General features: G+C 43.6%; 2 protein-coding genes across 2 annotated transcripts; one reads left to right on the top strand and one right to left on the bottom strand.

The window, feature by feature from the left end:
* The first annotated feature begins 49,121 nt into the window (after positions 1 to 49,121).
* On the top strand, positions 49,122 to 52,708 carry LOC123444272 (mitochondrial outer membrane protein porin 2-like). The gene is made up of 6 exons (XM_045120949.1): positions 49,122 to 49,373; positions 49,539 to 49,606; positions 51,337 to 51,447; positions 51,581 to 51,670; positions 51,754 to 51,962; positions 52,113 to 52,708. The coding sequence occupies exons 1-6, from the start codon at positions 49,187 to 49,189 to the stop codon at positions 52,414 to 52,416; spliced, it is 969 nt and encodes a 322-aa protein (XP_044976884.1). The 5' UTR covers positions 49,122 to 49,186; the 3' UTR covers positions 52,417 to 52,708.
* Positions 52,709 to 52,780: 72 nt separating this feature from the next.
* On the bottom strand, positions 52,781 to 66,230 carry LOC123444271 (alpha-amylase 3, chloroplastic). The gene is made up of 13 exons (XM_045120948.1): positions 65,810 to 66,230; positions 65,566 to 65,699; positions 64,874 to 64,928; positions 64,580 to 64,699; positions 64,102 to 64,201; positions 62,956 to 63,278; positions 61,989 to 62,605; positions 57,850 to 58,039; positions 57,128 to 57,234; positions 54,842 to 55,091; positions 54,319 to 54,441; positions 53,393 to 53,560; positions 52,781 to 53,292 (listed from the first exon to the last, which is right to left on the bottom strand). The coding sequence occupies exons 1-13, from the start codon at positions 66,074 to 66,076 to the stop codon at positions 53,134 to 53,136; spliced, it is 2,613 nt and encodes an 870-aa protein (XP_044976883.1). The 5' UTR covers positions 66,077 to 66,230; the 3' UTR covers positions 52,781 to 53,133.
* Between the last annotated feature and the right edge of the window lie 5,859 nt (positions 66,231 to 72,089).

Here is a 72,089-nt window from a genome sequence, read left to right as displayed (position 1 = left end):
TGATTATACTGTGAGGTACACCGAATCTGAAGATGATGTCCCTGACAAACTTGACGGCTGTTGAGGCGTCGAGCTTCTTGATGGGCTTCGCTTCGATCCATTTCGTGAACTTGTCGACTGGCACCAACAGATGTGTGTATCCACCTTGTCCTGTCTTGAATGGGCCGACTGTATCTAATCCCCACACTGCAAACGGCCACACCAGAGGGATCGTCTTCAACGCAGACGTTGGCTTGTGGGACTTGTTGGAGTAGAACTAGCAGCCCTCACATCGATCAACCATATCCTTAGCCATTTCATTAGCCTGCAGCCAAAAGAAGCCAGTCCTGAATGCCTTGGCGACGATTGCTCTCGAAGAAGCGTGATGACCGCAGGTCCCCGAGTGAATATCCTCCAGAATCAGCTGCCCCTCCTCTGGGGAGATGCATCGTTGAAGAACGCCTGAGATACTTTCCTTGTACAATTGGCCATCAATGAGAGTGAATGACTTCGACCTACAGACTATCTGCCTGGCTTGGACTTCGTCTTCTGGAAGTTCTTGCCTCAAGATATATGCCATGATCGGCACAGTCCAATCGGGAATGACAGCTAGAATCTCCATGACCAGATCAACCACAGCAGGTACATCGACTTCAGTCGGATCTGTTGTGCTCTTGGGTTGTACTGGTTCCTCTGTGAAAGGATCTTCTTTGACTGAGGTGAGGTGGAGGTGCTCGAGGCAGACGTCACTCGGGACTGGTCTCCGAGTAGATCCGAGTTTTGCTAACTCGTCAGCTGCTTGGTTCTTCAGTCTTGGAACATGGTGAAGTTCTAGACCTTCAAACTTCTTCTCAAGCTTCCTCACTGCATTGCAGTATGTAGTCATGGTGGGGTTTCTGACGTCCCACTCTTTCATCACTTGATTGACCACCAGATCTGAATCGCCGTAGACCATCAGGTGACGGACGCCGAGTGAGATGGCCATACGCAACCCGTAGAGGAGAGCTTCGTACTCCGCCTCGTTGTTGGAGGAATCGAAGTGTATCTGTAGCACGTACTTGAGCTTGTCTCCCTTTGGTGATATGATCACAACGCCAGCGCCGGAACCATTCAACATCTTGGACCCATCGAAGAACATTGTCCAATGGGCCGAGCAGATGTGGGCCAGTTGCTGTTGTTCTACCCATTCTGCTATGAAGTCAGCCAGAGCTTGAGACTTAATAGCTTTCTTGGCCTCGAACTTGATGTCACAGTACAGCATCTCCATCGCCCACTTCGCCACTCGGCCTGACGCATCTCGATTGTGGAGAATTTCCGACAATGGAGCATCAGAAACGACAGACACCGAGTGGTCTTGGAAATAATGGGCCACCTTCTTCGCAGTCATGTAAATCCCGTAGATAAGTTTTTGATAATGGGGATACCTTTGCTTGGAAGGGGTCAAGACTTCGGAGACATAGTACACTGGCCGCTGAGCTTTGTATGCTTTGCCTTCTTCTTCTCGTTCAACTGTAAGAACAGTACTGACGACTTCATTTGTAGCTGCGATATACAGAAGAAGGGGCTCTTTACTGAGCGGAGCAGTAAGAACCGGCTGGGTGGAAAGCAGGACTTTGAGGTCGTCGAATGCGACTTGGGCTTCATCTGTCCACTCGAAAGTATCTGATTTCTTCATGAGTCGGTACAGCGGAAGTGCTTTTTCGCCGAGTCGACTGATGAACCTGCTCAAAGCCGCTAGGCAACCTGTGAGCCGTTGAACATCGTGTATTCTGACCGGCCTCTCCATTCGGACGATGATCCTGATCTTTTCGGGGTTGACGTCGATCCCTCGTTCGGAAACGAAGAAACCGAGTAACTTTCCGCTGGGAACACCGAATGAACATTTGGCTGGGTTGAGCTTGATATCGTACCTACGAAGGTTGGCGAATGTTTCTGCCAGGTTAGTCAGCAGGTCGGAACCTTTGCGTGACTTGACTACGATATCATCCATATATGCCTCCACATTCTGACGATCTGATCGAGGAGACATTTTTGGATCATGCGCATAAAGGTAGCTCCTGCATTCTTCAGACCGAATGGCATAGTGATGTAGCAGAAGCACCCGAATGGGGTGATGAAAGCTATTTTTAACTCATCGGGGCCATACAGACAGATCTGATGATAACCCGAGTAGGCATCGAGAAATGACAGACGCTCGCAGCCCGCAGTCGAATCGACAATTTGATCTATGCGGGGGAGCGGAAAATGGTCTTTCGGGCAGACCTTATTGAGATGCTTGAAGTCGATGCACATTCGGAGCGACTTGTCCTTCTTGGGCACCATGACAACATTGGCGAGCCACTCGGAGTGGTGAACCTCGCGAATGAAGTTGGCTGCCAGCAGCTTGGCCACCTCTTCCCCGATTGCCTTCCTCTTGTGCGCGGCAGACCGGCGCAGGCGCTCTCGGACAGGCCGAGCCGTGGAATCCACGTGCAGTCGGTGCTCAGCCAACTCCCTGGGTACACCTGGCATGTCAGAGGGTTTCCATGCGAAGATGTCCCAGTTCTCACGGAGGAATTGGGTGAGCTCGGCTTCCTATTTAGGATCGAGGGTGGTGGAGATGTTCGTCGGGGAAGCAGTGGCGTCCGTCGGGTGGATGCTGACCTTCTTCGTCTCTCCCGCCGACTGAAATGCAGACTCTGAAGCCGGCTTCTTCGAGCGCATCAGGTCGGCGAGGTCGACTGTTTTCTTGTACTCGTCCAGCTCGAGGACGGCCATCTGCTGGTCGGCGATTCTTGATCCCTGCTGCAGACACTCCTCAGCCCGCTGCCGATTGCCTGTGATGGTGATCACACCTTTCGGGCCTGGCATCTTCAGCTTCAGGTACACGTAACATGGACGGGCCATGAAGTGCGCATACGCTGGGCGACCCAGAATTGCGTGATAAGCGCTCTGGAAGTCAACCACTTCGAACGTCAGCTTTTCCTTACGGAAGTTCTTGTCGAAGCCGAAAACGACGTCCAACGCGATCTGGCCGAGTGACTTGGCCTTCCGTCCAGGGACGACTCCCTGGAACTGCATGCTGCTCTCGCTGAGTTTGGACATCGGGATGCCCATCCCCTTGAGGGTGTCGGCGTACATGATGTTTAAGCCGCTGCCGCCATCCATGAGGACTTTGCGCAGTCGGACTCCTTCTACCACCGGGTCGATGATCAGGGCCTGTCTCCCCGGGGTGGGTACATGTGCCGGATGATCCGACTGGTCGAAGGTGATCGCAGTCTGAGACCATTTGAGGAACTTGGGGTTGGAAGGGGTGGCCATGTTCACCTCTCTGTTCACCAGCTTCAGTCGGCTCTTGCTCTCGACGTCAGCAAAGATCACCAGGGTTGCATGGACTTGGGGGAACGGATCCTCCTTATCCTCCTCATCCTGTTCATGGTCCTTCTCACTCGGTTGCCCTTCGTTGAACCCCTGGATCAGGAGGCGACACTGTCGAGTGGTATGCTTCGCATATATGGGGTTGCCTTCTTCGTCCATCTTCGTATGAACCGTACATGGCTGGTCCAGGATGGGGTTATTGAACTGCTTCTTCTTGGGGGTGAACTAAGCCTTCCCTTTACCCTTGAACTTGGCATTGGTTACGGCTGCAGCCTCCGCTTGCGGAGCGGTCGGAACTTTCTGCTTCTGCTTCCGAGTGTTGCCCCCATCGCCATCAGCGACTGTTTTGTGCTTGCCGCTCCGGATGCGGTCCTCTTCTTCGCCATTTGCGTAGCGTGTTGCTATCTCCATCATCTTGCTCATGGAGATGTCGCCTATTCGACCGAACTTCAGGTATAGATCCCTGTACCGCACGCCTGCCTTGAAAGCGCAGACTGCTTGATGCTCGGTGACGTTCTCCACCGTGTGATAGAGAGTTGTCCAGCGCTGGATGAAGTCACGCATGGGCTCATTCTGCTTCTGGACGCAGTGCTGGAGCTCCACAAGGCCAGCAGGGCGCTTGCACGTCCCTTCGAAGGTCCTGATGAACACTCGGGCCAGATCTGCCCAACTATAGATGCTTGCGGGGGCCAAGTGGTTTAGCCACGCTCGCTCGAGCCGTCGAGCATCAGAGGGAGGTGCTTCATGGCGACATGGTCGTCCCCTCCTCCGATCTGGACCGCCACTCGGTAGTCATCCAGCCACGTTTCTGGCTTGGACTCTCCTGTGAACTTGCTAATTCTCGTCGCCAATCGGAAGTTGGGAGGGATGTCAGCCGAACGGATGGCTCGACTGAAACACTCGGGACCAGACACGGTGGCCCTGCTTCCACTCGGACAATCGGTATCGCTACCATCGCGGTGGGCTCGACCTCTGTCGACTCTTCACTGGGCGATATGTCCTCTTGCGTCGGGTCTTGGGTCGTAAGTGTCGCCGGCTGAACGCCGATCATCATGATGTCGGGACCCATATGGCCCACCCCGCGGAGGGGTGCGTGAGCGGCGGCGATCTTCATGAATCATGGAACGGCTGCCTCCCCTATGGCGCTGATGGGAACCAGGGTTGTGAACCGACCGATGCGTATTTGCGTGGAGGGAACTATTATAGATCCGGTTGTGCGACTGGGAGACCGCCGAATTCTGCTGCTGCACCGTGTGCAACAGGGCTCGGATCTGCTCGATCCCTCTACCAGCCTCTGAATCAGTCGGCTGGAGGGAATCGGTTATCTTGGCAGCTGCAGCCAAGTTGAGGAGTGGTGTGCTGAACAGCTCCACGTTGCTCCGCCGAGTGTGCCAACTAACAGAACGACGAGGTGGACGACGTGCGCCGGACGCTTTGCCGATCTCGTGCTCGTTCCGGCCAGCCTGACGGGGATCTTCATGGGAGTTGGCCATGTGTACTTCTGCTGCGGGCCCGTGACCCGCATACTCGGAAGGAAACTCAGTCGGAACCGAGTCCGAGTGCTGGGACGACGGGGCAACCACAACGGACTCAAGAACCGCCACTTGCGAAGATGCGTTCTGGCACGCCTGGGCGTGTTGCACCCAACGCTGGAGCCACGGACGGCGGGACCGCTTGACGCGGCGCGTGACGGCGGTGTAGGTCAACACCGGAGCCGACCGCTGGAGAAGAAGAATGTCGCGGGCGCCGGCACGGAAGTGGGTAGCCCCGCGACGGGGAAACGCCTCGATGTCGAGGGGCGCATCCCGAAGCCACGCCGAATCGTCGACGATGAAGGAGAGAGCGCCGAAAACGATCTGGTGACCCATGCTCGAATCTCCACCGGACGACTTGACGAAAGGAAGTAGTCGCAAACTCGCGGGAAGTCGCTTAGACGCCTGCCCCAAGGTGGGCGCCAACTATCGTGGGGATAAGCCTGACAGTAGATGTGTAGGGTATGAATGAGATGGGCAGAGTCCTAGCTACGGCGAGGTTGTATGAGTTCAGGCCCCTCTGCGGTGGAGGTAACAGCCCTACGTCTCAGTGCTCTCGGAGCTTGCTGTCGAGTGGAATATGGAATACAATGATTTGCTAACCCTTCTACCAATGGGGGAAGGCGGCTTATATAGAGTGCGCTGCCCTCCACAGCGGTTCCGGTACAGGGGTGGAGTAGTGGGGATTGAAGGCGTACGTTACAGGTAACGTATGCTCTAAATGCTAATAAATGCACCCGGAAACGTACGGCAGTTTCCCTCCAAAGAGGTTACGATGTACCGAGTGTAGCCAGTCGGTTAGCTTGGTATCCTCCGAATGCTAGTCTCCGACTGGATGGTTGAGGACCTGTTACCGACTGGATGATGGGGACCCCTTAATTCAGTCGGGACTGACTAGGGCCTTGTCCTTTGTGAGGGGTAGTCCTTGGGTAGGACCTATATGACAGGCCTATGACCCTACCCTAGGACTATGACCCCATCAGCAACAAAATAAAAGTGTAGGGCTGAAAATATGATGTGAAGTATTCCCGGGGGCCATAGTGTTCACTAGAGGGTTCTCTCGAATTAGCAAATACTACGGTGGGTGAACGAATTACTGTCGAGCAATTGATAGAACCGCGCAAAGTCATGACGATATCTAAGGCAATGATCATACATATAAGCATCACGTCTGAGACAAGTAGACCGATACTCTCTGCATCTACTACTATTACTCCACACATCGACCGCTATCCAGCATGCATCTAGTGTACTGAGTTCATGACAAACAGAGTAACACTTTAAGCTAGATGACATGATGTAGAGGGATAAATTCATGCAATAGATATAAACCCCATCTTTTTAACCTTGATGGCAACAACACGATGCGTGCCTCGCTACCCATTCTCTCACTGGGTGAGGTCACCGCACGGTATGAACCCAAAACCAAGCACTTCTCCCATTGCAAGAATCATAGATCTAGTTGGCCAAACATAACCCACAACTCGAAGAGAATTACAAGGATATGAAATCATGCATATAAGAGATCAGAAGAAACTCAAATAAGATTCATAGATAATATAATCATAAATCCACAATTCATCGGATCTCGACAAACACATCGCAAAATAAGATTACGTCGGATAGATCTCCATGAAGATCATGGAGAACTTTGTATTGAAGATCCAAGAGAGAGAATAAGTCATCTAGCTACTAGATATGGACCCAAAAGTCTATGGTGAACTACTCACGCATCATCGGAGAGGCAATGGTGTTGATGAAGAAGCCCTCTTTATCCGAATCCCCCCTCCGACAGGGCACCAGAACGTGCCCCAGATGGGATCTTGCGGAGACAGAAGCTTGCGGCGGCGGAAAAGTATTTTCGTGGATCTCTCCCGTGGTTTTGGATTTTTCAGGGATTTATAGGCGGAAGAAGTAGGGCAGACGAGCCACAGTGGGCCCACAAGCTTGCTAGGCGCGGGCTCCCCTGGTCGCGCCTAGGGGGCTTGTGGCCTCCCCTGGTGGCCTCTTCCTTGGTTCTCACGCTCCCTGCGTATCTTCTGTTCCGGAAAAAATCTTTTCGGAGGTTTTATTCCGTTTGGACTCCGTTTAATATTCTCCTGTGAAAAGGGTCAAAACACGGAAAAAACAGGAACTGGCACTTGGCACTGAGTTAATAAGTTAGTCCCAAAAAATATATAAAAGGCATACAAAACATCCAAAGTTTGACAAGATAATAGCATGGAACCATCAAAAATTATAGATACGTTGGAGATGTATGAGGGATCGGGGAGGGAGGCCTCCCGCACCTGAGCAGGAGTCTGCTCCGCACGGTAGTCTGTGGGGTGAGGGGACTTTACCATGTTGGATGCCTACGGCAACTACCGCGGTGGGGTGGCATCTCGGCCACTTAGGGGGAGAAATGGGGCATGGGGAAGCTGCAGGGCCTCCGGGGCACCCCTACGCAGCCGGAGGAGGAGAGGAGAGAGGTTGGCAAGCACGGCTGCAGCGAGGCTGATGCGGCTCTATGGCGGCCATGGGAGGGACGAGGAATCTTGGAAGGAGAGGGGAGCTCAAGGGCGAGCTCGGTAGGTGCACTAGGGAGAGGGGGGAGATGTAGAGCAACAGTGGCTCGAGGGAGAAGTTATAAGGGAGGGGTAGGGAGAGAGAGAGCTCGGGAGATCTCGGGAGCTCCCTGTGCATGGATGCCACGCGCCCGAGATGAAGCTTGGAGGCTAGCTAGTGTTGGGGAGTGATTGGAACGGACAAAAGAAGGAGCTTTCGCATGCTGAGACAGGTTGCATCGGCTAGAGACGACCTGTAGGAAGGAACCAAGGTGCAGAGCACCCATATTGCAGGCCAGGGTGGTGGTCACCATGGCCACCTGTGCCCAGAGTGCCAATTTGACCAGTCAATGATGTTTGGGGAGTGGGGCATACTATCTGGGCATACCATATTGTGAGTGAGGAATTTGGTAGCTAGTGGAGCTGGTTTGAATGGGTTTTGACTAAGGTTAAGTTTGCAACAACAAACTTAGATCTAGGATTGAGGGTCCTTAATGGAGTGATCTCGGGATGGCACCTTGTCTAGAATGCTTGGCTATGCAAGGACTACAACACTACCAGGTTTGAGCTCAAGCACAGGAGGGTAAGCTAGTACTTGTTGTGCAAAGCTAGAATTCAGCCACAAATCAACTTGTAGATGTGTTGCTCATTTTTCCTACGAGAGCATGTCCTCTCTTGGTTTGACATGATGCATTGACATAATAGAGATGCCCTGGAAGAATTTGGGGGCTTTGGATTAAGCAGAAGTATAGGAAGAGGGGTAAAAAGGGTGCTGCCATGGTGGAAATGAAGGGTAGCTACAAGGGGTCCCTCTCCAATAATTGACCAGTGGCCATGGCAAAGCTAGTGGAGTAAAAAGGTAACTAGGGGAGGTGTGTTCAAAATTTAAGCTCAAGGGTAAATGTGGAAGGGGCCAAAGTAGCCACTTAGGTGAGTGCACACAAGGTGTTTTATGAGTGTTAGAGCTACCAGATGGACTTCAATTGATATGAAACTTAACAGGAACAAGTAATAGATGAAAATAAACTTGGACACCAAATTTGGGATTTGGTGGAGAAGATTTCCAATGTAGACTTGGAAAACCCCTGAAATGGGCAGAAATGGCCTTCTGCTGACAAAGCTATTCAAATCAATTCCCACTAATCCAATATTTGGTGTGGGGGCATTATTTGAGCATTAAGGCATGCCCAAAATTTTTGGGTCAATTGGAGAACTTTATAATGTAAAGTTTCCCAAAGTCGGAAATTAACACGTAGGGTTTTGAGGGGCTTGGGACAAGTTCTTCTACTCTCCTTGATGCACCACTTGGTGTCGATGCACTATTGGAGTATCAGAACATGTCTACCAAATTTGAGCACAATTGGAGACATTGGCAATGTAGAGTTGCTCAAATTTTGATATGGACAAATAGGGTTTTAGAATAATTAGGGGAGTCAAATCAACTTGGATTGAGATGAAATTTCCCAAGATCATCACATATATCATATGTGACATGCTAGAATTTTACAGGAATTTATTGAGAATATTTCTTATAGAAATATACCAAAAGCTTGAAATAGGCAAGAATGGTTTGGAAGGGTTTTGCCCAATGTTTTGAACATGACCATGTGTTAAAACTCATATATATGGAATATATATGTCCACTGAGTTTCCCCAAATTTTCTCAAATATTTTGAAAGCAATAAAATAACTTTCCTCCATAAGAGACCATTTGTGGCCTCACAAGAAGGCATTTAAATAAAATAGTAAAATAACTTTTAAAATAATAATATTGTGGTTTTGGGAAGCCATTTTGATAATGAGTTTTAAATAAAATATTTGGTGCAAAATAACTTCCCTGATTTGAGGACTTGTAGTGCAAGTCCCAACTCAGGGGTTTTGAAAGCTTTAAATCAAGAAATGTCTTTTGGTGAAAATAATATTTGGTAATATAGTTTTTGGTAATACACACATGGCATGATCATTAGGCAGGAGTTTTGGGCTAAGGAGGTGAGTCTGGAGAGTAACAGAAATCATTGAGAATCAAACACAGGCATACAAGCAAGGAAGCAATAGTCACTTCAAGCATCAGAGGCATTCACAAAAAAATTAATTTGGTCCTAATTTTTGAGAAAAGTCAAATCAGTCAGGAGAGTTAAAAACAGGGTCTTACGGACCTTACCCCTTATGAAAATCTTGTCCCCGAGATTTCTAGGCTAGGGGTTCGAGAGATACAAAATCTTGAGTCGGAGGTAGTCTTCATGTCCCCATGTTGCTGTTGAGGGTCTTGAGGTGCTTGAAGATACAACTTTGAATGCTCCACATGTCCTTGTCTGACCGTGAGCGGGGTTCTCACAATAAGTTAGGCTTGATCGAGGGTCGGGGGCTTGGTGAACTAAGTTTGTGCAAGGTTCTCGCTTGCAGGTGCATTCCAAAGTCGGAACATGTGGCAAGATAACGTGTATGGGTTTTGGTCCCGGGGCTGCTCATGGCGGTTAGTGATATCTAGATGTCTCGTGTTAGAACATACGGTCAAGGTCTTCGCGTAGCTCCCTGCTAACGGGGAAGTCCTTGAATCCCTTAAGGCAGGCAAGCTACGATCGCAGATGGTCTTCATCCTCGAGGGTGTTGCAGGGGTCTTAGAAGCCTAAGCTCGGAGACTCTGAGCCCAGAACAGGTCCTACCATTTCGGAAGATTCGTGAGGGGTTCCGGATGAGCTGGCTACCCAAGAGTATATGCTAGTCATCCAATCCCAAGGTATGCGGCTCAGCACGCGGTGAATCAGATTTAGCAGGTTTTCATCATGATCTAATAGGACGCTCGTCCTTGGTTTGGACCAAGAAGAGGCAGTCTGATTTCTCTCGTTGTCCAAAGGCTTCCTTGGGTTGAATCATCGAGGCTTCTCGACATTGTTGTTGTAGTCAGCGCACGATCGGTTATCGACTTCTATTGCTTCTTCTTCATTGTCGTGGTTTCCCAACCATGGCGGTTCTTCGTCTTGTCTTGGGTAGGATAGACTTTCATTGTCTTGAGGTTGCTTCGAGAATCCCACCTTCTCGAGATAACACCTTGCTCTCGAGGGGCATAGTGATCGGCGTTCTTGGGGTCCATCCAAATAGGACTAAGGTGTTCATCCTCTTATTGGGCGAATAAGTATGCCGTCCGTGAGGATAACAACAAATTTTCCCGAAGCATGGCATAAGCACAATTCTCAAGAGATGGGTGAGGAGAACGGGGACTTGCTATGGGTGGTCTCTGGCCGAGAGGTTCGTGGTCTGACATGATCTATTTCTTCATGCCCATGTTTGTCATAGACACAATGGGTGGTGATCGGGCAGAGTACTGGCCATATTCCAACGACTCGGAGTCGTCTTCTATGGTCGTAATCCGACCACCTCATGGCTTGGTGAAGCTTTGGGGTTTCGAGGAACTTAGGACGTGAGCGAACGTCTATCACCTTATCTTAAGCACATCCCTTAGGTGTCGATAATCTGACCTCTTACTCTGGACAAAACCACTCTATTTCATCAAAGATACCATCTCACGTAAGTTAACTCCACTATACTGATGCTAGTCGACTCCAGGGCTGAGGCATGTACTAAACCCAAATACCACAAGTATGGGGTAGCTACATTGCACATGCATGCCTATGCAACAGCCTCGGGGAAGCATACATGCTGGTAAGCTTGAACTGAGATGCTACAAATACACGTGCTCATCTAGATCATCCAATGGACAGGGTATTGGACCCCTATATTAAGGAAACGTGTAACGTACAAATCCAAGATCTTGTTTCCTTTCTACGAATCCGATCAAGTGGTCCATCGATCCGGTTGATCATCACTGGACCCATCGCTCCTACAAATCCAGTATTGATAGGGTTCTACATACTCACTTAGGGTCCTCATAATTCAGACATTATTGCCAGAACTACGTCGTAGTGGATCCACCAACTTCCAATATCATGTCCAACTAATCCCCAAGGCCATGCTTATATAGATTCGTAAGTTATTCCTACAATTCCAATTACTACTACTTGTAACCCACCAAGAAACATGGCATCATATCAATATCGTCGGACTAAATCCAATTTACTCCGAACCATGTGGTCTCTGTCAATATTGATACTCTCTTGAGATTACCTATTTAAATTCAAAAATCAAGTCCAAAAAGAACTCTTCCCCGCTACTCCAAGTCATTATGGTAACATCATCAAACCATGTCAACTACTCAATAAAGTCGATTATACCACCAAGAATTATTGCTCGTGATCATAATTGTCCTATTGAATCCTATCTTACTCTAGGAACATGTAGGTTATGCTACTATATCAACTTGTTCCACCAAGTTCACCTACCTTTATAAGGGTCTTACGATCCACCAAGATAGTCTAGATATATCCTCAAGACACCTATCATCATCACAACAACCTTAGTCTAATACTCTCATATCCAAGAACGGTTCTTATTATGGCATCATGGTTTTGGTGCTGGCTTAAGAATGAAGGATACTCGTTCACCGTGATTCACTTGTTCCATAAAGAACACGGTGCTACTCAGGGGTTTATCGGGGCTCGAAGGGTGTTCTGGAAAATCCGTGTATTAGACACGTGACCAGAAATTTGAGCCGTAGGAGCTTGGAGGTTAGTCTAGGCTAGGGAGGGTGTCCAATCTTGAGGAAAGCATAACCTCTACGGGTTGCGTGTGGTTGAGCATGGTATAGTTAGTGTCTTCAGTGCCGCTTGTCCGTCGAAATGGATCCCTGGTGCATCTTGTCTTGTTGGTCTTCAATTGTCGTGAAGGCTGAGAGAGAGAGAGAGTAGTAGCACAAAGGGGAGTGCCTAAGGGGTGCTATAGTGCAAGTGCAATCAACAAGTGTTGGAAAGTCAATTCAAACTTCAAGATGAGGCATGTGATATAACCGCATGCTTGTTTCCTAGAGCAGAAGTGCGACTTATACAAAGCACAAACAAACAAAAACAAGTGACACACAACATGGTTCCATCTGAACCATTTCACGGACTCGACTTCGTGTAGGGGATTCACGACTCATCCTACCCTAGGGATTCTCGGACTTGACAATTGTGCTTGCTTCGCGCTCCGAAAAGGAGTCCGCTAAATCTTCTGGACCTTCTTGGGGTGTTGACATGTCTCTTGTTGTTGCTTGTCGAAATGACTCGGGTTGACTTGAAAGATTTCTTGATGACTTCTTGTGCGGTGAGTCGCCGATGAAGGTGATTCCTCATGGCTGTCATTGACAGGGTCTTCTGTTGTCTTTATATTTTGCCATCGTGTTCTTGCCTTCCATGGCATCGAGAGTTCTAAGTGTACATCCTTTATGCAACGATATTAGCAAGGCATGATAGAGTTCCGACCCGTCAGTCATGTTGATCACGATATCGACACCTAGGGCGGGGGATGAAGAGAACCGTTTTCCTTCTCACTAGGGTGAGGCGGACCAAATGGCAAGGTCATCCACCAGTGGTGGTCGACTCAACCTTAACGTCGACAGGGTCGCCTTACTAGCGATGCAAATCATGGTCTTGCACATATTATGTCCTGATTATCGTAGGTGAAGGTGGCATCACTCCGGAACAGTGTCAAGGGTGTCGCCATCTTAGGGGTCTCGATGTCCTTGTTCCTCATGGAGGTACTTCTGTCGGTGTCGTCTGGTTGTAGCGTTGTCATTCTTGTCTTCCATGCACGTGGGTGATCTCTTGGGAAGGTTGCTTCCTTCCAAGTTACCTACGAGGATTTTAAGTAATCCCGTGGTTAGACATAAGGGTGCTAGCGGCCGTTTGCAAGTTTTGAAAAAGTAGACGAGGAGTGTCGGAGAATATGGTTGAAAGCGTTAAGGCAATAACCCTTGCTTCTTTTGAAAATTTAGGAGAGGTGAGACAGGTACATGTTTTCCAAGTACATTGAAAGGCCTGGAAAACAGTTTTGTCCTAACGTCCGTGCTAACTAAGGTCTTCCTACAGTCAGGATGGCTGTGATACCAGCTCTGTGGGGACCCCGACTTACGAGTCAAGATTGTCGAATGAAGGTGCTCAGTGATCTGAGAGATCAATGCTCACCGAACACACAGAAACTTAATAACAAGAGTCTTACATCCATACATACCGTTTGATACAATAAATGACCATCATGGTCAATTCTTACATATTTATAGGGCCTCGAAGGCCAGCACACTAAACTAGACCAATAGCAGAAATATTGGTCGAAAGCGTGAACCCGTACCATGAGCCTTAACCTACACGCATTCTGACTGGGAAGCGCCCTAGCTCGCAGGAACGTCACCAAGGTGCTCTTCACCAATTCCTCTTCTCTCATACCTGGTCAATGAAATAAAAAGTGGCAAGCCAATGAGTACTTTGAATGTACTCGCAAACAGCCCATAATAAGGATAACGTAGTTGATATAGTAAAAGTAATATGCAGTATTGGAGGTTAGCAGCTTAACTGTAAATAAACATGATCATAGATGGATGTGCAACATAAGCTAGATGGTATTTAGAAGAACAGGTCACAGATATCAATATGTCGGCTGTGGGCTGAACACTCCGGGTTCACCCGATATGCCAAATCACCAAACTTGGTCATATCATCTCTTTCACATAACTCCTTGAACACACGGACTCAAACTTGATTTACGTGGAAACGACTGGACGTAGTTTAAGCAGCACCACCCAACCGTCCTTGACCGTGGACACGGCTATTCGAATAGTTTTACACTCTACAGAGGTAGTATGCTCTACTCACGAGATCCGAGAACTTCCGTGTCATCCACGACTCGTGGTATATAACATACCCGAGGTAAGTACCCAATCAATGCCTTTCCCGTGACGATACTAGATAAAGAGATCCACTCGATTGGTACCCAGCCCACATGATGTACGTCTTACGAGCACCGACTCTCGACAGTATCATCCATGCGGGGACCAACGGTGTGCCCGGAACACGTAAAAATGGCATAGTCGACCTACCTGGTACGACCCCATCACGAGAGTGACCACATATCACTCCCGCCACTAGTAATGTGACTCTTTTCTAGCACCGACCAAAGTAATCAACAAAGGCCCGTCTCATAAAGGGGTAACATGGTTGCATATGTAAGGTTGGGACGGTTGACACATCATAAATCTAATCCCATTTCCGAAACCACCACACCAAAATATACCCGGTGCACCACTGCTTCACAAGTGGCCACCTAACTCATCATCACCCTCGGAAATTAGTGGCACCCTACGGGATTTTCATAAACCTTTAATACTTACCATCATCATGCTCATTCTTCTACTATGCTTAGCTCTACTTGTCAACATGATATTAGCGTGACCCTCATAGGTGGTAGGATCATGCTCAAAATGAAAGTGCTTCGGAGGAGCCATCGGAAACATCGCATCGATGATTTACCGAATATTCATGATCATATGCAACGGGAATAATTGTCTACTAGCATGTAATATAACATATGCTCAAACATGGTCAAAGGGCTGCTTGCCTTTGCTCTCATAAGTTTTCGGGATCTTCGGGGTCTTCTGATCCAACTCCGAGTGCTTCGTCTAGTCCGTCAACTATCGTCGAAAATAATCACAGTAAGCCACACAACAAGTAGAAGTAAAAGTGCTATATAAATGGAAGCTTTATTTTTCTTGGACCTCTCTGGTCATAAGAAAAATACCTGAAGCTTGCTATAGGATATCTGGATCATCAAGGAATCTTGAATGGATAAAAGGAAGAATAGGTGATCCTTATAGAAGCCTACATAAAATATTATGATAAAAATGGGTGGAGGCACTCATTTAACAGAGAACAATTTTAGAAACATTAGGAAGTTAATTGTTTCACTGGATTTGGAGTTGAGGTGAATATTCTACGGATTTTCTAATATTTGATAAATAGAAATAAGAAGCTATTTATTTAATGCAACAGAATAATGCCTGATAAAAATGTTGACCAAGGCTCTAAAAATAGGGTATGATATAATAAGTCCCTAGAAATTGGAATCACTCCATTTGGAGTTGATTTGAATGCTATAGGAATTTTGAAAGGTGGGCTAGGAGTATTTAAATCTGCATTTGAATAATAATGCAATAGAAAAGTTGTTTGAAAAAATGTTCAAAACCCATATTTGGATAGCCCTTGATTTTAGGAACATGTGGTATTTTGGACCAACCAATTTCGAGTTAGGATGAATTGTTTAGAAATTTGTGAAGTTTCTCATAAAATAGAAAACGAAAAGCTTGCACCAGAGGGCTATAGCTGCCCCGGGCGCTGGATAGAACTTGGGCCGGCCCAGCTGATCAGCCACGCGGGCAGGCCGGCCACGTCGAAGGCGCATTCGTAAGAATGCGTCTCCACGTGGGGAAGGCGGCCTCTAGCCGAGGGAGCGGCCACTTAACGCATGGGCCCGGCCGGGGGAGGATTACAAGGGGGCCCGCTCGCCAGGGTCTTCTTCCACCTCCACTCGATCTATGGGCACGCACGGGGGGCAGGGCCAGCCGGTGCGGAGGCTGGCTCCGGTGGCACCATCCGCTCCCCGACGGCGCTCCGTGTAGCAGGGGCTCGGGGAGGGAAGCCTCCTGCGCCTGAGTAGGAGTCTGCTCCACAGGGGAGCCTCCGGGGCGAGGGGCCTTCGGCCATGGAGGATGCCGACGGCAACTACTACGGTGGGGCGGCTAGCTAGTGTTGGGGAGTGATCCGAACGGTCAAAAGGAGGCGCTTTGGCATGCTGAGATAGGTTGCATCGGCTAGAAACGGCCTGGAGGAAGGAAACAAGGTGCAGAGCACCCATATTGCTGCCCAGGGTGGTGGTCACCATGGCCACCTGTGCCCATAGTGCCAATTTGACTAGTCAATGATGTTTGGGGAGTGGGGCATACTATCTGGGGTGTGAGTGAGGTGTTTGGTAGCTAGTGGAGCTGGTTTGAATGGGTTTTACTGAGGTTAAGTTTTCAACAGCAAACATAGGGCTAGGACTGAGGGTGCTTAATGGAGTGATCTTAGGATGGGACCTTGTCTAGCATGCTTGGCTATGCAAGGACTGCAACACTGCCAGGTTTGAGCTCAAGCAGAGCAGGGTAGCTAGTACTTGTTGTACAAAGCTACAATTCAGTCAGAAATCAACTTGTAGATGTGCTCCTCATTTTTTCTACATGAGCATGTCCTCTCTTGGTTTGAAATGATGCATTGACATAATAGAGATTCCCTCGAAGAATTTGGGGGCTTTGGATTAAGCAGAAGTATAGGAAGAGGGGTAAAAAGGGTGCTGCCATGGTGGAAATGAAGGTTAGCTACAAGGGGTCTCTCTCCAATAATTAACCAGTGGCCATGGCAAAGCTAGTGGAGTAAAAAGGTAACTAGGGGAGGCTATGGTAAAATTTTAAGCTCAAGGGAAAATGTGGAAGGGGCCAAAGTAGCCACTTTGGTGAGTGCACACAAGGTGTTTGATGAGTGTCAAAGCTACCAGATGGACTTCATTTGATATGAAACTTAACAAGATCAAATAATTGATGAAAATAAGCTTGGACACCAAATTTGGTATTTGGTGGAGAAGGTTCCCAATGTAGACTTGGAAAACCCATGAAATGGGCAGAAATGGCCTTCTTCTTACAAAGCTATTCAAATCAATTGCCACAAATCCAATATTTTGTGTGGGGCATTATTTGAGCATTAAGGCATGCCCAAAAAGTTTGGGGTCAATTGGAGAAGCTTTATAATGTAAAGTTTCCCAAAGTCAGAAATCAACACAGGGTTTTGAGGGGCTTGGGACATGTTCTTCTACTCTCCTTGATGCACCACTTGGTGTGGATGCATTATTGGAGTATCAGAACATGTCTACCAAATTTGAGCACAATTGGAGACACTTGGCAATGTAGATTCTCTCAAATTTGGGTCTGGACAGATAGTGTTTTAGAATAATTAGGGGAGTCAAATCAACTTGGATTGAGATGAAATTTTGCAAGATGATCACATATATCATATGTGACATGCTAAAAATTTACAGAAAATTATTGAGATAGAAATATTCAAAAGCTCGAAATAGGCAGGAAGGGTTTTGAAGGGTTTTGCCCAATATTTTGAACATGACCATGTGTTGAAACTCATATATATGGAATATATATGTCCACTGAGTTTCCCTAAATTTTCTCAAATATTTTGAAAGCAATAAAATAACATTCCTCAATAAGAGACCATTTCTGGCCTCACAGGAAGGAATTTAAAAAATAGTAAAATAACTTTTAAAATAATAATATTGTGCTTTTGGGAAGCCATTTTGATAATGGGTTTTAAATAAAATATGTGGTGCAAAATAACTTCCCTAATTTGAGGACTTGTAGTGCAAGTCCCAACTGAGGTGTTTTGAAAGATTTAAATCAAGAAATGCCTTTTGGTGAAAATAATATTTGGTAAAATAGTTTTTGGTAATACACACATGGCATGATCATTAGGCAGGAATTTTGGGCTAAGGAGGTGAGTCTGGAGAGTAACAGAAATCCTTGAGAACCGAACACATGCATACAAGCAAGCAAGCAAGCAATAGTCACTTCAAGCATCACACGCATTCACAATTTTTTTAATTTGGTCCTGATTTTTGAGAAAAGTCAAATCAGTCAGGAGAGTTAAAAACAGGGTGTTACAGTTTTATGCACATCTTTAATTAAATACCTAGTTTGAGTATTTTTTTTAGCTTCTGTTAAATAGACTTTCAAATTATCTTTTTACTTCAGAAACAGAAATAGACATTTTTAAAACTAAAGGTAGGATTTCTTAGATTAGGTTAACATTTTTATAGTGAGTTTGTGCTCTGTTTTTGAGTGTGCTTGTTATTATTATTATTATTACGATGACAGATCACGCGTTTGATGAAGGACTTGGACCCGAAGACCCCGAAGACCCCTGATACCTAGCTGGTCAAGGCAAGCAGCCCTTTGACCATGTCTGAGAAAATATTTGACGCATGACATGTTATTCCGATGCGTATAGTTAAGATTAATCGGTGCACCCCAACATAGTGTTTCAGATAGATCCTCTGGAGAACTTGCATTGAGCATGACCCTATCATCTATGAGGGTCACGCTGATAAAATGTTGACAAGTAGACAGTAGTGCTACACATAGGATGAGCATATGCATGATGATGGTAACACAGAGTTGATATCAAAGGTTTTACGAAAAACCCGTTGGGTGCCACTAATCCCCGAGGGCGATGATGTTGAGTTGGGTGACCACTTGAGAAAGAAGTGGTGTACCAGAAATGTTTTGTGTGAGTGGTTTCGGAAACGGGATTAGATTTATGATGTGTTGACCGTGCCAACCTTACATGTACGACCACGATACCCCTTTATGGGACAGGGCTTTGTTGATTACTTTGGTTGGTGCTAGCAAAGAGGCCATGTTACTAGTGGCGGGAGTGATATGGTCACTCTCGTGACGGGGTCGTAACAGGTAGGTCAACTATGCCATTTTTACGTGTTCCGGGCACACAGTTGGTCCCCGCATGGACTATACGGTCTAGAGTTGGTGCTCGTAAGACGTACATCATGTGGGCTGGGTACCAATCGAGTGGACTCTTTGTCTAGTGTCGTCAAGGGAAAGGCAATGATCGGGTACTTACCTCTGGTATGTTATATACCGCGAGTCGTGGATGACACGGAAGTTTCCTGGGTCTCGTGGGTACAGCGTACAACCTCTCGAGAGTGTCAAACTATTCGAATAGCCGTGTACATGGTCAAGGACAGTTAGGTAATCCCGCTTAAACTACGTCCAGTCGTTTCCGCATAAACCAACTGTGTGTGTGTGTGTGTGTGTGTGTGTGTGTGTGTGTGTGTGTGTGTGTGTTAAGGTGTTATCTGAATAAGATGATATGAAAAGTCTGGAGACTTGGAACAAGGGTGAACCTGAGGCGTTCAGCCCTCCGCGGATATACTGATATCTGTAACTTGTTCTTATGATTACCATCTAGCTTATGATGCATACCCATACAAGTAATTGACCACACATATGTTTCGATTAAAACTTGCTTTCTGCAAAGGCTGCATATTTCCTTATTATCATAACAACGGCATTATCCATAACATGGTTGTTTGCGAGTACATTTAAAGTACTCATTGGCTTGCCACTGGTTATTTTATTGACCAGACATGGAGGAACCAGAGTATGGAAAATAATTCGTCGTCGGAGATGGACACGCGAACTAGAACGCTTCCCAGTCAGAATGCATGTTGGTTAAGGCTGATGGCATGGGTTCCCGTTTACTACCGAGTATTCCGCTAGTAGAGGTGATGGTGTGATTGGCCTTCTAGGCTCTATCTATGTAAAACTTGACCATGATGGTCCTTTATCATATCAAACGTTAAATTCGGATGTAAGACTCTTGTTATTCAGTATTTGTGTGTTTAATGAGCATTGATCTCTGGGATCATTGTACACGTGCATTCGGCGATCTCGACGCGTAAGTCCGGGTCCCCAGAGTGTATGATCCTCAAAGATTGTTTCAACCCTTTCCATCTTTATTATATTAGCAAGGCATGGCTCCTTCTTCACCACATAACTACAAATGTCAAGCACCACGGTACCCAAGTCAAGCAATTGGATCGTACTTTTTCAATATGCATCAACTTTTTATTCTTCATGCAATACATGAGCGTGAACCATTAGACATAGTGTATAGGTGGAATATGGTAAGCTAGTAGGTTTCAAAGGGATTGAAAGGTGGATAAGATAGTATCGTATCAACTAGGCATACCAATAGGTTATGGAGTACCCATTGATAGATATTTATACAAGGAGTATGGATTGCCATACAAATGATGCACTGGAGCTACAAGTGTATGAAAGCTCCACTGAAGCTAAGTGGGGTGTGCATCCAACTTGCTTTCTCATGAAGACCTCGGGCATTTGAGGATGCCCGTCATCGGAATATACAAGCCAAGTTTATAATTTTTTTTATTCCCACTAGCATATGAATTATATAACACGAGACTCTCTACATGATGAACATAGTACCACTATGAGGCACAAGTGTGGTAAAGGATAGTAGCAAAGTCCCTTCTCTCTTTTCTCTCATTCATTTTTATGGTGGGATCACTTGGCCTCCCCCATCTTTATTTACTCACTAGGACAATGCTCTAATAATGATGATCATCACACTTTTATTTACTTACAACTCATGGATAACTTGATATGATGAATGAAGCAACATGACTCCAATATGAATGCCACTCGTAGTGTACCAGGATGTGCAATGATCTAGCATGACATGTATTCAGCGTATGATTTTTTGGTGGCTTTGCCAAAAATTCTATTATGAATGGTGTCTTTGGCACAAATACTATGTCAGCTCTATATGATCATGCAAAGCAATATGATGACAAACGAACTAGTCATGTGAAGTGACGATGGAATTTGCATGGCAATATAACTCGAAATGGCTATGGAAATGCCATAATAGGTAGGTATGGTGGCTGTTTTGAGGAGGATATAATAAGTCTTATATGCAACATGGTGTATCATGTCATGGGGTTTGGATGCACCGACAAAAGTTGCACCAATCCTCAAGGTGAGAATGGGCTATGCGCGGTACTAGAGAGGCTAGCAAGTATGAGGAGGTGAGATTGCGTATGTCCATGGTGTCACATTAGTCACAAAGAACTCATATACTTATTCCAAAGTTTTATTAGTCTTATCACAAATCAAAGTACTACTCGCATGCCCCGAGGGAGAGGGTTGGTAGGAATTAACCATCGTGCGAATCCGACTCCAAACAACACTAGGTTTTCAACGAGGACTAGAAATGCTCCCACATCATCACCATGCCCTTTTAATTTTTTAGATGCTCAAGAAGTTTTAACATTTATAAATATCAACACCTCTCTGAATTAATAGTTATGCACTCAACCCTTTTTCATTCACCACATCAATATCATTATCCACAATTTCTCTATATGTGCTAAATGATGGTTTTAATTATCACAACACTCATTGTTTTTTATGTAGTCTTTTGACCCATGCAAAGTACCATCACTATTTTTCAATCTCTCAAACAAATATAAGTGAATAATGAGAGCATATTATTTCTATAAAATCTACACTCCATCGTGCTCAAAACGATATGAGTGAAGTACTAGAGAAACTATTGAGCTCAAAAGATACAAATCATGATGATGGTTTCTCTCTCTCAAATAGGTGTGTCGAGAAAACAATGGTTGTGGAAAACTGAAAGTAAAAGTAAACAAAAGAAAACGATGCCCCAAGCAAAACTCATATCATGTGATGAATAAAAATGTAGCTCCAAGTAACATACCGATGCCTTCCCGGGGCATCCCCAAACTTAGACACTTGAGTCTTCCTAAAATATTACCTTGGGGTACCTTGGGCATATCCATTCCTAGGATCTTGCCACTTCTCATTCCTTTTTCCATCGAAATAATACCCAAAACTTGAAAACTTCAATCACACAAAACTCAACAAAACTTCGTGAGATCGGTTAGTATAGGCAACATAATAAACACCTATAGGTACTGTTAAAAATTGATTCTTATTTTATTTTAGCATCAGGTACTGTATTCCAACTTATCCATGGCTTATACCCCCTGATATAATCCATAGCATAATCAAAACAAGCAAACTATGCATGCAAAAACAGAATTTGTATGAAAGAGAACAGTTTGAAGTAATATATTTAATTGCCATACTTATGTAACTCCAAAAATTCTAAAAAATTAGGAAGACCTGGTTAATTTGTACATCAGTAATTTTTAAGAAATTCAGCTTAAAAATACGTTCCAATAAAACCATAGAAATTCTCCACTAGGCGTCAAAGTTTCTGTTTTTGCACCTTATCAATCTACTCATCATGCAAATCATCCCAAAGGCTTTACTTGGCACAAACACTAATTAAAACATGAAAATACAATCATTACAGAGTCAATAATCATGTTATCACACAATAACATAAAGTAAAGGAAAAAAGTTAAGATAACTATTGGGTTGTCTCCCAACAAGCGCTATTGTTCTACGCCCCTAGCTAGGCATATTGCATAGTTTCAAGTGTTGTCATCTTTGACATTTAAAACATAAGTGGCCCTCATGATACGTTAATAAGGTGGTTTTATTATATCCCTAGGTAATTGTTCCAGCACTTTCTTTAGTGGGAATTGGAACCTTATGTTGCCCTCTTTCATATCAATGATTGCACTTATAGTTCATAAGAAAGGTCTTCCAAGTATAATAGGACAAGTAGGATTGCAATAAATATCAATCACAATAAAATCTATAGGAACATAGTTTTTATTTGCAATGATAAGCACATCAATAATTCTACATAAGGATTTCTTAATGGTAGAATCCGCAAGATGCAAGTTAAGGCAACATTCTTCAATATAAGTGAGACCAAACACATCACATAAAACTTTAGGTATAGTTGAAACACTAGCACCAATGTCACACAGAGCATTCCATTCATATTTATTTATCTTAGTTCTTATAGTAGGTTCCCTCTCATCATAAATTTTCTAGGACAGAAACTTCAAGTTGAAGTTTCTCATCATAAGCTTTTACCATAGCTTCTATTATATGTTGAGTAAAATCTTTATTTTGTTCATAAGAATTGGGTGAGCTAATAACGGAATTTAGCAAGGAAATACATTCTAATAAAGAGAAATTAGCATAATTAAAGTCCTTGTAATCCAAGATAGTGGGCACATCACTAGTTAAAGTTTTGACCTCTCCAACCCCTTTTTTCAATTTTATCATTAGGATCATCACCCTCCAAGCAAACGGGATACTCCTTAACTAAAGTTGACTCATCTCCAGTACATTTATCATTAGTATTGAGATAAGTATACAAAGATTCAATAGGAGAATCACCCATCATTTTAAGTTCTTCATCACGATTATGGTAAAAAATGAGTGGATGGCCTTTTCTAGGAATTCTCGCTTAGCTTTCATTTTAGCGGTCCTCTCCTTACTCTCACCGATTGAAACTTGTATACATTTAATTATATCATCAAAATCATGCTTGGGAAGCAAAGTTTTACTTTTAAGAGTTTCTACATCAAGACCAATTATATCCACATTTTTAGCCAAAGTATCGACAATATGCATTTTTCCTCTACCATGGTATTGAAAACCTTTTGAGAATTAATGAATTCCTTAATTGTGTTCTCCAGGTAAGGGGTAACCTATTAAAATTTGTAGAACAATTTCAATAGGAATTACCATAAGAATTTTCATAGTTGTTAGAAGAATTATCGGGATAGGACCTAGGATTGAAATTACCTCTATAAGCATTATTGTTAAAATTATTTCGAGAGACAAAGTTAACATCAATAGCATCATTATTTTGTTAAATAAAAGTAGACAAAGGCGTATAATTGGGATCAACATGAGCATTTTTATTCGCAACCAAGTTCATAAGAGCATCCACTTTTTCACACAAAGTAGTGATTTCTTCAACAGAATTTACCTTCTTACCTGTTGGAGATCGCTCGGTATGCCATTGAGAATAGTTGACCATGATGTTGTCCAGAAGTTTGTTGGCCTCTCCTAGGGTCACCTCCATGAAGGTACCACCTGCTACGGCGGCAGAAATCCTTCTGTCGTCTCTTGAGCTTGCGTTGGTTTTTCCCTTGAAGAGGAAAGGGCGATGCAGCACAGGAGCAGTAAGTATTTCCCTCAGTTTGAGAACCAAGGTATCAATCCAGTAGGAGAATCGCATCAAGTCCAGAGTACCTGCGCAAACACAAAAGAGCTTGCACCCAACGCTATAAAGGGGTTGTCAATCCCTTCAAGATTGATTGCGAAGTGAGATCTGAAGGCGGAAAGTGCAACGAAGTAAAATTGTAAGGCTGAAAATATGGTGTGAAGTAGACCCGGGGGCCATACTGTTCACTACAGGCTTCTCTCAAAATAGCAAATAATACGGTGGGTGAACAAATTACTGTCGAGCAATTAATAGAAACACGCAAAGTCATGATGATATCTAAGGCAATGATCATACATATAGGCATCACGTCCGAGACAAGTAGACCGATACTTTCTGCATCTACTACTATTACTCCACACATCGACCGCTATCCAGCATGCATCTAGTGTATTGAGTTCATGACGAACAGAGTAATGCTTTAAGAAAGATGACATGATGTAGAGGGATAAACTCAAACCAATGATCAAAACCCCATCTTTTTACCCTTGATGGCAACAACATGATGTGTGCCTCGCTACCCCTTCTGTCACTGTGTGAGGTCACCGCATGGTATGAACCCAAAACCAAGCACTTCTCCCATTGCAAGAATCATAGATCAAGTTGGCCAAACAAAACCCACAACTCGAAGAGAATTACAAGGATATGAAATCATGCATAAGAGAGATCAAAAGAAACTCAAATAAGATTCATAGATAATATGATCATAAATCCACAATTCATCGGATCTCGACAAACACACTTCAAAAGAAGATTACATTGGATAGATCTCCATGAAGATCATAGAGAACTTTGTATTGAAGATCCAAGAGAGAGAAGAAGCCATCTAGCTACTAGCTATGGACCCGAAGGTCTATGGTTAACTACTCACGCATCATCGAAGAGGTCATGGTGTTGATGAAGAAGCCCTCCGTATCCGAATCCCCCCTCCGGCAGGGCACGAGAACGTGCCCCAGACGGGGTCTTGCAGAGATAGAAGCTTGCGACGGCGGAAAAGTATTTTCGTGGATTTCTCTCGCAGTTTTGGAATTTTTCTGAATTTATAGGCGGAAGAGGTAGGGCAGACGTGCCACAGGGGGGCCACTAGCCTGCTAGGCGCCCCCCCCCCTCAAGTTTGACGCATATCTTCTGTTCCGGAAAAAATCTTTTCGGAAGTTTTATTCCGTTTGGACACCGTTTAAAATCCTCCTCTGAAAAGGGTGAAAAACACGGAAAAAACAGGAATTGGCACTTGGCACTGAGTTAATAAGTTAGTCCCAAAAAAGATAAAAAAGGCATACAAAACATCCAAAGTTTGACAAGATAATAGCATGGAACCATCAAAAATTATAGATACATTGGAGACGTATCAAGCATCCCCAAGCTTAACTCCTGCTCGTCCTCGAGTTGGGAAGTGATAAAGACTAAATTTTTGATGTGGAATGCTACCTAGCATAGTTGTCCTTTGTAACTTCTTTCATGTGACATGAATGTTCAGATCCGTAAGATTCAAAACAATAGTTTGCTATTGACATGAAAACAATAATACTTCAAGCAAACTAGCAAGGTAATCATGAACTTTTGAAATAACAAGGCCAAAGAAAGTTATCCCTACAAAATCATATAGTCTATCTATGCTCCATCATCCTCACACAACTAACTTAAAACATGAACAACCCCGGTATTGCCCAAGTAATTGTTTTCGCACTCTTACTTTCTCAAACCTTTTCCAACTCTCACGCAATACATGAGCGTGAGCCATGGATATAGCACTATAGGTGGAATAGAGTGTGGTGGTGGTTGTGAGACAAAAAAGGAGGAGATGGTCACATTGACTCGGCGTATTAAAGGGCTATGGAGATGCCCATTAATAGATATCAATGTGAATGAGTAGGGATTGCCATACAAAGGATGCACTAGAGCTATAAGTATGTGAAAGCTCAAAAGGAGAACTAGTGGGTGTGCATCCAACTTGCTTGCTCACGAAGACCTAGGGCAATTTTGAGGAAGCCCATCATTGGAATATACAAGACAAGTTACGTAATGAAAATTCCCACTAGCATATGGTGGTGACAAAACAAGAGGCTCTCAATCATGAAGAACATGGTGCTATTATGAAGCACAAGTGTGGAAAAAGATAGTAGCATTGTCCCTTCTCTCTTTTTCTCTCTCTTTTTTTATTTGGGATCTTTGGCCTCTTTTTCTCTCTCTTTTTTTATGTGGGCAACTTTGGCCTCTTTTTTTATTTCTTTCCTCACATGGGACAATGCTCTAATAATGATGATCATCACACTTTTATTTACTCACAGCTCAAAGCTTAGAACGATGATGACTCTATAGGAAATGCCTCCGGCAGTGTACCGGGATGTGCAACGATCTAGCTTGGCGTATGACGTTGAAACATCTCGCTAGCTATCTTACGATCATGCAATGGCAATATGAGAGTGACGGCAGAAGTCATGAGACGAAACGGCGAGAGTTGCATGGCAATATATCTCGGAATGGCTATGAAAATGCCATAGTAGGTAGGTATGGTGGCTGTTTTGAGGAAGGCATATGGTGAGTTTGTGCACAGGCGAAAATTGCACGGTACTAGAAGGCTAGCAATGGTGGAAGGTGAAAGTGCATCTATACCATGGACTCACATTAGTCATGAAGAACTCACATACTTGTTGCGAAAGTTTTTATTAGTAATCAAAACAATGTGCTAAAGCATACTACTAGGGGAAGGGTTGGTAGGTGTTAACCATGGCGCGATCCCGACCGCAACACAAAGGATGACAATCAATATATTAATTATGCTCCGACTTCCTAACATAGCGGTTCACCATACGTGCATGTTACGGGAATCACTAACTTCAACACAAGTATTTCTAGATTCACAACACCTTACTAACATAACTCTTAATATTACCAAATCCACGTCTCAAAACTAATTGAGAAGAATCAGACTTCTCTTTCTACTCAATGCACATGAAGATGGAAGTTTTTGTATCCTCTTTGGGTACCTATCACCTTTGGGACTACTTTCATAGCAGAAACCAACTACCAAGTCACGCACCGCCGTGCTCTAAAAGATCTAAGTGAAGCACATAGAGCAAAATTATCTAGCTCAAAAGATATAAGTGACGCACAATGAGCATTCTAGCAAATTCACGATGAGTGCATGTCTATCTCAATAGGGGTGCAGCAAGGATGATTGTGACACAACAAAAATAAAAGACTCCTACGATACAAGACGCTCCAAGCAAAACACATATCATGTGGTGAATAAAAATATAGCTCCAAGTAATGTTACCGATGAATTGAAGACGAAAGAGGGGATGCCTTCCCGGGGCATCCCCAAGCTTAGGCTTTTTGGTGTCCTTGAATTTGGCTTGGGATGCCTTGGGCATCCCCAAGCTTGATCTCTTTCCACTCTTTATCCCTTTGTCCATGAGAACATCACCCAAAACTTGAAAACTTCACAACACAAGACTTAAACAGAAACTCGTGATATCATTAGCAGAAGAAAACAAACTACCACATCTTTAGGTACTGTAGAAAACTTGAATTCAATTAATATTGGTGTTAGATTACTGTATTCTCACTTTTCCATGGCTAGTACCCCCCGATACTATCCATAGTTTCATCAAAACAAGCAACCAACTCAACAAAAACAGAATCTGTCAAAAACAGACCAGTCTGTAGCAATCTGTATACTTCGTATACTTCTGGTACCTAAACAATTCTGAAACATTACGAATGCCTGGGAAAAAGGCATATCAACCAGCAGCAAAAAGAATCAACTCAAAAGCTCTTTCTGAATAAAAATGAAAAATAATCTCGTGAGCGAAAAGTTTCTGCTTTTTCCAGCAGGATCAAGCAACCATCACCAAGACTAGTCATAAAGGTTTTGCTTGGCTCAAACACAAAAAGAAACACAAAAAACACAATCATAAAAGAATTATGATGGTTTAGATGCAACTAAACAGAAAGAAAAGATAAATTTATTGGGTTGCCTCCCAACAAGCGCTATCGTTTAACGCCCTTAGCTAGGCATTGATAATTCAATGATGCTCACATAAAAGATAGCAATCGGACACGAAGGGTGCATCATGAAACATGTGACAAACATATCTAAGTCTAACATACTTCCTATTGATAGGCATTTTATAGGAAAACAGATTGTCAAGACAACCAATAGTTACCATATGCAAGGAAGAAGAAAGAGACAATATCAATCTCAACATAACAAGAGGTGATTTGGTAACATGAAAGTTTCTACCACAATATTTTCCTCTCTCATAGCAATTACATGTGGGATCATAATCAAATTCAACAATATAGCTATCACAAAGGATATTCTTTTCATGATCCACATGCATGCAAAGTTCACGCTCTTCAAAAATAGTGGGATTATCATCAACTAAAGTCACGACTTCTCCAAACCCACTTTCAATATTATTGCAAATATCATATTCATCATGAGGCTTAAAAAAAATTCAAGATCATAAGAAAAATTATCACCCCAATCACGATCATTGCAACAAGTAGTGGACATAGCAAAACTAGCATCCCCAAGCTTAGGGTTTTGCATATTTTTAGCATGATTGTCACTAATAGAATTTATAGTGAAACCATTGCAATCATGCTTTTCATTCAAGGAGCCCTCGTGAATCACTTCCTAAATTTCATCACGATTTTCAGATTCACGCATCTCAAGCAAAACTCCATAGAGAAAGTCAAGTGCACTCAACTCACTAGCAAATGGATCAATATAATTGGATCTCTTAAAGAAATTAGCAAGTGGCTGAGGATCCATATCAAGAGATACTTAGCAAGCAAAGATGCAAGCATATTAAAGGCACATAGCACACAAGCAAAGGAAAGGCAAACGAAAAAGGCAAATATTTTTGTAAATTTTTGTTTTTCAGAAGTGGGGGAGAGGAAAACGAGAGGCAAAAAAGTAAATGCAAGAGATGAGTTTGCGACACTTACTTGGATGAGTTCCTGACTTGATCCTCCCCGGAAACGGCGCTAGAAATTCTTCTGCTACGGTGACAGAAATCCTTCTGCCATCCCTTGAGCTTGCGTTGGTTTTTCCCTTGAAGAGGAAAGGGCGATGCAGCACAGGAGCAGTAAGTATTTCCCTCAGTTTGAGAACCAAGGTATCAATCCAGTAGGAGAATCGCGTCAAGTCCAGAGTACCTGCGCAAACACAAAAGAGCTTGCACCCAACGCTATAAAGGGTTTGTCAATCCCTTCAAGATTGATTGCAAAGTGAGATATGAAGGCAGAAAGTGCAATGAAGTAAAATTGTAAGGCTGGAAATATGGTGTGAAGTAGACCCGGGGGCCATAGTGTTCACTAGAGGCTTCTCTCAAAATAGCAAATAATACGGTGGGTGAACAAATTACTGTCGAGAAATTGATAGAACCGCGCAAAGTCATGATGATATCTAAGGCAATGATCATACATATAGGCATCACGTCCGAGACAAGTAGACCGATACTTTCTGCATCTACTACTATTACTCCACACAACGACCACTATCCAGCATGCATCTAGTGTATTGAGTTCATGACGAATAGAGTAACGCTTTAAGCAAGATGACATGATGTAGAGGGATAAACTCAAACCAATGATGAAAACCCCATCTTTTTACCCTTGATGGCAACAACACGATGCGTGCCTCGCTGCCCCTTCTGTCACTGGGTGAGGTCACCGCACGGTATGAACCCAAAACCAAGCACTTCTCCCATTGCAAGAATCATAGATCAAGTTGGCCAAACAAAACCCACAACTCGAAAAGAATTACAAGGATATGAAATCATGCATAAGAGAGATCAAAAGAAACTCAAATAAGATCCATAGATAATCTGATCATAAATCCACAATTCATTGGATCTCGACAAACACACCGCAAAAGAAGATTACATCGGATAGATCTCCATGAAGATCATGGAGAACTTTGTATTGAAGATCCAAGAGAGAGAAGAAGCCATCTAGCTACTAGTTATGGACCCGAAGGTCTATGGTGAACTACTCACGCATCTTCGGATAGGCCATGGTGTTGATGAAGATGCCCTCCGTATTTGAATCCCCCCTCCAGCAGGGCACCAGAACGTGACCTAGATGGGATCTTGCGGAGACAGAAGCTTGCGGCGATGGAAAAGTATTTTCGTGGATCTCTCTCGCAGTTTTGGAATTTTTCTGAATTTATAGGCGGAAGAGGTAGGGAAGACGTGCCATAGAGGGCCCACAAGCCTGCTAGGTGCGCCCCCCTAGCCGCGCCTAGGGGGCTTGTGGGGTCCCCTGCTAGCCCCTACCTTGGTTCTCAAGTTTGACGCGTATCTTCTGTTCCGGAAAAAATCTTTTCGGAAGTTTTATTCCGTTTGGACACCGTTTAAAATCCTCTTGTGAAAAGGGTCAAAAACACGAAAAAAACAGGAACTGGCACTTGGCACTGAGTTAATAAGTTAGTCCCAAAAAAGATAAAAAGGCATACAAAACATCCAAAGTTTGACAAGATAATAGCATGGAACCATCAAAAATTATAGATACAGTTGGAGACGTATCACCACCTGGGATGGAATCTAGAAGATTTCTGGATGAAAAGTTTAGTCCCGCATAGTCATCCATAATTTTAGACCATGAGTTGGACAATTTCTTATCATCAACTTCATTCTCTCCCAAGCTTGAGCAAGTTGTTCATGTTCCTGCTGTTTAAAATTCATTGTTTGATTACTTAGGGAGATGATCTTAGCAGGAGGAGAATACCTGGCAATGGAAACATCTTTACATTTATCCCTATTCCAATACTATTACCTGGCAAAGATGAAAACCAAGCTTTCTCTTTATCTCTAAGTGAAAAAGGAAATAATTTTAATTTCACAATATCATTGTCCAGGTACTTCTTCTTTTGCATATCACAAAGTTCCACAAAATTATTGAGTGTGAAGCGGGATCCTCATTAGGACTTCCCGAAAATTGATCTTTCATGACAAGTTTTAGCAATGAAGCATTAATATCAAAAGCGTCCGCACTAGTGGTAGGTGGTATAGGAGTACTAATCAAATCATTATTATTAGTATTTGAAAAGTCACACAACTTAGTAGTATCTTGAAACATGGTGACTACGAGAGCAAAGTAACAAGTGTAACAAGCAAACTAGAGAGCGAAGATGCAATCTAGTGGTAATCTAAGCAGGCAAAGATAAATATTTTTGTATTTTTTATAAGACAAACTAAATATACCAACAAATAAAAAGAATAACAAGTGAATGAAATTTTGTGTGGAGTTACTTGATAGTTGGTGATGATATTCCCTGGCAACGGCGCCAGAAATCCTTCCTGATACTCGTGATCTCTGTTGGGTTTTCCATGAAGAGGAATGGGTAATCGCATCACAAACTGGGTAAGTATTTCCCTCATTTATGAAACCAAGGTTTATCAAACCAATAGGAATATCAATCCACAATCATCTTTAGCGGTTGCACACAAAGGAACAAACAACTTGCACCCAACGCGGGCAAGAGGGTTGTCAATCCCCTTGGTCTCGTTATTTGCAAGCGAATGAGGTGTGTAGATAATTGTAAAATACAAAAAAAAGAAAATAAATGGCAGCAATTTTCTGGAGGTTTTATTAATATGTTGTGAATAGACCCGAGGGCCATAGCTTTCCCTAGTGGCATCTCTTATGAAAGTAAGCATATGGTGGGTAAACAAATTACTGTTGGGCAATTGATAGAAGAGGGGATAGTTATGCGATTTTCACGGCAATGATCATGTAAATATAGGCATCACGTCCATAAACAAATAGGCCAACTCCTTCCTACACCTATTACTATTGCTTCACTTCAAGAGCGCTTTTATGCTTGCCTCTCTACGTATTAAGTTCATGACAAACGAAGTAATGCTTGGAGTAAGATGACATGATGTAGACAAAGTAAACTCAACCAATATGAATAAACCCCATCGTTTTACCCTTAGTAGCAGCAACACAAAGATGCAACTTGTCCCCTTGTGTCACTGGGATATAGAAACTCGTCAGGTTGAACCTACTACAACGCACCTCTCTCATGGAAGAAATATCAATCTAGTTGGCCAAACTATTTAAATAGATCGGAGAGAATTACGAAGCTATCATAATAATGCACATAAGGATCATATTATATATCAGAGGAGACTCAAATATTTATCATGAATAATCTGAACATAAACCCACAATTCATCAGATCCCAACAAACGCATCATACAAAAGAGTTACATCATATGGATCAAAGCGAAGATGTGATGATCATTGTATTGAAGATTAAAGAGAGAGAGATGGCATCTAGGTACTGCTATGGACCCGTAGGTCTATGTTGAGCTACTCACAAATCATCATGAGGGCGGCAAGGTTGATGAAGAAGCCCTCTGTGATCGATACCCCTCTGACAAAGTGGCGGAACGGAGCTCTAGATGGCCCCCCATTGGAAGGGAGACTTGCGGTGGCATAAAAAGTGTTTTTGGGACCTATTCTAGAGTTTGTAGGGTAAATAAGAATTTATAAGCTAGAGAACGGGGTCAGGAGAGCCACGAGGCAGCCACAAGCCATCAGCCCCCCAGGCCATGGCCTAATGGCTTGTGGGGTCTCATGTGCCTCTCGTCCCTCTTCTGATGCTCCGTGGTCTTCTTTTGGTCCACAAAGAATTCACAAAAAGTTTCACGTCAATTGGGCTTCGTTTGGTACTCGAACCTGAAAAGTGGAAAAACACGCAGAAAACAGCAACTGGCACTGGGCACTGGGTCAATAGGTTAGTGCTCAAAATAATATAAGTTGGTAGATAGTGCCTAAAAAGTGTTATAAAATGATAACATAATAGCATGGGACAAACAAAATTATAGATAGACGTATCAATGACCCTCCATAAAAATAAGCAAGAGTATCGCCACCCAACGCGGGATTTCCGGATAGATCAACTCCGTCAGTAAATCCGATAAAACATGGTTCCACGTGTCTTGTGTCGAGACGGGGTGAGAGCTTGATTTGGCTCATCAATGTTGGCGAAGATGTCTGACTTGAGCTCATATTTGACGATCTTGATGAAAGCACGCTTCTGGGCGGCTTATGCCGGACCGGGTTGGGGCCGTCGAGCCGGCTCGACGTTGTCGGTGAAGGAGTCCGGCTCGAGCTCGGATTGCCAACCTTGCCGACAAAGATGTCAATCTTGTCAAAGGGGACCCGGTACCCAAACTCGATTGAGTCGGCCTCGAAACCCCAGCCAGAGTCCTCGATGTGGAGCTTGCATGACGACTCTTTGTCATTTGGTTGATCCTGTATCCCTCTTTTCCCCGGGAGAGCTCCCTCCAAAAACTCAACACCATTGTGCGTCGGTCCCATGGTGGGCGCCAACTATCATGGTTTTGTCGCGGCACATGTCCTCATGAAAGTACTAAGTCTAGGAGCCATCGCAACTAGGTGGTCGCTTGGATGGGTTGATTAGGAACGAAAGACACAAGTTTACCATGGTTCGGCCACTCCAATGGAGGAAAATCATGCATCCTACTTGTGTGTTATTAATGATGATGATCTCAATTACAAGGGTACAGAATCGCTAACCTAGATCACCAGGATTTCTTACTTGATCTTGTCCCTAAGACATCCCGGGGCTTGCTGATACGTCTCCATCGTATCTACTTTTCCAAAATCTGTTGCCCTTGTTTTGGACTCTAATTTGCATGATTTGAATGGAACTAACCTGGACTGATCCTGTTTTTAGCAGAATTGCATTGGTGTTATTTTTGTGCAGAAATCAAAGTTCTCCAAACGTCCTGAAAATTTACGGGGAGCGGTTTTGGAAAATATCAAAAATATTTGCGCCAAGTTCCACCTCAGGGGGTGGGCCAGTGGGCCACAAGCCCCTGCTCCGCCACCACCCCCTGGTGGCGGTGGGCAGGCTTGTGGGGCCCACAGGCACCTGCCGCCCTCAACTCCAGCTCTATAAGTTGCCTTTCGTCCCAGAAAAATTAAAAAGAGAAGTTTTCGTCGTGTTTTCGATACGGAGGCGCCGCCACCTCCTGTTCTTCATCTGGAGGGCAGATCTGGAGTCCGTCTTGGGCTCCGGAGAGGGGAAATCGTCGCCATCGTCATCATCAACCTTCTTCCCTCTCCAATTCCATGAAGCTCTTCATCGTTCGTGAGTAATCTATTCGTAGGCTCGCTGGGCGGTGATGAGTAGGATGAGATCTATCATGTAATCGAGTTAGTTTTGATGGGGATTGATCCCTAGTATCCACTATGTTCTGAGATTGATGTTGCTACTACTTTGCCATGCTTAATGCTTGTCACTAGGGCCCAAGTGCCATGATTTCAGATATGAAATTATTATGTTGTCACCAATATATGTGTGTTTTAGATCCGATCTTGCAAGTTGTAGTTACCTACTATGTGTTATGATCCGGCAACCCCGGAGTGACAATAACCGGAACCACTCCCGGTGATGACCATAGTTTGAGGAGTTCATGTGTTCACCGAGTGCTAATGCATTGGTCCGGTTCTTTATTAAAAGGAGAACCTTAATATCCCGTAGTTTCCTTTTGGACCCCGCTGCCACGGGAGGGATGGACAATAGATGTCATGCAAGTTCTTTTCCCTAAGCACGTATGACAACACACGGAATGCATGCCTACATCACATTGACAAACAGGAGCTAGCCACTTATCTCTCCGTGTTATAGCTGTTGCATGATGAATATCATCCAAACAAATCACCGACCCATTGCCTACGAGTTTGTCCTACTGCTGATGTTACTTGTTTTGCTCTGTTGCTCCTACTACTACTATTGCTACTGATGTTACTTGTCTTGCTCTGCTGCTGCTGCTACTACTGTTGCTACTACTTTCGCTTGCTACTGTTGCTACTTGCTACTGCTGTCACTACTGCTGTTCCTTGCCACTGTTATTGCTCGTTACAATCCGTTACTCGCTACTTTGCTGCTACTACTTTGCTTGCAGATACTAATCTTTTAGGTGTGGTTGAATCTGACAAATTCAGCTGCTAATACTTGAGAGTATACTCTCACCTCCCGTCGTGCAAACCAACAAATTGGGTCGAATACTCTACCCTCGAAAACTGCTGCGAACCCACGCGCTGGTGGGCCATCAACAACATTCTTCTAGTCACATTAGTGGGGAGTGCTTTCAGCATTCTTCTGGCGCCATTGCAGGAGAAGGTTTGTTGTCATAAGCATTCGTCTAGCTAACGCCAGAGATTGCAGGATCAGCATTTTTCTGGCGCCGTTGCCGGGGAGGTATTTCTATATTCTCTGAGTCACTTGGGATTTATATCTTCTGATCACTATGAAGAATCTGAAGGATCTGAAGACCAAAGTCTTGCCCTCAACTACGAGGGGAGGTAAGGAATTGCCATCTAGCTCTGCACTTGATTCACCTTCAGTTATGAGTAAGTTTGTGACATCACCTCCTGCTAGAAATCTTGATATGTCGCCTGTGCTTGATGATGCTTGTGATACTACTGCTAGAGATGCTATGCTTGATACTATGCTTGATACTATGCCTGATACTGCTAGAGATGCTATGCTTGATACTGCTTTGCCTGATGATGCTAGAGATGCTATTTTGCCTGATGATACTATGCTTGATACTATGTCTGATACTGCTAGAGATGCTATGCTTGATACTGCTTTGCCTGATGATGCTAGAGATGCTATTTTGCCTGATGATGCTATGCTTGATACTGCTAGAGATACTCCTCTGCCTGATGTTCCACTAGGAGTGTTCCTTGATGCTCATATTGCTAGAGTTACTGCCAATGCTCGTGATGCTTCTGAAACTACCGATACTATTGAGATAGAACCTGCTTTTGCTCCTGCTAGATCTAGCTCTCCTAGATATGAATTGCCTATTATACCTGAGGGTTACGTTATGGAGGGAGAGATAGCTAAGGACTTTCTTGCGTGTAAGGATGCCTATGACGCTGAGAAATTACTTCTCAAGTGGAAGGAAAAATCTCGGGAAGCTAGGATGAAAAATGACCCAAAGTTTGCCACTTCGCCTATCTTTGTCACCGATAAGGATTATGAATTCTCTGTCGACCCCAAGATAATCTCTCTAGTCGAATCTGATCCTTTTCACGGTTATGAGTCTGAGACGGTCATAGCCCATCTTGCCAACCTATCCGAAATAGCCAACCTCTTCGCTAATGAGGAGAAGATCCGCCACTACTATATCCTTAAGATGTTTCCTTTCTCTCTAAAGGATGATGCTAAAGTCTGGTTCACCTCTCTTGCTCCTGGATGTGTGCGTAGTCCCCAGGAGATGGTCTATTACTTCTGTGAGAAATATTTCCCTGCCCATAAGAAGCAAGCTGCCTTGCAGGAAATATACAAATTTGCTCAACTCCAAGAAGAGAGTCTTCCACAAGCTTGGGGGAGGCTCGTCCAGCTACCGAATGCCTTGCCTGATCACCCTCTTAAGAAGAACGAGATACTTGATATCCTCTATAACAGACTTACCGATGCCTCTAGAGACTACCTAGATAGTTGTGTCGGTTGTGTTTTTAGGGAACGAACTGTAGAACAAGCTCAGACTCTACTGGATAACCTCTTGATCAACGATAATGCTTGGACTATTCCCGAACCACCTCCTAAGCCAACTCCTAAGAAAAGAGGTATTCTATTCCTCAGTCCCGAAGATATGCAAGAAGCCAAGAAGTCTATGCAAGAGAAAGGCATTAGATCTGAAGATGTCAAAAATCTACCACCTATCAAAGAGATCCACGGTCTCGATAACCCAATACAGGTAGTGGAAGTGAATTCTCTGCGTAGGTTTGATGAGAGTGATATTCCTTTTGATAAACCTGCTAGCCTATGCTTTGATGAATTTGACAACTTTGTTGCCAAACAATAGAGTTTCAATGATTATGTTAGCAGACATTTGGAACAAAGTACTCGTATGCTTAGCCATTTAAGTGCTTGTGTAGACAGAAATGTCAATGCTTTGAAGCTTCTGAGTAAACATGCCTCTATGATTACTACTCAGGTAGAACAAGTACCTAAAGCTCAAAATGACCTACTCAATGAATTAAATGACAACTCTGTCAGAGTCATTACTAGAGGAGGCAAAATGACTCAAGAACCTTTGTATCCTGAAGGTCATCCTAAGAGAATTGATCAAGATTCTCAAGGAATCAATGCTGATACACCTAGTCATCCTAAGGAGAAGAAGAAGGATGATAGGAACCTGCATACCAGTTCACCAAATACGGTCACACCTGAAGAACCTAATAATATTTCTGCGTCTGATGCAGAAACACAATTAGGTGATGAACATGAACCTGGTGACAATATGGACAGTGATGTTCACAATAATGCTCAACCTAGCCATGATGAGGATGTGGAGATTAAACCTCCGGTTAATCCTGATAATCCACAACCTAAGAGATATGACAATAATGACTTCACTGCTAGGAAGCATGGTAAAGAAAGAGAGCCATGGGTTCAGACACCTATGCCCTTCCCTCCTAAGCCATCCAAGAAAAAGGATGATGAAGATTTTGAGCGCTTCGTTGAGATGATAAGACCCATCTTTCTGCAGATGCGGTTAAGTGATATGCTCAAGATGTCTCCGTATGCCAAGTACATGAAAGATATCGTGACTAATAAACGGAAGATACCAGATCTTGAGATCTCCACCATGCTTGCCAATTATACTTTCAAAGGTGGAACTCCTAAGAAACTTGGTGATCCCGGAGTGCCCACTATACCTTGCTCCATTAAAGGAAACTACGTAAGAACTGCCTTATGTGACCTTGTAGCCAGTGTTAGTGTTATGCCACTCTCTCTTTATCGTAGACTTGAGTTGGATAAGTTGACACCCACTGAAATTTCTCTGCAAATGGCCGACAAATCAACTGCTTTCCCTATCGACATTTGCGAGGATGTGCCTGTTGTGGTTGCTAACACCACTATCTTAACAGACTTTGTTATCTTGGATATTCCCGAGGACGATGCCATGGCTATCATCCTCGGAAGACCCTTTTTAAACACTGCAGGGGCTGTTATAGATTGCAACAAAGGCAATGTCACTTTCCACGTCAACGGTAATGAGCACACAGTGCACTTTCCGAAGAAACGATATCCAGTACATTGCATCAATGCTATCGAAAAGACTTCATCGATTCTCATTGGGAGCTTTGAATTCCCTATTCCTCGTGTCAAGATGAAGAATGATTTGCTTGTTGGGGAGATTCATATCCCCATTGAGGTGACTTAGTGGCTATTCGAAAATTCTCCGTTCTCTCTTGCGATTCGAGAAAGTTTTGTCATAAGGACTTGATCAACCCCATTGACGGATTTCTTTCGATGACCATGAGACGGATGAATCAGAGAGTCACATACCTCTGTTTTGAGTTTTCCTTTTATGTTGCTTAGAAGAAAAATGATGGAATTAGTTTAGCTTTTCCTGTTTTCTGTTTTAGCGTCCCGGAGAAAAATACCTCGAAAATAAAAGTTCTCCGATGGTCCTGAAAATTTAGTATGATTTTTTCTGGAATTTTTGAAAATTTCTGGGCCTGAGAGCTGGCCTGGGGGCCTGACCAGTGGGCCACAAGCCCTTGCTCCGCCACCACCACCCCCTGGTGGCGTGGTGCAAGCTTGTGGGGCCCACAGGCACCCCCTCCACTCATTCCAACTCCCAGCCTCTTCTTCCACCTCCAGAAAAAATTGTTTCGCAGCTCAAACCCGTGTTCTTGCTCACTTGGCAGTGATTTTCGATCTCCTTGCTCAAAGCACCATTCTCCGAACCGTTTTGGGGAAATTGCTCCTTGGTAAGTGACTCCTCCATTGGTCCAATTAGTTTTTGTTCTAGTGCTTTATCCTTTGCGAATTCTTGCTACCTTGGTGACCCTGTTCTTGAGCTAGAAAAGTTGATTTTAGCTAGTCCCAAGTAGTTTTAGCGCGTGATATGGTCTCTAGGAACTAGTAGGAGTAGTTGCTACAAGTTGGGTTAATCCTTATTCACTTTTCTTTCGAAGTCTCTAAAAATTTCAGAATTTTTCAGAGCTAGAAAAGGGAAAAGATGAGGAGGTTCTTGAGAGGCTCTTCCAGCCGTAACCCCAAGGAGGATGAGAAGAACCACCCCAAGTACGTAGTCCCTCGAGTCACCGAAGTTCGAGTGTGCGAGTGGCCAAGTGATGAATTTTTGCGCGCCGCGGGACTTTATGAAGACTTTTACTACTTGGTGGAGAACGCAGGTCTTACTGCGTTCGTTGAAGATAAGTGCCCACAATATCTCCTCCTCACCAATATTTTCGTTCAAAGCTTCAACTTTTATCCGAGGAAGAATCCTCCCATGGTTGAGTTCATGATATACGATGTTCCCCAGTGCATGACGCTGCAGGATTTTTGCAATGTATGCAAATTACCTTATGCTGGGGATATCCGTGACCCTCATCCACGGGACTTGGAGGATTTCATTGGTTCTATTGTTGTTGGAGAGGAGAGAGGAGTGTCTCGTGCTAGAATTGCTAGCATACATTTTCCTGTGCTTCGGTACTTCTCACTATTTGTGGGAAAATGTTTGATTGTCCGAGGAGAGGCTAGATCACTTAGTTCTCCAGACCTTGCGGTTTTGCGCGAAGGCCTTTATAACGATAAGACTTATAGCTTGGGCGCTGTAGTAGCTCAACGGTTGAACCTGAACCGTTCTAAAGGAGACGTCTATGGAGGTATCTATGCTACTCGTCTTGCTAGACACTTTGAGATACCGATTAGACTGGGAGAGGAAGGAGAGATGCTTCTCCCTGAGAGATATCTGGATTATGACAACATGGTTCACTATGATTTTTTGGATAGAGATGCTAGTAGACGGATGATTTATAACCTGGTGTTTAGTCAGGGTACTCGAGAGACTATTACTTTGCCTGCTCCTTCTTTGTTTGATCTTCATGCATGCAGGTACACTATTATGCTCGCAGACATCTACGCATATTGGGGCTTGGCCCAACCACAGGCGACTGTGCCCGAGCCGCCAGTCGAGTACCAGATGCCAGTTTATTAGTGGGAGCCAGAGGAGCTCGCACAGCAGTGGCATCCACAGTCTGCTCCGGAGTATCGTGGAGCTGGTGATTTCCCACCATGGGAGTAGACCAAGCTAGGCCAAAAGCCTAAGCTTGGGGGAGTACGTGTTCTCACCGACTTTACATTCATGCTTATGCTTTCACTTTGTTAGCCGGTGTTTACACTTTGCCACTGTATTATCCATGCTAGTTTCTTTTTGTTTTCTTGTTTTCTTGTTTTGTGTCCTTTTGAGAAAACCCAAAAAGATTTTTCTTTCTTCTTTTGCTTGTTGGGAGCTTTCCTGTGTAAATAGCTTTCTTTTTCTTTGTGTCAAGGTAGAAGATATTGGTTACAATGCTTAGTGGTTCTTGCATGCTTACCTGTTTAGCTTTCAAAGAGCCATATTATTTTGTATTCTCATTTGTGTTTGCCTGCAGATTCAGCTTAGTCCAATGCGCTTATTATCGTTTTCATCGTTCGATCGTGCAAATGAAAGGCAACAATGATGATATATGATGAAGTGACTGAGACTGAAAAGCTGGTATGAACTCTATCTATTTTGTTTTTGTAAATATGACTAGCTTGTCGACCCAGATTTAGCTTTGTTGTGAGAGAACCATGTTTGCAATGACAACTTAGAGATCATAGTTTCTGATGCCATGCTTATTTAGCTGAGAGCTTATAATGGTTTGTCTTGACTGCCAACATAGATTTTGAGATGACTATGATGTAGTATGATAGGATGGTATTCTCCTTTGAATGTTTCAAGTGGCTTGACTTGGCGCATGTTCATGCATGTAGTTGAAACAAAATCAACATAGCCTCTATGATGTTCGTGTTCATGGTGATTTATATCCTCTTCATGCTTGCATTCAATGTTAGTCAAAATCATTGCATCTTGATGACCGTTGTCGCTATCTATTTGGTCGCTTCCCAGTCTTTTGCTAGCCTTCACTTGTACTAAGCGGAATACTGCTTGTGCATCCACTTCCATAAACCCAAAAGTTTTTCCATGAGAGTCCACCATACCTACCTATTTGCGGTATCTACCTGTCGTTCCAAGTAAATTTGCATGTGCCACTCTCTAAACCTTCAAGAAATAATTTGTTTTGCATGCTCGAACCGCTCATGTGGTGACAGGGGGCTATTGATATCTTCCATGCTAGGAGTGTTATCCTCGACATGTGTTTATTCACAGTCATTCACGAGAAAGGGGCCGGTATTTGGGATGCCCAGTTCCACGCTTAAATCGAAAACATAACTGTAAAACAAGACTCCCCCCGGATTGATGTTAGTATGGACGGTACCCGAGGATTCAGCTAGCCGTGGAGTGTGATTGATTGGTGGTGGGGGAGTTAAAACTTTACTTTTCTGTTTGGGAACCGCCTATAGAATGAGTAGCATGGAAGATATTGAGAACTCTTGGTCATTGCGTTGACAATGAAAGCATGCCACCCAAAATTATTATCTCTGTTTTCAAAGCTTGAGCTCTGGCACCTCTTCAAATCAATGCTTCCCTCTGCGAAGGGCCTGTCTATTTATTTTCCTGTCGAGTCATCCTCCTCTTATATAAGCACCAATTAGAGAGCACATCTGTCATTTTTATGCTTTGCTTTTGATTGATACTGAGTATGACTATGACTTGATCTTCGTTGCTATGAATTACAATGTTTAGTCAGCCCTTGATCTTTGAAAGTGCTCTGCATTTATGTTATGCGGTCTCAGAAAGAGCTAGCGAGATACCACCTATTCATATTGCTTCATGCTTGTTTTGATTGAAGTGTTGGTATTTGAAACTCATTATTATTTGCTCGTTAGCTAATTATGCCATTGATATTAGTTTACCGTGAGACCTTTGTGTCATTTGCTTATGTGGTTAACTTGTGATCTTGCTGAAATTCTGGTTATGAGTTAGACATAGTTGCAACAACAAGATCAAACAGAGTTTGTCAAAGTTTTTCTTTCTCTCTCAGTTTGTCAACTGAGTTGCTTGAGGACAAGCAAGGTTTTAAGCTTGGGGGAGTTGGTACGTCTCCATCGTATCTACTTTTCCAAACCCTTTTGCCCTTGTTTTGGACTCTAATTTGCATGATTTGAATGGAACTAACCTGGACTGATGTTGTTTTCAGCAGAATTGCCTTGGTGTTATTTTTGTGCATAAATCAAAGTTCTCCAAACGTCCTGAAAATTTGCGGGGAGCAGTTTTGGAAAATATCAAAAATATCTGCACCAAGTTCCACCTCAGGGGGTGGGCCAGTGGGCCACAAGCCCCTGCTCCGCCACCACGCCCCCTGGTGGCGGTGGGCAGGCTTGTGGGGCCCACAGGCACCTGCCGCCCCCAACTCCAGCTCTATAAGTTGCCTTTCGTCCCAGAAAAAATAAAAAGAGAAGTTTTCGTCGCGTTTTCAATACGGAGGCGCCGCCACCTCCTATTCTTCATCTGGAGGGCAGATATGGAGTCCGTCTTGGTCTCCGGAGAGGGGAAATCGTCGTCATCGTCATCATCAACCTTCTTCCCTCTCCAATTCCATGAAGCTCTTCGTCGTTCGTGAGTAATCTATTCGTAGGCTCGCTGGGCGGTGATGAGTAGGATGAGATCTATCATGTAATCGAGTTAGTCTTGATGGGGATTGATCCCTAGTATCCACTATGTTCTGAGATTGATGTTGCTACTACTTTGCCATGCTTAATGCTTGTCACTAGGGCCCGAGTGCCATGATTTCAGATCTGAAATTATTATGTTGTCACCAATATATGTGTGTTTTAGATCCGATCTTGCAAGTTGTAGTTACCTACTATGTGTTATGATCCGGCAACCCCGGAGTGACAATAACCGGACCCACTCCTGGTGATGACCATAGTTTGAGGAGTTCATGTGTTCACCAAGTGCTAATGTGTTGGTCCGGTTCTTTATTAAAAGGAGAACCTTAATATCCCGTAGTTTCCAATTGGACCCCGCTGCCACGGGAGGGATGGACAATAGATGGCATGCAAGTTCTTTTCCCTAAGCATGTATGACGACACACGGAATGCATGCCTACATCACATTGACGAACGAGAGCTAGCCACTTATCTCTCCGTGTTATAGCTGTTGCATGATGAATATCATCCAAACAAATCACCGACCCATTGCCTACGAGTTTGTCCTACTGCTGCTGTTACTTATTTTGCTCTGCTGCTGCTACTACTACTGTTGCTACTGTTGTTACTTGTCTTTCTCTGCTGTTGCTGCTTCCTCTGTTGCTACTACTGTCGCTTGCTACTGTTGCTACTTGCTACTACTGTCACTACTGTTGTTCCTTGCCATTGCTATTGCTCGTTACACTATCGTTACTCGCTACTTTGCTGCTACTACTTTGCTTGGAGATACTAATCTTTCAGGTGTGGTTGAATCTGACAAATTCAGCTGCTAATACTTGAGAGTATACTCTCACCTCCCGTCGTGCAAACCAACAAATTGGGTCGAATACTCTACCCTCGAAAATTGCTGCGAACCCACGCGCTGGTGGGCCATCAACAACATTCTTCTAGTCTCATTACTGGGGAGTGCTTTCGGCATTCTTCTGGTGCCGTTGCAGGAGAAGGTTTGTTGTCATAAGCATTCGTCTAGCTAACGCCACAGATTGCAGGATCACTTGCCCTTATATAACGAGTCAAGCCTCCGGGTTTACAATGAATTTGTGTCTTGCACGACCTCTTCTCCTAATTGTAGCAGGACTCTCCCTAGACGGACACTCGTATGCCGGCTTACGTCTTCCGACCTTCGAACCGACGCCTCCTACACCGACTGGCGGTCTCTATGGTCCCCTTGCAGTGTATCAATCACTTCTCATCATACATGGGTCGGCTTATATCTTGGCCATACCTGGGTTGACTCGCCCTGGGAAATGTTGGCTTATGCCATGGGAAACATCCCCAATAGATACACATCTAAGTTAGTTATTTCCTCTCGGACTCACCTACCCATTTCTCTCGGGGCCACCGACTTTATCTGTTCAAGAATTCCTTGCCAATTTTTTTCTAGCTTCACTCAAGGACTGTTTTCTCTCTCATGCATTACTCCCTGCTTGCTGAGATTCTCAAGGGTCCCTCACTAAATGACCCTTCTTGGAAATTGGTGACAAAGTGCGAGAATGATCAATGCTTAAAGCCTAAACATACATCAAGAGGAAGAGTCGCCTCTCAAAATGCCTATCACATAGAAAGATAACTAAATGTTTCTAAGAGGAGAGAAACATAGGATTAATTATTTTATTTTGATCATTCTACATGATCCTTGCTCTGATTTTATCCCAGCCTACCTATTCCCAATACTCACTAGCTAAGATTCAGGGGGGAGGATGTTCCTAGATTAGGGGAGAAAAATCCTTGGTATTTGATACGTCCATTTTGCATCATGAATTCTTATTGATATTGATGTTGTTCTTGTTCAATATTCCTTATTGAAAGCACATATGCTCCCTTGGTGATTTTGATAATTCATGGCAACATACATTGTCTCTTGGACTAACACTTTTACCTAGATATTCAGAACAGTCCATGGAGATGTTGTGGCTAAGGATTATGTGGAGATGCCCCTTGATGCAAGAAAGGAATAGGATTGGCTCAAGCTTCAAGCTAGAAGACTCTTCATTTTCTATTTGTGAGAAATCACATTTGAGTCCATAGGAAAGTCAATACTATTAAAAGGGGGTGAGGTATTAAAATGAACTAGTTGCTCAAGCTCTAAATTATCCACCAAAATACCCAGTCACTTTTCCCACATAACCATTCTGTCAAAATCCACATACACAAATTTGGTGTCACCAACTTCCATATTTCATACCCACCGAGTTTGACCTCAGACGGACACCCTAGCCATTCCCACCAAATCGGTGCAACCGAATCCATATCGGTGCTACCGAGTTTGGGTGACCAACTTTCATGTGCCTCGATACACAAAATTGGAATTTCCGAGTTTGAGTATCAATGCCATCGAGTTTGGCCATCTGACCGTTAGCCACCTTTTCGGTGCCACCGAGTTTCATATATCGGTCTCACTGAGATTCAAAAGTTCACACCTTTAGTGCATATTGATACCACCGAGTTTCCCACTTTGGTGTCACCGAGTTTGCTACTTTGGGTGTAACGGTTGGATTTTGGTTGCTGCCTATATATACCCCTTCACCCACCTCTCATTCGTGGGAACACTCAGAACACACACTTCATATCCAGATCCATTTTCTGAGAGAGAACCACCTACTCATGTGTTGAGACCAAGATATTCCACTCATATCTTTTGAATCTTGATCTCTAGCCTCTTCAAACTGCTTTCCACCAAATCAACATCTCCTATCCATGCATATTCTGTGAGAGAGTGGTTTTGTGTTGAGGAGACTATCTTTAGAAGCACAAGAGAAAGGAGTTCATTGATCTACCACATCTATTACCTTTTGGAGGGTGGTGCCTCCTAGATTAGTTAGGTGTCGCTTAGGAGCCTCCTACTTCGTGTTGTGGAGTTGAACCAAGATGTTTGTAAGGGCAAGGAGATCGCCTACTTCGTGAAGATCTACCATGAATGAGGCTAGTCCTTTGTGGGCGGAAGACGTGATGGAATAGACAAGGCCGCTTCTTCGTGGATGCTTCGTGGGTGGAGCCCTCTGTGGACTCTCGCAGTTGTTACCCTCCGTGGGTTGAAGTCTCCACTAACATGGACGTACTATAGCGTCACCTATCAGAACCATGCCAAAAATCGTCGTGTCAAATTCTTCGCGTTCGATCTTCCTAACCTCTACTCCTTTACATGTGCAAAGTATTTATTTTTTTTCCGCTGCCATATATGTTGACTAGCATGTATAGGGTGCACTAGACTTGTTAGTATTGCTGAAATTCTACCCTCTATCAAAATTGGTAAGGCTAGGATTTTATCTTGACAAGTAGTCTATTCAACCCCCCCCCTCTAGACACGTCTTCTATCGATCCCTCACTTATTATGATACAATTCTTATGTCTTTTCTCTCTAAATTTAGAAGGTACATCACAAATGGGGAAATTGCGAGAAACTTGAACTCTCGACCTGAAAACCAAGAAAAAGGTTGAAAATCACTGAACTCCAAATGACCTGATACTTCACAGAGAATTTTTATGGAACATATAAGAATTATTGGGCCAAAAATATACCAGAGGGGGGACACCTGCTGGCCACAAGCATGCCATGTTAGCTTGTGGGGCCCATGCAGGTGTGTCCTGTCCCCCCCCCATTTTCTGCTATAAGTTGTTTTGACCTAGAAAAAACAAGGAGAGACTTTCCCAAGCTTCATAAACATCTTCACCAGCACCATCTCATCTCAAACCCTAGTTCATCTCTTGTATTCAATCTTTGTCTCAAAACCTCAGATTGATACATGTGGGTTACTAGTTGTATTGATTATATCTCCTAGTTGATGCTAGTCGATTTACTTGGTGGAAGATATTATGTTTGGATCCTTAATTATCATTATTACGACCACTCATCTTGAACATGTTTATGACTGTGAGTAGTTACTTTTGTTCCCGAGGACATGGGAGAAGTCTTGTTATAAGTAATCATGTGAAGTTGGTAGTCGATATTTTGATGATATATATGTTGTTGGTTCTCTTACTGATGACGTGTGAACGTCGACTACACAACACTTCACTATCTTATCCGCACTTAAAAATATCACACCCTACATTTCTAAATATAATCTTTTTTAGAGTTATCAATAATAACTCCATACATACATATATATGTATTTTAGAGTGCAAATTCATTCATTTTTCTCTGTATATAGCTTATACTAGAATTTGTAAAAAAAAGCTTTTATTTAGAAATAGATGAAGTATATGTTATAAGGCTTAGGATGCATTGTGCATTCCCAGAGAAGCGTGGCATCACGATTTGATTGGTAGAAGTATGTTACTATTAGTATTATACTAGAAGAGTTGGGCATGCTTTGCTGCGGAGTTGGTGTCATTGGATTTTCATAATGTCTTTACTCTGCCTATTTCAAAATATTAGATGCATTAGTTTTTTGAAAAGTCAAACTTGTTTAAACTGAAATGTATCAATATCGATAATGTCAAATTGGTATCATTTGATTTGATTCACCATGAGATGAATTTTCATATTTTATTTATTTTATATTATGGATGTTGATATTTTTTACTCTGGACTTGTTCAATGTTATGGAGATTTTTCTTTAAAAAAATAATAGACCTTGTATCTTGGAACCGACGATGATTTCGTTTGGCGAGTTGGAGAAATGATGTCTATTCTTTTGGAAAACACAAAGACTTTGCGTTTCATTTCATTGAATAGAAAGAGAGTTTAGCGGTACAGTTCTCCAAGTAGGAGAAATACCGAGTCATAACGCAATTTAATTTTATTTATGATGCAGTGTTTTTAGTGGGCCTTTTGCAGTGTGATTGTAAGTTATCTGCTAATCAATCTATACTTATGTGGAAAAAAAATCATGTACTATATTTGCGTTACATCATCACATGTTTGGGCTTCTTTTTTCTAGGTGCCGAGATGGCGCATGAGGTTGAATGTTTTTATATGCTGATTGTTGTCGACTGATTTGTTAAAACCATTAACCCTGTCAAAATATGAACTAAATCTAAAATTAAATACCTTAATCAAATAGGAGAGCTTGAAAACAAAAAGAGTGTAGCGAACTAAAATAGAATGGGAGGTCTCGTTAAGAAATTGTTCACCTGATCAAAATCGAGTGGCCATATTCTAAATAGTAGACCTCAATTGATTAAGAGACTTCTAAACTTATGGAGCATAAGAGCAAGTACAATAATAGGCTTATAGCCCGCTTACATGACAATTTTACCCATATGGATGAGAGATACATGAAAAAAATAAGGATAGTGGGCTCTATGCAAGAGTCAAGCTATATGCATGCTCCTAGGCAGATGCAATAAATATGAAGAAAGAGATAGGGATAAAGTGAATTAAGTAGTACTCCCTTCTTCCCAAAAATCTTGTCTTAAGTTTGTCTAGAAATGAATGTATCTAAATAGTAAAACATGACTAGATACATTCATATCTAGACAAACCTAAGATAAGAATATGAGGACGTATAGTCAACCTTATAGCTAACCTTATTGTATGAGTAACTAGAAATGATGATTACATATGATATGACAACATCATATAGCAAACAGTTGGCTATATGATTAACCATGCCCTACTGTATTACATAGATAGATGAGTAACTCAATTTCATCCTCTTAAAAAAAATTGGCTTGATCAAAATTAGGTGACCAGATTTTAATTGAAGACCCCAATTAAATGGGTTCTTCGAAACTAAGAACCTTAGTGTTATAGAGATGAGTAAGATTCATCTTAAATGCAAAAATAAGGTAAAGTTCGTATCATCTTAAAAAGCCAAAAGGTCATAGGGATCAACACAATCTTGGCGTGCAAACCAACCTCTGGTTGGATGGTTAGAGGGACTATGGTATACCTAGCCCACTATGGTTCAAATATTGATGCTTGCATTATTTTTAAATTTATTTTAAGATTTCCGGCGATACGCTTTCAATGAAAGGAGACGTTTCCGCCAACGACGAGGCGTCTACAGTGACTTCGTACCGGTGCTTATAGGGATAGGATGTGCGTATATGCATCCATAGGGATGAATGTATGCGCGTGTATATGAGTGTTTGCGTGTGTATCGTGTTAAAAAAGATAAAAGTAAAAACACAATCTTGACGTGGGGCGTCTCCGACAGGGATAATGCGAGAAGCTTCTTCATCTTAGAAAAAGTGGAGTCCTCCAGCTTTTGGTCCACTGAGATCAACTCAAAGTCCATGATGGACTAAATTGACCCGTCCTCGTCAACCCTTTCTCCAAGTAAACACAAACCATAACCAGCTTCTTTCTCTTGAAGAGAAAGACAACAGGCCGCCACACGGCGCCCACGCCCTCTCCACGCCGTTATAAGTAGTGGCCTCCCTCCCTCCCCTACCCCACCCGTACGCCACCACCACCTTTGCCGCCGGCCTCGCTTCCGCCTCCGCCGCTGTCTGGTCCTGGAGCCGACCCCTTCTCCTCCCATGGCCGAGCCGGTCATCACTCCTTCCAAGGCGGACCCGGTCGACGCTCCTTCCAAGGCGCCCCCAGTCGACGTTCCTCCCAAGGCGGCCCAGGTCGACGGCCCTTCTATGGCGGGCCAGTGCGGCGCTCCTCCCAAGGCGGCCACCGGCCCCGGCCTCTACTCCGAGATCGGCAAGAAGACCAGAGGTCAGGACGATCGAGCGCGCGCTTCCCTTCTGGGTCACTTTTCAAGGGTTTTGTGGGATTAAATTCGGTGGCGATGATTCTCGATTTGAGCTTCCTATAAGCGCGCGACTAATAATCGCTTCCCCCTGGACCAACTGCTGATTGCTGTCCATCGTGCTTTTGCAGATCTTCTGTACAGGGATTTCACCACGGACCAGAAGGTTACCTTCAGCACTTGCGCCGCAAATGGAGCTGTGAGTATCGACGATCTCTGCTCGGTTTTCGTGCTTTCGTGTGGGATGCTTGCATCGCATGATTTGGTTCGGTCCTGTATGCGGCGGTTTATAATTGTTTGAGTTGGATTTAGATGGCTAGCTTGTGAGGTTTTAGGTGAGGCCTTGTGTAGTGCGCACTTTGGGAGGGTTCGGGTTCGGGTTTTGCTTTTGTTTTCTGCATTTATGCAGATTGGGGGATGGCGTGTGTGTTTGCGAGCGGTCTGTTGGAGTTTCTGTGGATGGTTCGATTTGAGTTAAGTTGGGAGTGCACGAGGTTTCAGACTGCCTTGATAGTAGTTGGTGGATGAGGCGTGATATTGAGTTACTTTAATTCAATCGTTGGTAATTCCCATCTCTGATACTCTAGTTTTATCATATTAGTTGGTGGATGAGGCGTGATATTGAGTTACTTTAGGCCAACTGTTGCACGTGGAATTTCTGTATGGGTGCGATGCTGCTAGCTAGTTACCTGTGGTTAACTTCAGATGGAAATTACTGTGTTCATGTTGTGTCATATGAAATGTTGATTACAGCTTGGGTAGAGCTTGATATTATTTATGCATGATTTAAGATGTGAATCTGTATGGAAGTTTTTCTTGTATGGAAATTACTGTGTTCATGTTATGTCATATGAGATGTTGATTACAGTTTGGATAGAGCTTGATATTACTTGTGCATGATTTATGGAAGTTTTTTGTGCGGGTACATTGATACACACACATTGATGGTTTTCGTGGCTTCTAGCTTGATGAAAGTGACATTTGGGATTGAAGCAGACTGGTTGTTTTGTACTTGTAATAGGATGATGCTTTAGTATCTGCAATTTTCAACAATTTAATGAACACAACTTTAGCACACAAGAAACTCAAACCTCTATCCTGCGCCTTGGTCGTCCATCGTTCCTTCACCTCCTGGTTTAAGTGTCTAAGAGTGACTGTGTTAATACAGTATTTCCATCGTTCCTTCACCTCCTGGTTTAAGTGTCTAAGAGTGACTGTGTTAATACAGTATTAATATGACGCGTTTTTCCATCTTTAGAAGTTGGTGTTTCGGTATCTTTGCGCGTCTGCTTGCACTCTACCTGTCCTTGTTTTTGGTTTCAGAGATTGTGTTTGCACCCAGACAAACTCCATGTTATGCTCTTTAACTGGAGCTACGTTCATGTAACTTAACAATGTAGGATTTCAAACGTGTATTTATGAACTTGCAATTAGAATGCAATAGCAGTGATGCTAGATTCTAGAATTTGTATTGATTTATTTATTTTGGCAGGACCCTTGTTAATATGTTAGCTCACTTCGACTACTGTTTTATAGATATATGTTTACTTATGTGATACAGACTGGCAAACAACTGATCCAGTCACACTTTTTTCAGTTCTTTTAGCTGACACTGTCAAAATTCCAAAACCTGATAGTGGGTATATCTATTTTATTCTGAATTAGAACTTCAAGAAGGGACTAATTCAGTAATTCATCATGCTGTCGTGCATATGTGTTATCCATCTTATTATGGAGTCTGTTTATAAATGACATGAACTCTTGTTGACACTTGGCTTGCTAGAAATCTTGACCTGTTGTTTTTCTATATCCATTTTCTGTCCATACTTGCCATATTTTTGTGAAGTTCAGCTCCTGCTCTCTTGAGCTTTCAGTTCTAGGTGTGAACTAGAAATCTGATCATATATTCTGAATTTTTTTTCTCTATAGGCAATCACTGCTACAAGCACAAGCAAAAATGGAGCCACCCTTAGCGAGATTCAGACCCAGCTTAAGTACAGGAATTTCAAAGTTGATGTGAAAGCAAATTCAGACTCTCAAGTAAGTTTGTGGATGTACCCTTTTCTCGGTCAAATGTTATTGTAAGAAAAGGTCATTCAGATTCTGATGATGAACCCAGTTTAATCAACCGTTTCCCTGCTTCTGACTGGACTAATTAATGTTTCCTTTTTAGCTGTTAATCACAGCCTCCGAGGAATTTAGGAAACTAGCAGGCTTGAAGCAAATCCTAACCATTCCTTTTCCAAACCCCAGTGCTGGAAAGGTGCCGTCGGTTTCCAGATTGGTTTGATCTTCTATAGTCCAAAAAATGATTTTGTTTTTGACACTCTTACCTTCTTCTCGCAGTTAGAGTTCCAGTACTTGCATGATTACGCTGGACTCAGTCTGGACCTTGTCCTGGACTCAAAACCTCTGGTTAACGTTTCTGGTCTGTTTGGCAACAAAGCTCTTGCTGTTGGTGCTGACGTTGCCTATGACAGCGCAACTGGGGATTTCACCAAGTACAATTTTGGGGCGAGTTTCACCAATGGAGATCTTTTCGCTGCTGTGATGCTGTAAGTTCACTTCACCTTTCTTTTACTTCATCCACTGAACTGCCTTGGTTGGAACATGTTTTAAGCCATTGTTTAAAGATCATTTATACTTGCACGCACGCATGAAGTAGATGGGGGCATGAATGAATGGTGGATGAATTCCCTTTTCAGGAACAACAAAGGGGACAGCATATCTACGTCTTACTACCAAATGGTGAGCAACAGCCAGGCTGCTGCTGGAGCAGAGGTGAGCCACAGCTTGTCGAGCCATGAGACCACGGCCACCTTGGGGGTGCAGTATTTCTTGGACCCTATGACCACTGCGAAGGTTCGCTACGACAACCACGGCATGGTCAGTGCCCTCATCCAGCACGAGCTGAGGCCCAAGTCAGTGCTGACCATCTCCAGCGAGTTCGACACCAAGGCAATCGAGAAGAGCTCCAAGATAGGCCTCTCGCTGCTCCTTACGCCTTGATGATGCCGATCCCTTCTAGGTTTAGCATGGTGGTAGTAGACTCATAGATTTCCGTATCACAGATACCTGAGGTGGTCTTCTCGTGTATGTGTCGAAGTATCCCGTCTTGGTCGTGTATGTGTCGACGTATCCCGTTTCTGCAAATTTGTTCTTGCTTTGGCGTCATTTCGAGAATTAGTAGTGCTCGCCCATGTCCAGTAGCTTGTTTTAGATGTTTGAGAACTAGATCAGTGATTCTGCATAGTATCTTGGTAAATGCTTTTGGCCTTGACATGCCTAAGTCGCTTTCTGTTATGCTATTCTTTACTTTTACTTAACACATGATGTACAACCATTTACTTATACACTACGCAGAAATCTGATATGATGCACAACATACAAAAACTTTTATTTATTCTTACATAAATCCAGCAAAGTGGACTTGAATGTAATGTACCTTACTGTAAATGCACTGTCTTACATGGATCCGACAGAGTGGGGTACCTTTGCAAATAAGCAGGCAATTTGCCTTCAGAGGTAACAATGGTTTTGCAGTAGATACAAAAATGTTCGCTTGTGTACATATAATTTGACTTCAGTGAAAGCGTTGCTGCAGGGAAAATGCTTCCACTGCCATTGCAATCGCCTTTTCTTGGCACCAGCAGTGGCTAAGTTAGCCACTCCATTCTGATGCCATCTCTTCCTACCTAGTATATGCTATTAGCAGTGCGACAAAGTCTAGGGCGTTGCTTCCCAGATCTTGTAATCATGTCCCTCTGCTGCAACAATCCAGTTTATGGGACCGCTTGGTTCAAAATGTCCGCTGCCGATCTTCATCATTAGATTCTCATTAATCTGGGCGGCATACAAATTCTGTTCTGCCTTGATTATCTTGATCTACATACGGACAGAAATTTGTTCATTGCACATATGAGACATCAAGCGGAAGGGAAGGAGGAAAAAACAGTAGGCATTTCTTTCTGTACACGTTTCATACCTTGCTGCGGCACTGAATCTTTAGGCGCTGTCTGATAGAAATCAATTTGGCAATATCTTGTTGTAAGTGTGAGAAGATGTGATCATAGAAGACTGCAGGAGTGCCAGGATGCGTCAAGATATAGACATAGCCTTGCATCTCCATACCATAGGGGAATCTCCAATGACCCTACAGTTATACCAAAACCCATGTTAGGAGGATCAAGATGGGTAACTCAGTCTCAGAGTTGAACCCCGGTGCACATGCTTCCGTGCTTCCGACTTATAAAACATTCTACATTGTCAAAATTATTGACAAAAATATTGCAAACACTTCTTGTGCCCTGTGAAAGAGCAAGTTCAATGCATATAAAGTTACTATTCTAGCCACTCATTCTTCCTTTTTGTGAAGAACGGTTACTAACATACTTTGTCATGAAAATTTGCAGGTACATGCACAGACTGATTTTTTTTCTTTCAGAATATTATGAAACTTTAAAACATACTCTTTTGAAGAAAAGAAAAACTAAAGGGTGCAAACGAGCTTGGGAGCACAAAATCTCACTCTTGGATCAAGACCTGTAGAAAAATTTGCAGATTCCATATTACAACAGCCATGGAGTAAGACAGGTTATTTTAGGAACCGTGTTCGAAAAATAAATAAAAGGGAAATTGAGCAACATTAAGTAAATAAGAAAAGGGCAGCAACACAGTGTTCGTTACTAAGAATATATACATCCGATGGCAGGATACCCAACATAGAATGGCAAAACCTTTTGACTATTCCTACACAAAAACAATTGTGGGAGATATGGCTAACATTGTCCAAGGTTCTTTGCAATATTAATATTTAGGGAGATATGGCTAACATTGTGGCACATGCTAAACTTTCGGGGACCATGCCCATGACACATTGATCTGTGCATTAATAGAGATAATGTACTGTACCTGAGTAGAGCCGGTGTCATGATTTTCTATAAATGTGACTGCACGTGAAGGCCACCAACCTAATACTCCAGGGGGGTTTCCTTTTTCATCAGACAAGCGCCAATACTCAGATCTTTCCAGTGCCTGTGCAACGCAAGGAAGTTCCATATTACAGTTGTAGAAACAAAAGGTCCACCGGTACAAAAGCAAACAATGGGTAAGACTAAGCACTAAAATCATTCATGAGTTAAATAGCATCAGGAAACCACTTTAGAACAGATTTATCAAATCTTGCTGGAATGGGAAAACTATGTAAAAGCAAGTTTAGTTGACTGATATCATGACGGTTTTGCACCTACATCTCGCATTAAAACTAATAGCAAGAACTGATTGTAGAGAAAAATACGCAATCATAACATTGCATGATCTTTCTGTAAAAAAATAGTGAAAATGCACAAGACATGATTCAACCAAGCAGGCAGGCAATGTTTCATGATGCATATGGCAACAAAAGTTACTTGAACGAATTTCGCTGAAATCTTACCATATGAAGTATTCCCTTAGTAGTGACATCAAATGCACCAGCAGTTCCATTTGTAGCGTTTATCCAGTCAACAATTCTCTGCCTGTGAGCATCCTGGTTATAATCCATCTCACCATAAGTATAACTGAGAGAGTCCCAGTACTCTCCTACTGCAAAGTATGGTTCAGTTGCTTCCATGTAGTCTTTGACATATCCACCCCAAAAGCCACGGGCAAAATCAAGTCTCCATCCATCATATCCAACTTCCTTTCTGCAATTCGAGCAGAACAACTATGAAGATGCTGGCGTTTCCGCAAAATTCAGGCCCGATTGTCTATAATTCAACTTATTATATCCTAAAGTTAATGGAAAATATACCGACACATTAACATTTGTCAGCTTCTCACATATTGGAGTAGTGGGAACATCAGATGTTCTATCTCCAAAGGAAGGAACAGATAGTATTCCCTAATAATGTGCCGCTCATTCAACAAACTATTTATCTATTAAAATTGGAGGGAGAAGTTATTCTGGAATGTGTTGTGTCGGCCATGTGTCAGGCCATCCTGAGTTTTCTCATCTTTCTTTTCTCAAGGAAGCAGGCCATATTAAGTTTGTTAGATATTCCTATGAAACAACTATACCAAGAGAACCAACCCTCCCAACCCTAGCCGCCTCCCGGCCTCACTCCCTCCCCCTCCCTTCCTCGCCGTCGCGTGAGGCAGCCGCCGGGCAAGCCCGGGGCGCCAAGGATCGTGGCGGCGGGGCCTTGGCTGCCCTGCCTCTACGTGGGGAACCCCGGATCTGGAGCGGCGGCTCCATGGGCAAGGCACGACAAGCTAGCAGCCATGCAGGCGGTGGATCTGGCGCGGGCGGCGGCTTCTGCGGTGGCCGGTGCGCGCGATCGGGTGCATCCCCTCCTCCCATGTTCGGCGTCCGGGCTAGCCTGGTCGGGCCGCGCTTCCTTGGGTCGCCGGTTCTGTACAGGAGGCGTTGCTGGTGGTGGGGATCTAGTTCGGGCGAAATCCTGGCCGGCCGCGTCGACGGCGACGCCTGAGGGCGCCGTTCCCCTCCTTGGAGGCGTCGGTATGGACTAATCCCCTCACTTCCCCTTCCCCTAGGTCTCCCGGGCGAAAGCCCTAACTTTGTTGGGCGGTGGCGGCGCTCACAGCGTCGTTCCCTTCTTGAAGGCGACGCTTTGGGAACCTTGGGGCTAGGTGGCGCTTGTGTGTGGTGGGCGACGGCGGTGGTGCGACCCTATCCTAGCATGGATCCGCGTCCGCTGCTTGGAGATGGACTTGCGTAGGTGGAGGTCGTCTTTTGGCGTCATGATGGCGTCGATGGCGGAGGCACCTGCCAAGGCTGGCACCTCAATCTGCTCCGAAGATGAACCGGTGGAAGATGGTGACGGCGACACATGTGAGTGCGTCAGACCGGTTTGTGCCCCGGACCCGGCATGTGGCTCGGTCGGGGCCTCCGGCTTTAGATGTTAGGCTTAGGTGAGAGGTCTGGGTATTTGGCCCAGCTTGCATCCCTTCATCATATGGATAGGAGTAGCGGTAGATGTTGCCAAGATGGCGGATTCAGGCATATTGTTGTACTACTTTGTAAGGTCCTCGGAAATAATCAATAAAATGGTCGCATGCATCTCCCAGATGCAGAGACCGGGGTCATCCTCCTTTTCTAAAAATAAAAAATAAAAAATAAACTATACCAAAAGACTGATCTGATCTGATAGGAAGAGGAGATATCCCCCCCCCCCCTCTTTCACATCCGACGTGGATATGGAATGATCAACACCTCCCGTCACGCCCGACGTGGGCATGGATAACTGATTGGGCAAAATGCAGGGACCGAGACTTGAACCAAAGACCTCAGGTCTGATACTATGTTACCAACCAACTATCCCAAAAGACCGATCTGATAGGAAGAGCCGAAGAGGAGATATAGTATACTTAACAAAGTGCTGGTGGTATGAAGCGTTTTTTATAGGAACACTACATGACAGGAAGGGCATACTCTGAATTCCATATCCCTTTATCTGCCTTTCTTATCTTCTTCTCATATCATATCCCTGATCCCCAACTCTCTGGTGAATTCATACAGTATCCAGACCAATTCACTGGGGATTTCATCGTCAGAGTTGAGGATACAAGTCATATAACAGACAGCTGCAAATTAGATACATAAACGATGCATGTACTTGTAGTCAATGGATGGTGCACATTTGAACAGCTCATGCATTAACAGACAGTTAAGAATGAGAAAACGTAGGAGCTTTAGCCAAGAAATGAAAGGGTAGCAGACCTCATCCAACGAAGCCATTCTTTAATATCAGTTCTCACAAAATCTTGTGAGTGATCAATGTTTGGTGCAGCATGGAAGTTATCTCCACTGCTCTTGTTTCCTCTTCCCTACAAGCACAAGAATTTTACCGTGAACATACAAAGGGTTAACAGATATCATATGCTGCACAAGCGAATTACAACGGTAAAAATATGTAGAACAATCTTTTTGAACAAAATGTAGAACAACCATGTAATTGTTAATTTCATTTCTGGAGGTGGATATTTTTTTCCTTTTATTTCAGCTCACAGGTCAAGTTTTTTTTAACAAGGACACAGGTGTTCCATTAAGTTATTTACACAGCTTAAGTATGAATGCAAATTAGTATATTTTACTTTCAATACTAAAAAGGTAAAACAATGACAGTCAAAAAAGGCAACGAGTTAGTCAGAATTTGCAGGTCACTCAGTGAGACCACCTTTAAGCATCATTTTGTTGGTTGACTTAAGTTTATTTTCTCGTAACTTCAGTAATCCCACACTGAGGATAAATATTGGTGACATTTCATTACTACTCCCTCCGTTCCTAAATAATTGTTGTTGGAGAGAACTAGACAGCACAGTGGAAGAACCAAATAACTACAACAGGTGATGATATTAGAGAATCAAAATGAACTTTGAATAACGACATACTCGAAGTCGACTAATTAGGTTTAGTTAGCACTTAGCACGGAAAAGCCTCACCTGGAAATGTGGATCATCAGCAACGACCGCTCGGTCATCCCAGTTCATACGCCCACCAAAAATATTCCAGATCCCGTTCTGATTCTGCAACTGGGCACATCTGTGATTTAGAACAGCATCACCAAGAACCTTCACACCATTTTCATGAAAAATATTCACAAGCTGCTTCAGCTCTTCAATGGTTCCATATCTGAAACATTGATGATATCATGGTAATGCTTAGCATAGCTCGCATGATGAGGTTGAAAGAAATTTGGAAGGAAAACAAGCTCAAGTACAAATATGCAACAAGATTAGCAATGCCTTTCTCATTTATTATCCAAGTGCTTGCAAGGTCTTGTTTCTACACTGATAGTAGCAAGATATCCAGAACAACAAATATACACCAGAGTCACAACATTTGCTACACAGCCTCATCAGTCATCTAAGAACACGCAGCACCGCCTTGTTTATTCATTAGGAGGAAAAGTTCTGGTCAGTTCGTCATTTACTCAATGACCACCAAATAGTTTTCCAAAGTATGCACATTGACATGCCTATTCAAAGATGGAACTTTAAAATAAGGGTCATGAGGCAACACCTCACTGGATGGGCGAAACATACCAACGGGATAAACAAAAAAGAAAAACAACGGCTCTGTAACATTATTGATGACCTCGACAAAATTGCTGAGACGCGCACCTTATCTCAAGAACAGATTGAATTGAAAAACCAATCTAATGAGAAGGTTGCGCGTCTTCTGCGAGAAGAGGAGATCAAATACTACCAAAGATCCAAAGCTGATTTCATTTTGATGGGTGATAATAATACAAGGTACTTCCAATTGGTCGCCAATGGGCGGCATAGGAAGAAATGTATTTACAGTCTCCAACAAGATGAGGGGCGGATCGAAGGTCACGAGGCGCTCAAAAAATATATCACCAAATACTACAAATCTCTGTTCGGGGCGACGGTCGAAGGGAATTTCACTCTTGACGAGACCCGAACAGATGATATTCCACAAGTCACGGCAGAAGAAAATGATATTCTTACAGCATCTTTCTCCGAAGAGGAGGTGAGAGCTGCGGTGTACCAAATGGAACACCCCAGATGGTTTCCCCGCAGAATTCTACCAGAATTTCTGGGATATCATCAAGTCTGACCTTTTGGAGTTGTTCAATTGCCTTCATGCCGACAATCTTGACCTATTCAGACTTAACTTTGGCGAAATTGTCTTGTTGCCGAAGATTAAGGAGGCAGAACGGATCCAACAGTTCAGACCCATATGCCTCCTTAATGTCAGCTTCAAAATTTTCACCAAAATGGCTACGAATAGGTTAAACTTAGTAGCCAACCATGTTGTTCGGCCATCTCAAACGGCTTTCATGCAAGGAAGAAATATACTCGATGGCGTAATAATCCTGCATGAGACCGTCCACGAGATGCACCGGAAAAACCTAAATGGAGTCGTTTTCAAGATTGACTTTGAAAAAGCCTATGACAAGGTGAAATGGTCTTTCCTCCAACAGGCCCTAAGGATGAAAGGTTTCTCCGATAAATGGCGCCAGTGGATCCATAAATTTGTAACTGGAGGTAGTGTGGCCATCAAAGTCAATGATGACATGGGCCATTATTTTCAGACAAAAAAAGGACTACGATAGGGTGACTCCATGTCCCCAATGTTATTTAACATTGTCACTGACATGTTGGCTATTCTGATTGAGCGTGCCAAGCAGGACGGCCAGATTGTAGTGGTGCCATACCTTGTGGATGGTGGCCTCTCTATTCTGCAATACGCAGATGCCACAATTCTCTTTATGGAACATGACCTAGATAAGGCTCGAAACCTGAAACTCTTGTTGTCAGCGTTTGAGCAAATGTTGGTCTGAAAATTAACTTTCATAAAAGTGAACTTTTCTGCTTTGGAGAAGTCGTTGAGGCAGCGGTCGATTATGCTGACCTGTTTGGTTGCACACATGGCCAATTCCCAATTAAATATCTGGGAATACCGATTCATTATCGGCGTCTCACCATTGCGGAGTGGAAGCATGTAGAGGAGCGGCTAGAGAAACGGCTGAGCAGTTGGAAAGGCAAGTTGCTCTCAGTTGTAGGACGACTGGTTTTGATTAACTCTGTCCTCACAAATATGGTTCTATATATGCTTTCTTTCTTCCAACTCCCAAAAGGGGTACTACAAAGACTGGACTATTTTAGATCCAGATTCTTTTGGCAAGGAGATGGTGAAAAGAAAAAATACAGACTGGCCAAATGGAGTGTGGTTTGTAGGCCGAAAGACCAAGGTGGCCTTGGAATTCATGACCTGCAAGTTAAGAATGAGGCCCTGCTTAGTAAGTGGTTGTTTAAACTTCTTACCGAGGATGGTGTTTGGCAAACCATGCTGTGCAACAAGTATCTAGGTCAAAAGGCGGTGTCTCAGGCATATTGGAAACCTGGTGACTCACACTTTTGGGCTGGCCTAATGGCGGCAAAGAAACATCTCTTTCGCTTTGGGTCTTTCATGATAAGAGACGGGTCAGAGATTCATTTCTGGGAAGACATCTGGTTAGGCAATGTCAGTCTCCGAGAACAATATCCAGCCCTGTACAACATTGCTCGCAATAAGAATAAAACAATTGCGCAGGTCCTCAGTTCATCCCCGCCCAATATTTCGTTTACACGGGATTTGATTGGCCCGCGACTTATGTCATAGCATAATCTTTTATCCCGCCTCGATTTGATCAATTTGACACAAGGTCGGGATGTGTTTCGCTGGAACCGTACTACATCGGGGTCTTTTACAGTAGACTATATATATCGTGCGCTCACGCATTCTGAGGTACCGGTGAATAATAACAGCAAAATCTGGAAGTCAAAGATTCCACTAGAAGTTAAAATCTTCATGTGGTATCTTCGTAGGGGAGTCATCCTAACAAAAGACGACCTCGCACGACGCAACTGGCCAGGGAGTAAGAAGTGTTGTTTTTGTACTCATGAAGAGACAATCAAACATCTCTTCTTCCAATGCAAGTTTGTGCGTTCTACGTGGTCAGCCATCCAAATAGCGTCAAATTTGTATCCGCACACAAGTGTTGCCAATATTTTTGGTCATTGGTTGGACGGTATTCCAAATAGGTTCAAAACGCTAATAAGGGTGGGAGCGTATGCCTTACTATGGTCGTTTTGGCTATGTAAAAATGATTTGGTTTTCAATAACAAAAATGCTTCTCCTTTGCAGGTTATTTTCCGTTGTACGCACTCGCTTCATACGTGGTCTACGCTACAACGAGCGGAGTAGTAACTGATGTTCAAGGCGGTGTGTACGCGGTTGGAGCAGGTGGCTATGGAGGTTTTTACCCAACATGGGTGACAGCATAATCTCCGGATCGGTCCACCATCCCTTTCGACATAGGCATAGTGTCGGTCTATATGACTACTGTCGCCGATTTGTCGGTTTTTTCTTTTCTTTTTGTGAGACTTTACGTGTTTGGCTATGTGCATCGTAGTTATGCAGAGGCCGGGTGTCACTCATAATGCTTTGTATCCGCTTGATGCTACATTTTAAGATAATAAAAACGCCCTTTATCGAAAAATGCACATTGACATGCATTACACTAACAGGCAGATGGGTATACAATGAGATATTGGTTTGCCGAACTTCTACTTCATGACCAAATAATAGTAACATTAACATGGGAGCGCTTGCACTGACCATGGAAGGAAATAAGGTCTCAAATATTTAGTGCGGATAAAAAGGGTCAACACCCATAAGGGTTGTACTTACTGGTAAAGTTAGGAACAGCATTACAGGATAAATAATATACAGCTTGAAGATGGAATATCTTAAGGGCAACTGCTAGCATCAACAATTTGCATCTTGCACAAAATTATATTGAGAAGTTTGACGTGTGTGGGCTTTGCTAATCAAGTTTCCTTATTTTGTTCAATATCAAAATAGTAAACATGGCACTAGTTTGCACATTGTACACTGACATCCAGTCCAAGGAACCAGCAAAGGAGATACTATGGCAGAAAACAGAAACTAATAAAATAAAGTAAGATGACATTACCAAATTTAGCCAATTCTGGCATTACCAAATGTAGCCAATTCTCAAAGAACAACTATTTTATGGAATATAATGATTTTTCACAAATAAATATACCTGGAATTTAGGTTGTATAAATCCCTTGGCATGTATCCTTCAGGTGATACAGAATCAGTAGGTGGTGGTGACCAAACAATGGTAAAACCCAGGGATGACAACTCCTTGGCCTTTGTACCAAGTTCAACATACCACTTTCCTGACTTATGTGACTCCCAGTTAAATCCTTGGCACAATATTTCAAAACCAGATCCAGTGCCAGAACAAGCTGGCTTCACGGTTTCTGGGCCATCAATGTAAACAGAGCCTTCTACGGCATCAATAGTGGGGCTCCTAAAAATGCTATATGCTTCAGCTGCTAACCTCTCGATTTCCTGCAGAATATCTTCTTGCAGAACTTTATTCTTTGCTCGTTGACCTCTTCTAGATGACAGGCCAACCACCAGATTTCTTATATCACTGATTAGGCCATCGGTTTGCACAGACTTATCATCAGCCTTATGAGGCTCTTGAGTGCTGTCAACTTGCTCCACTCTCGTAAGAGGAACATAGAAATCAAATCCATTCTCCAGATTTCTCAACCAAGTATGCTCATTAAGTTTGAGCACGAAAACAAGACCGGTGTAGTCTGCATCCAGTAGAAATGATACAGCGTTGCCTGTACCATCAGTTTTTTGCTGCGGCACCAGGTAAGATGTGTGAATAGGAATAGCTAACTGATTTTCAGGCAGCATAAGGTACTAGTATATCTCAATAATACATATGCTCTATGAATGGAAGGAAACAAAAAAGATAGAAAAATGGTAGCACCCCAAAAACACCTTATTGTCAGCTCAAAAGAACAAAACTTGCTTGTGTGAGCGCCCTGCATTGAAGATATAAGAGAGAACCACACCTAAACAGACTAGGAGTTTGTTCCTTGCTTGACCAACCAAAGCAGGAATCACCCAGAAAGGCAGTGACTTTTTAGCTCCATGGAGGCAATTTCATCTCTCTTTCTACAAAGGGCTCAAAGTTATCTCCTTACCTCTAGCAAGGTCTGAAGAGCTTTCTGTCGGAAGACCTTCGTGTTCGGTGGATGCGGTTCTGGTGGGATCTCCCAAGTCATGGTATTGTCTTTGCAAACTCCCCAATGAATAATAACATCTCCAGTGATGTCAGTATAGAATTCCACGAGACTTTTATCTTTTTCACTGTTCTCCCTCACAGCAACAGATACAGAATGCTCAAAATACTCTGATTTTAAGATGGGATATTCCTCATAGAACTTTGAAATGCATTTTGTGCTTGGACCTTTATCCCCAGGTACAGTTTCTTTTAGCTGAGCACTAGGTCCTTCGGGTTTCGCTCCTAAGACACAAGAGAATCCAATATGTTAGACAGCGTTCCTTGAAGGCCCCAAGAAATCAGATTCTTCATCTTGTGAAAACCAATACCATGTAATTTTTCGGTCAGAACATATCATGTAATTCTCAGAGAATGCTACTGACTACTGCAGAGAATCCCAAAATGTAAGACGTTTTTTACTATTATGGTATTAGTTAAACTAATATTAGACAATTTTACAACCTAACTATTACTGATAATTATGGTATTACTTCAAATTGTCGACGCAGCAGTATTTATTGTGCTAAGGATGTTATGGCTTTTTCCTATTGGTCTAGGGTTTGGGAGTGTCCTTGAATCCTTGTAATATAATTTGCCCCTTTGGGCAGTGCAATACAAATGTCTGGTCATAACATGGTACTATGGGAGTTGTATAGCACCAATGTTCAGGCTACAGGTCCTGTATTTTCCACCCCTGTCCCCTCTCTTCAGCTACTACTGCTCATCGTCTTCCATTGCGCTGCCTCCAGGAGGAGCGAATTCCGCTCCTAGGGCTAAGCAAACTCATCCCCAAACTGTAATTCATTGTAGCGGGCAAGGATAACCAGTGGTTGCATTCCTTTTAGGCTTTTACATTGCTCAGGGTTCTAATGCCAAAGAAGTGTGTATTATTAAGTACTTCCATAGAAGAAAAATATTTATATCTAACCTAAGGACCAAACCACTCGAATAGGACAGAGTACTTACAGTACTAAAATAATAATAATCCAAGAGAAAGTGCTGTTAAAAAATGCGGGAGAAAGTAATTGTCATTGAGACTCTTAATAACCTGGGTAGACATCAATACCTTGTTTTGCTCCTAATGGATCTCCACCCTCCAGGGACCCACCTAAGGGTATTCTGAAATCCCCACCCTTATGTTGAAACCATGCACCTGTTCCCTCTTCCTAACAAAGCAACAACCAATTGAGACATTAAAACTTGAAGCTGAATAACCTTCAAACCTAAAAGAGCCAGAGCAATGCACATAATTTAACTAATATATGGATTAATTAAAATATCAGCTAGGATGAGGCATGTGTTCCATATTGCCTCTAGTATGCAGATATACATGTCTGTGTGTATGATATCTTTTGGTTAGACAACTAGAGAATGCATGTACGCTTTCCATAGCCGCATTCCCTTCAGTGACAGTTTAAACAGAATGGAATTGAGTGGGCAAGTCCTATATTTATAGTGAGAGTTTTAATATAGTATAGTAAGTCAAGAAACACGCATCGCCTGGGAAATAAATTGAAAGCAATGCACTCGTGTAAAGTTTGAACCTTGAGAACAAAATTGATAGCGGCAATTGGAGTGTCCTTATCAAATTTGATTTGCACTTCATGAAGTATATGTCCATCTGAATTGGGTGAAATCTCCAGTGGTGTTTCAATTGCAGAGTCCTGAAAGTTTCAAATATTGCTCAGCAATTTGAATCCTACATAGTTAGAATTATAGCTAAGAATGAATAAGAAAGAGGATCCTAGAAGTTAGTGTCGCACAGACACCCATATGCCGGTGTCAATAGCTGAAAACTGTTTTAAGTGCTTGAACAGTTTTCACAAGTTTAGAACAACCTTGATTGGAACCGAACCGGGAGGTCTAATTTCCGAAGGAGGTTGATCCCATTCACTGCAAATATAAAGATAAGGAGGATATATGAAAGCAGTTCTTTTAGGGAGCAGAACCTCTACAAAAAAACTGCCTTGAAAAATTATTGTTTCTTTAAGTAACTAAGATGGAAGTGCATATCAAGACAATGCCATAGGAACCAAGGAGACATAACAAACAATCGAATTTGCGAATATTGATCTTCCAAAAAAGAAAACATGTGTACATCTCCACCCAGTTGTGCAAACATGCGATTATTAGTTAGCAACTTAGCATGTCCATCAATTATATTCCAGAAGAAGAAAAATGTTGTGCATTTGAAGTATTTTGGAATGTGAGAAGCAGGGCGAATAGTTCCAATACCAGTAGTCCTTCATGCAACAAAAATGTACTATGGAGTTTCGTGCTGAATTTTCTCTGCTTAGTTAGGAGCAACCGCATTGCCCACCTGATTTATATACTACTGTTATGAAATGGAGCTGTTCATAGTTTCCCTAGGCCAATTGATGCAGAGGCCGGGGGCTCCGTTCCTCCTTTTCCCAGGAAAAAAAAAAGTTTCCCTAGGCATTCACTAAGAGATGAACCCGTGCAGTGAAGCTAGCTGCATTGGTATCGTGAGCCAAACCTACCTCGCTGACAGGTGACAAGGCGTGCATACCTGCCGGTCTCACCGTGGTAGGAGACACCCCAGTGCAGCAGCCACTTCCCCTCCACGTCGCACCCGATGACGACCTTGCACTTGCCGTCCGCGTCCGGCTCCGCCTCCACTCTCACCCACGCCTTCCCTTCCACCTGGGCACGCCACGGCACACCACACCGCAGAATCAACTACCAGCCAGAAGAAGAAGAGAGGAAAGAGGAGAAGCACAATCCACGCGACGGGGCATAGAAGAAGAGATTACGGTTTGGCATCGGCGGAGGGGGAACTTCTCGGAGAAGACCACCGAGGCCTCCCCGGAATCAGCAACGGGCACCGCCTCCGCCGCGCCAGCGCGGGCGACGACGCCGCCGCCGCCGCCTCCCCGGGCGAGCCTGACTCGCCTAGGAGCGGCGCGGCACCAGGCCGCCCGCGGGCGCGCGGGCACCATGAAGGCCTCCCCGGGAGGGGCGGCCCTCGGCGGCGGGACCGCCCGCGGGATCGCCGGAATGCTCCAGCTAGCCGCCGACATGTCGCGGTCTCTCGCTCTCCGTCCAACGCTCTCGTCTGCGTGCGCGCGCGCGCGTGTGTGTGTGTCCGTGAACGGTGGAAGGGGGGAGAAGGGGAAGGGAAAAGGACGGGAACAGAAAATGGGGTGCGGGAGGAACGGGGAAAATAAAGGGTGGGCTTAAAAAGGAATGGCCCGTCGTCGTCGGAGGGGGAGCCCGCGCGTCAATGGGGGGGAGGGCGTGGCGACGACCGGTGGAAAATCGCTGCCGCGCCGGGGGCGGATTGGGAAGGGGGGAAAGGTGGTCTCGCTTCCGCCTCCCGAAGCTCCGATTTGCTAATTTTGGGATCCCAAAGCGGACGGCTCCCTCGCCGACTAGCCGTGCGCGGCGGTGGTGGTGGTATTTGATAAGCGATTGATTAATACGTGTTCTAAAAAATCAAGCGATTGATTACGTGGCCGGCAGTTGAACTGACGGATGAGTGGGGGAGGCAGAAGGGAATGGCGCGCCCGGAAGCGTGGGGTCGCAGCATGGGGCCACATGTCCTTGGCTCGCCCCCACGCATGGGTTTCCTAGCTGACCGTGCGGCTTGTCTGGTGACGCGTAAGGGCGTCTGGCCGACCAGAACTTTTATACAAAAGAACCACATTGCTGAGTTGAATTGTTGGAAATAAACACATATGGGCTCAATTTGCAGGAAAGACCTGCATCTCTTGTGACGGCATGCGTGCCACCTGGCGTCACGGACCGGAACGTTTGGGGCCTATCGTCATCAAGCGAGGCGGCCGGCTTTGAATCCCGTTTCAGCCATCCCACGCGACGGAACGGGCCGCACTAGGTGGGACCTACCGCCACCGCGCCACGCGACCGGCGATGTAGCCTAGGGTCGAAAGTGGCGCTGGACGGCGCTGATTTTCAGTATGCCTGGGGCGGATTTCCGTGCAGGAATATCTGAGATGCTCTATTTTTCTGTCTAATTTTTATCTGTGTTCGCGTCCTTTTTTTGCTGCTAAATTTCGCCTGTTCGCGCCTTCAGATCCGTTTGAGCCTATAAAAGGAGGCACTGAAACACTCTTCGCCATCATCCAGTCACACTTCAAAACACCTACGCCTCGGTGTGTTACACTTCGTTCATAGTTAATAGAGTTTGCCTTACTCGGATTAAAGCATTAGGCCTAGGAAAATGAAGAGTGCTAGTTTGCCACCGAAGGTGGACGTAATGCGTTGTTGGTGTGGTGATCTCTGCAAGGTGAAGGAGGTGACGGATTTTTTAGTTTCGTTGGGTATGAAGTTTTTCATTTGCGCCAATTATGAAGAAGATCCATCCATTGCTACTTCACCGTACATCAAGCCTCCGGTATGTTTCAGTCATCAACAATAAACACGTTGTTGATATTATTGTTAACTTGATATTTATATTTATATTTTTGTTGTAGTCACCTCCTCCTCTGTGCATGTACTATTGTTGGATTGACACGGAAATACCGGACTGGGCGATGATCGAGATTCGTGAAAGAGATCGTCGTGCATGGGCAAGTTTGGACGTGGAAGAGCGCCACAAGAAGGCGGAAGCAGAGGAGCAGAGGGATGGCAAGAGTACTGTGTGAAGCAGAGGGCTATGCTTGATAAGATGAAGAAGAAAAACCAAGAAGAGGCACTTCGACTGGCGGAGGTGCAACGCCAGCGACAGGAGGGCTGTGAGGCTGAGAGGCAGAGAAAGAAAGATAGGGCTCGTGCGGCCAAGGCAGCAGAAGAAGCTGGTGATGGTAAAGGAAAATATCCATGTTGGACTCGGTAGATTTATGTTATTGTTTCTTAATTTCTCTCAGTTGTATCTTAATTTTAGCAAGTTGTATCTTAATTTCAGCAAATTGTATCTTAATTTCTACCGATTGTATCTTAATTTCAGCAAGGTGTGTCTTGATTTGAACATGTTATTTTTTCACACCTCGCTTTCCCGCCATTTTTCACCGCCTTGCTTTCCCGCCATTTCTTTCTCGCCTCGCTCTCCGGCACCTATAAAACCCCCCTCCACACTAAGGTGGGTAAGAAGTGTAGTCTAGTAGCTGACTCTCCTCAAGATGTCTCATTATCCTTTCGTTTGTAGTTTTCACTCTCGTATGTCCGGATGTCTTCTGCGCTTAGCTAGCAATTTCAAGATAGACAATATAATAATTTCATGGGACGAACTCATCAGTAGTGACACGCTACTGAATGAGGTTGCTCACGCATTAGCTAGGAAGGGATGGCCTTCAAGGACATTTGAGGAGATACGAAAAAAACTTATCAGGTTAAATGAAAGATGGAAGAATAAAGGCCAACACATACACGGTGGAGTAAAACATCTTTTTTATGGATGGACGATACCGAGGACGAAGACGATATCTTCATGTCGAGTACCAAGGCCAATATTGATGCATCGTCGAAGGACAAGAGTTCTGCATCGACGACGGCCAAGAGTAGCGCTTCGTCGAAGGGCCAGTACTCTGCATCGTCGAAGGACGAGACGACTTTATGTAGTTTTTGTATGACCATGCATCTTAATTTTAATAGTTTAATGTATCTTATTTTATGCAAGCAATTTTCAATTGAAAAAATGCGTCGAAATATATCGAGAACTTTTATTTCATCAAACTACATAGATGTCTCGTACCTACATCTTAAAGTTTAAAACTGACATAGAGAGATACAATAGTTCACACACATAGATAGACGAATCATCCTACGTGATGACGACCAGCTGGCCTTTCCCGACGACTGGAAGGTGACAAGCGATTAGGGGTCTATGTTCACGAAGACCACGGCCGTACTGCCCCTCCTCTTCGTGTGTCTCCGACTCATGCATAGGTGGTGGAATCTGCAATCCATATACACCTAAACGTAGCTCTCTCACGCTATCTGGATTTATGGCCGTTCGTTTTGTTGATAAAATCACTCCTGGCCGTCAGATCTGTTTGATGTAGCATACTGTAGCGTCCTGGACCAAATTCTTGTAGCATCCTGGCCCAGCTGTCCTAGGGGGCTGCTACTGTGGAAGAAAAAACCAAGGCCTCTGGTTAACTGGGCCTTTTGAGGCAGCCCATTTAACTGTTTCAGTGTATGTAAAAAAAAACTTGCCTCAAAAAACGTAATAAAATAGAAAAGGCTAGTGCGGTCGACATGATGCGGGGGACCGGAGCAGAGGAGGCGCACAAGGGGATCGATCGCTAGCCAGGCAAGCAAGAGAGCCGAGGCGTGCGAGGAATCTCGCGAGTGGATCCAGCCCCACACGGTTCAGCCAATGCGCGCGATGGGAGCCGATCAGCCGACCCATCCGACAAGGGGATCCAGCGGACGCGCGAGCGGCCGATCCAACCCTACGAAGTGGAAAGGGGGATGCGGGTGATGATGGCCGCCCCTTCATCTGCTAGAAACTGCTCGCACTAAAACTTCAATTTCTAAGCGCAGATTGATGGCGTTAATGTGCCAATCTTTCCATCGCTCAGTGGGACTGTCTAATATTCTTCCTCCCCTAACTTCACACCGGCAGCACATCTTTGAGCATCATGGTCAGGTTCGGTTCCCTGTATTTCCTTTCAGTCATCTATGATTCGTTTTTACACGAAGCAATTATATGTCCTCTCATACCAAAAATTGTTCGTACTCGTGATATTTGTGCTATTTGTGCTCGTCGATTGATTTCATTTTGGATCTTGACAAAGGAATGTCGCGGACATCGGCCGCTGGCATCAAGTCGACACGTAATTCCTCGCCTCTCAACCGTTGTTGCTCTGGACCTATTCTGCTGTGCAAGTGCGAGACCTTCCTCAATGCCACTCTGTGTTGCAATCGCTGATCAAATTTCAAGTTGTGCGGAGACAAATTGGAACATACAAGGAAGTTCTGTGGTAGACAGTCACACGTACATTACGACTCATGCATCCCTCTTTTTAGCACGTACACAATTTCTATCCAGATTTGATTCATTTCTTGGGAAAATTCTTGGAGGTTGTGGTTCTAATATATTTCTTCAGGAATTATCTTCCTTATAATTTGGTATGGCTATTGCTTAGATATTATGCTGCATAATATACGTGTATCATTGATGCTTTGTTTTTGTTGTTGTCAGTACGGAGCAATAACCTGCAGGAATGAAGATGCAGGAGGCATCCCTAGAGAGTGAAGATGCATGAGGAAGCATTGACCCAGTGCAAGGTAAGACCTCACTTGGATACACATATCAACATCAATTCTTTTCATAAATAGTATATGTTTTGTAATCACTTTTTGGTTCTGAACTTCTAATTGGTTTTAAAAAAAGGTTCCTGCTGGTCTAAGATCAATGTTACCAAATCATACAAAATCAATACAAAAGATTATTACTTCCATTAGGAATAGGCAAGTTGAAGAAGGGACACACTATTTACTTCAGTTCATTCCCTTTTCAGCCTCCAAATCAATGAGTTACTCTTCTTTAAATGTTTTGTCTCCGTGCATGCTAGGCTCCATTACCAACTGCAGTGACAAAATCGTCTGCAGTGGAGTCGATGAAGAGGCGGGAGGAGTGCAGGTAGGGCTGGGCTAGGACAGTAGCGATTGATGTTTCGCCGGCTCAAGGCCATCTCGTGTCGACGTTCTCCATAACTAGGATCCACTCATTGCCACCCAGACATGTACCTCTACTGCAAATAATGGTATGCATAATCACCTTTTCGGATATATTCAATTTTCCGCGTGATAATAATTTGATTACCGAAACATGGAGTATTTAGTTGCATCTTTTTTATCTATTTTTTGGTAGGGGACACTTTTTTCTGGTAGATGTGGTTCATTCCGCACTTAACATCATATAATTGATTCCATCGTTTGTCCTAATGATTAGCCAACTGTGGAGGAGTTCAACATGGTTAGTTACATGGTAATAGATTTTCTGAAAAACATGTCAGATGGCTCGCTTTCAGAATATGAAAAAACAAATAATTGGCTCCTCTATTTCGTTAAGCTAGCTCCAAGTGTAGTGCATGTCATCTCATGCCATGGCATCCATTCTTTATTAAATTAGGTGATACTTCCTGTGTAAACTAATATAAGAGCGTTTAGATTACTAAAGTACTGATCTAAATGCTCTTATATTAGTTTACGGAGGGAGTATTATTTAGTTAGCCAAAGTGAAGGGAGTTCCCCCACCAAGATCATATGGCACCAAGATCATATGGGGTAGGTACAATACAATTGCAACTTGAAATCAGTAAAACTACCACTGTCTTAGGTTGATGCATTGCCATGATCATTTATCTGTACTTCAAATTACTACTTTCATTCTCATTTTAATATTTACTTCTTTGTGTAATTGGTCTGTTTTCGGCATGGGTTAGATTACATATCTTGGTGCCGATGAGGTCGTTGTAGAAAGAAGAATATCAATAGCTTTGCTAGCCTGCATTTCCCACCTTGTCCTCCAAAACTCATGTTTCTTTATGGTGTCTTCAACACTTCCGTTTACATGCCTAACACATCCATGTCATGTATTAGTATAGTAAAATAGTTTGTTTCAAACAAGTTTTTTTCTAATTTGGGAAGGTAAACATCTAGCAACTTTAGTACTTTGTGCCTCCATATATTTGCATATGTTCCTTTCACCCTGTTGGGAAAACAAATGGACACGGCAACACACGCCATTACATCTCTGCATCGATTCTATTCACTTAAATTCTTTCTAAAGCCACTCCCACCATATTGACACGTCCACTAGTATAGAAATTAACAAAGAGAAGTGAATGGGAGCAGTAACAAACTTACGAGGTTTGGCGGAGGCACACGCATCATGTACAGTTGCTACATCAACCCTCTTCTCTCCCTCCCTCCCTCCCCCCCCCATCTCTCTCTCTCTCTCTAGGGAAATTTTATACCATGACAAAAAGAACTCTAACTATCTGCATATTTGGATTAAAAAACTGATGTGTGCAGAAATACAAAAAATATTCTTACCAGTCATCATGAACATGATGATATCAGTCATGGACCCAACTAAAGGACTCACATCAGACATGGAACTAA

This window comes from Hordeum vulgare, chromosome 3H, assembly GCF_904849725.1.
Source record: "Hordeum vulgare subsp. vulgare chromosome 3H, MorexV3_pseudomolecules_assembly, whole genome shotgun sequence".
NCBI lineage: Eukaryota > Viridiplantae > Streptophyta > Magnoliopsida > Poales > Poaceae > Hordeum > Hordeum vulgare.
This window is presented reverse-complemented; position numbering and strand designations above follow the sequence as displayed.

Bases quoted from the DNA above. Each gene is read 5' to 3' on its own strand.
- LOC123444271 (XM_045120948.1), bottom strand. From the start codon at position 66,076: ATGTCGGCGGCTAGCTGGAGCATTCCGGCGATCCCGCGGGCGGTCCCG. The intron at 65,700-65,809 runs GTAATCTCTTCT...TGGCGTGCCCAG, and splicing joins CCCTCCGCCGATGCCAAACC to GTGGAAGGGAAGGCGTGGGT. The intron at 63,279-64,101 runs GTATTGATGTCT...CTTGTGTCTTAG, and splicing joins TCCATTAGGAGCAAAACAAG to GAGCGAAACCCGAAGGACCT.
- LOC123444272 (XM_045120949.1), top strand. From the start codon at position 49,187: ATGGCCGAGCCGGTCATCACTCCTTCCAAGGCGGACCCGGTCGACGCT. The intron at 51,671-51,753 runs GTGCCGTCGGTT...TTCTTCTCGCAG, and splicing joins CAAACCCCAGTGCTGGAAAG to TTAGAGTTCCAGTACTTGCA. The intron at 51,963-52,112 runs GTAAGTTCACTT...TTCCCTTTTCAG, and splicing joins CTTTTCGCTGCTGTGATGCT to GAACAACAAAGGGGACAGCA.